The sequence below is a fragment of the Cryptomeria japonica genome, chromosome 5 (genome assembly GCF_030272615.1).
Source record: "Cryptomeria japonica chromosome 5, Sugi_1.0, whole genome shotgun sequence".
In the NCBI taxonomy this organism is placed as follows: Eukaryota; Viridiplantae; Streptophyta; class Pinopsida; order Cupressales; family Cupressaceae; genus Cryptomeria; species Cryptomeria japonica.
In genome coordinates this window covers 787,393,072-787,465,160 of record NC_081409.1, presented here as the reverse complement: position 1 = coordinate 787,465,160, position 72,089 = coordinate 787,393,072, and the positions used below count along the sequence as shown (strand labels likewise).

Genomic DNA, 72,089 nt, shown 5'->3' with positions numbered 1-72,089 from the left:
AATAAACCATCCTTAATAAGATTAGCCCCTTTCTTAAGCGTACTCCAGATCACTGAGCCCTTTCCAAGAAGGGGGTAATGGGGCATTTCCAACTGAGGGATTCCCTAAAAATACTTCTGAGAAAGAATCTTGGCCCAACTCTTATCCTACTCCTTACACCACCTCCAATATAGTTTCGCAGCCAAAGCTGCACCAGTCAAAGCCATCTGCTGCAGACCGAAGCCACCAAATTGCTTTGGGCTACACACTACCTCCCATCTAACCAAAATCCATTTGGAAGACTCCAAGCAACCAGCCCATAAAAATTGTCGTGTCACAGAATCCAAATCCTTAACAAAACCCATAGGGGCAACCTGTAGCATGCATCTGTAAATGGGCAAAGCCTGTACCACCGACTTGATAAGCTGAACACGACTAGCAAAAGATAACCACCGGTGAGTCCAGTGATTAACCTTCACCCTAAATTTATCTAGAATGCTCTACCATGACTCCCGAGGCAATCTGCCCACCGAGAGAGGGAAACCAAGATAGGTCAAAGGAAGTGTCCCGATCTGAAATCTCAATGTTTGAACAATCCTCCTCTGAATGGGGCGTGGAGTGTTGAAGAAGAAAATAGAAGACTTATCCTCATTGATTTGTTGACCTAAGGCAACCAAGTAAACATCCAACACCCTACGTAAATTAGAAGCCTCTCGCATTGTAGCCATACCCATCAGAGCAGTATCATCCACAAATTGCAGATGAGACTGCGGAGGTAAATTACCTCCCCACTGCCAGCCCTATATGCTACCCATCTCCACATTCCTTCAAAGCAATCTCCCCAAACCTTCAGCAAGGAGGATAAACAAGTACGGAGAGAGAGGGTCCCCCTGACGAAGGCCCCTAGAAGCACCGAAAAGCTCAGAATGATTCCCATTAATAAGCATAGAGAAAGAGACTGAGGTGACACAACTCATAACCCATTGAATCCACTCCACCGCAAACCCAAAAGCAGCGAGAACCTTCCACAAGAAGGACCATCGAACTCTGTCATAAGCCTTCGCCATATCCAATTTGATAAACATTGCCTTTTCCTTGGAGCTGGCCATAGAATGGATGACTTCAGTTGCAATAACAATCCCATCCAGAATTTGTCTGCCTGCAACAAAACCACTCCGTTCTTCGGAAATCAACTCCTCAAGACCCTTTTTCAACCTGTCAGCAATTACCTTAGAGATGATTTTATAGATGAAATTGCAAAGAGAAATGGGTCGAAATTGGCTTAACCTATCCACCCCCTCACACTTGGGAATAAGAGAAAGGAAAGTAGAATTTAAAGCCCTTAGCATCTGCTTGTTCCTTTGAGATTCTTACACAACCTCCAGGAGATCCAAACTGATAATATCCCAAAATTCTTGGAAAAACTCGATCGAGAAGCCATCAGGACCTGGCGCCTTTCCCTTCTGCATCTGGAACACAGTTCCTTCAAGTTCTTCCAGTGTGATATCATTCATAAGCTGTTGGTTCAGCTCCCTAGACACAAGATGAGGAATACAAAAATGAACCTGAGCCTCCTCAAGAGACCCCCCTTGCGAGTCCTCCCTAAAGAGAGAAGCAAAGTATTGTCTTACCTCATTAGAAATTTCAGGGAAGGAAGACAGATGTTCTCCCCCATCGTTCACAAGACCAGAGATAGAATTCCCATGCCTCCGTGCTTTCACCGAATTGAAGAAAAAAGACGTATTTTTATCCCCTTCCTGCTGCCAAACTATTCGAGCCTTCTGTTTCCAATATATCTCTTCCCTCAGCTCCCATTCCTCCAAGGTTCTCACAGCTTGTGCTTCAACCTAAAGAAGCTCAGGCGTCACTCCAACCTCCCTTAACCTCCTTGTGATACTATCCAATTCTTCCTGAGCCACTGCCTTTTCCTGGAAGACATTCCCAAAACACTGAGAGTTCCAGTGCTTAAGCTGATATTTAACATGTTGAAGACGCTTGGAAAAAATATACATTGCCATCCCATAAGCAGGTCTTCCACTCCTCCACCATTCTGCCACATAGTCCTTCAGAGAAGGGTCACGCAACCACATGAGCTGGAACCTAAAAGAAGGCGTACGTGGAGCACAAGTCGAATCAATGATAAGCTTGATAGGCCAGTGATCTGAACCTTTCCAATCCAAGATCTTAGAGTAGGAAGACCACATCCCCCCAACCCAGTAGCAGGACACCAGAAAGCGATCCAGCCTTTCTACGATGCAATAATCCCCAACTCGATGGTTGTTCCAAGTAAACTGTCCTTTACTAGGCTTGATATCAATAAGATTTAAAGAGTTGATGCTATCCCGAAGCAACAAAGCAGAGGGCTCCAGCCTCCCAGAACCACCTCGCTTCTCAGCCAACTCGCAAATAGCATTGAAGTCTCCAGCCATAATCCATGGATGGAAAGGTGCCATAGATCGGACTAACCTGATATGAGACCACAGAGCTTGCTTTCCCTGGATATCAGTAGGACCATAGATATTAGACAAGAGAATAACCTCCCCTGTCTCAAAGCTAGAAGCTATCATAGACATAGTGGATTTAGAAGACACCCACCAAAGAGGTCGAATTTTCTGAGGATTCCAAAAATAGGCCACACCCCCAGAAGATCCATGAGCACCGATACATTGACACTCACCACACCTCCATAGCCTAGGTGCCAAGTCAAGCATACTCTCAACAGATAACTTAGTCTCCTGAAGAAAAAACGCATCAGGACCATGCTTTCGAACTAAATCGTGAACCGCTTTTTGTCGAGGGCCGCTGTTCAAGCCCCTTACGTTCCATGAAAGAACTATCATTTCAAGGGGCTCGAAAAGTGAGAATCTAGAGTCTTTACTGACCCTGACTCAACCAAGTTCTCGCTTATCAATTTGATCTTTTCCACATCCTTCTTTCTACCTGGTTTAGCAAATTTCTCTGCCCCACCTTTCTTAATATCTTTTTGCAAAATACCCAATTTTGGAGGCTTAGATTTCTTAGCAGAATCCAGATCTGCACTTCGCCCAAGAGGAGAAGAATCCTCCCCCACTTCTGGAATAACAGCCAAAGAAACAGGAGCCTCCAGACCTTCTGTCGGCATAGCAGCATCCGTGAGCACACCAAAATCACCTTGTGGTTCCATAAAAGAATCGAGAGCAGGTCCCTCTTGATCAAACCCCTCAATCCCCTGCTCCAAGTTTACCAAACCTGGGTTAACTTCCTGGTGACTAAGGTCGTCCAAAACCTCAAACCTGTTAAAAGTGCCCTCATCTTGCCTTTCGCTGAAAGGCCTCTTTTGCCCCCTGTTCTTATTCTGAGCCTTGACAGGAACAAAACCATCATTATCTACCCCCGCAGTAGGACCGTTGCCCTTCCCCTTATCCGCCTTGGGAGGCTCCCTAGAACGTTGAGAAGGCTGGGGTTCCACCGACTTGTATCTTGGACATTTTCTCAGCAAGTGGCCATATTCACGATAGAGCCTGCAGCAGAAGGGAAGGGTCTCGTAGTCCAATTGCTGCACCCAAGAATAAGAGCCCGCACACATATATATTGCATCAGGAAGAGGCTTACTTAGGTCAATTTCAACACAAATTCTTGCAAAAGGCGTTGCCTTTTTCCCCAAGGTCTGCGACGAAGTTCCAACTGGTTTTCCAAGCAGCAAAGCCAGCAAAAGCAACACATCCTCCCGACAGCAGTCCACTGGGAGGCGAGGTAAACGAACCCACACCGGGATGCGATTTGGAAGCTCCTCAGCGGGGTTAAATCCTGCATGCCACGGCTTGATAAACAACCCCACGTTATTATGAAAATAAGGTCCTCCCTCAAATACCTTGTTACGATCAGCTATACAATTAAAGGTAACCATGAAGTAATTGTTAGCCAACAACATTATCTCCATTTCTCCCACCGGCTCCCAAGTTCTCTGAGCCCAAAGCTCCAAAAACTGAAGCGAGACCCTCATCCCCAAAAATTTGCAATATAAGGAATGATTTGAGTAGTAATCAATATCGTCAGTAATCATTTCAGGCGGGACAACAAATTTCGGTCTCACCTTGCACCGCTCTAGACAGCCATTAACCTTCGTGATCCACGAACCAGAGGGCAATCCCACACCATCCATCCCAGGCTCCACTGCAAATAGACTGTTATTAAATGTTGACATCCCATCCTTTGGGGACATCGAGTTAATTGATGCATGCAAATTCAACACAGGGGTAACCCCAAATGCCTCCCCCTTAGAAAAGGCCATCGAACCTTAGGCCAATAGACAAGCCCCAGAAGGGAATGAGGGAGCAAATCCCCCGCCACACCCTCCACCCAAACTCCGCAAAACCCACCACTCGAACCCTACCAAAGCCGCACCAGTCAGGGAGAGAGGCAAGCAAGACTAGAAGGGACCAGCCACAGACTCCTTCCCAACTCCTCACACAATGAAATCCGTTCCAGACAGTCACAAGTCCCAGCCATGAGCCAAACACACAGGCGCGTATAAGCTCGGCCCAGATCGCACCAAAACAACCCCCAATCTTGAATCTCGAACCAGGCTTTCACCCCAAAGCCAGCCACACCACATAAGCTAAAAGTCCGCCCCCAGGAGAACAGAAAACACCCACCCAAACTGCGCAGAAACAGAAGAAAGTGACCACGAGCTAGGGCTCAGGTGCCCTAGCTCGGCCCACGCAGGAGCAGACCCGTTCCATTTTTTCCTTCCAACATTTCCCAATATTTTCTCCACCAATTTGGGCCATTTTCCCTTACATTTGAATGTCTTATAAATTCTTTATTTCTCATATAGAATTAACATGTAGGAATGTAACTTTCCAACTAAGCCTACTACTAACTATTAACTAAATAATATTTATTCATTATTTAGTTAATTTGAAACTATCTAACCTATTGAGGTAAAAACCAAACATTCCATCATTATTGTGCTAGTCTAGATAAGAGTAGAACACTATGAGATTTGAAAGAAGCCCTTATAGAGACTTTGATGCAACACCTTCACCAATATGCCTCACTCACCTAGGAAACACTAGATTGACACCATTAATGGATATGGTAATTGTAGAACATGCCAACCTGTACACAACATTAGATAACATAAAGTCTCTCCAAAATCCTTGCATAATAAAAGAACAATTTTCCTTTGAAATTCCACATCTCCTCCAAGTGTGTCAAATCCCTCTTAAAGTGTTTCTTATGAGAGAACAAATCTCCTTGAAGTGTTCACGTCTTTTCTTAGTGTGTCAAATCCAACCTCTGGTACTATGGAAGTGATCCCCACTCTATTGTATAAAAACCCAACCAAAAATAAATTCATTAAACACAAAAACTCAAGATGTTAGGCCCCCTCTTTTCTAAGCAACAATAACAAGAAATCTCAAGATACTAAGACTCCTCTTTATTAATGAGCATAGATAGAAAAATATGCTTCTCATTTAATTAATCACCCCTAAGTGAGAAGATATCTTAGGATGATAGATGTCCTCCTACCTCCAAGGTGGTGCCATGATAATGGATTACACAGTTTGGCGAAACTTGACATTGAATTAAAATTTTTGCATGAGATCTTCACTTTCTAACATTTATAGTAGCTAAACCATTAATAATTTGAAGATGGAAAAAACTATTGATTTGTGAGAATTTAAAGATGGAGAAAACTGTTGATTTGTGAGATTTTTTGTGTTGATTTTCAATATATTAAAAAAATAAAGATGCATATTTTAATTAACTTTTAAAAACTTTTTTTTTATATAGTAATCAACATTTTTTTAAAGTGACATTTATTTTGTCATGCATAACATTTTTTATAGAAATAATTAAATTCTAATTTGGTAAATATAGATTTTTTACATCAATATCTAGTGTATGAATGTTTTTGCATAGTTTTTTGTTGCATATTATTTTAGTTAATATTTTAAGTCAAATTAATTTTAATTTTGATAGAGGTGTATTAAGTCATGCATAACTTTTTTTATGAATTTGAATTAACATCTTTTTGTTCTAAAATAAGGATAACAAATACTTACAAAATTTTAATTTAAAAAAAAAATCTATATTTTTCCTATTTTTCCCCATATGTGAAACAAAGACCTTAATATTTGATGAAAAACCTACATTCATAAGAAATAAAAAATAAATATATTAATAAAATCAAATATATTAAAAACTATACTTTTTGCAAAGCTTATAATAAGAACTACATACTTACAAAATAAAACTTGTAAATGAATTCATTTGAACCGCCAAAAGCTAATGTAAGAGTTATTTTTTGGTAGCATTTGAGAGGTGCAAAGGAAACTCCATGGCAAGTATGATTCAAGACGAGAGAAGTTTTGTTCAAGGGGGTTCAATCTAAGAAGCTTTGATCTAACACTCTTCAATTAATTCCTTCAAATGGGACCTCTCATGACTTAAATCATTACATTTTCTAAAATATGTGATTTCAGCGAAGATCAATATGTACCAAAGTTCGTAACTCATTATTGTGGGATTACCCTTTAATAGATCCTCTGTGTGAGCTCTAGCAATTAGATTATGAATGTGAATACCTAAAATCTTTGTTATGCGTAGTATAAATGGCCCTGATAAAATTTGCGCACTTATATGTATATGTTTCCTACAAATGGGACCTCTTAAGACTTAAATCATTACATTTTTTAAAATATGTGATTTTAGAAAAGATCAAGATATACCAAAGTTTGTGACCCATTATTGTGGGATTACCCTTCAATATATCTTCTCTTTGCTCTAGAAATTAGATTGTGCATGTGAATAAAAAAACTCTTTGTTATGCTTAATATAGATGATCTTGATAAAATTTTCACACTCATGTATATGTATACGTATGTATGTATGTATATATGCATTTGTATTTGTATGTATATGTGTGTATATATAATATAAAATCTACAATAAAATATATATTAATATCTTTGAAAAGACAACTTATCTGGATAACCTTCATGAAAATTGTGTTTGACTCGCAGGCTCGAGCATCAAATTTAGAGCTTCCCTCCAAGCACAATACAAAGATACTTAACAAACTTCACAAATTAAAAGACATGTTTATATTAACGCTCATAAATGGATTCCATCAAAAGAGTCCAGCGTTGAGATTTGGAATTCGGCTATTCCATAGTCAAGACATGATTTAAAATACGTCATTCAAAGAAAGTAAGCATTCAGAAACTGTGGCTGCTTCATCTCAAAAATATGAGAAACAAAAGAAATGGGACAAACGTTTCTGGCGGAAGCCTGTAAACATTTTTGCGTTAACCATGTTTTGTTACTGCACGTTAAATAAATCAAATCTTGATGAGATGTTCTTAAAGGCAGTGTTACTAAGGATTTTGATTGTGAGAGCACTACTAATTTCAAGATTTTTAATCAATGTTTGCAGTGATAAATTTTAAAGGAAAAGGACACATTATATTATCCAGTTATGTGGACATAAAACTTTGGTTTTCAATTTTCATCTAAATTAATTTTATTTGATATCCTACATGCATTAGAATCATTTTTCATTATATGTGTAGAATGCAATGTGTTTATGCAAACCATCACCTTAACTGCTTGACATCTTAAATCTTTCTTTCTTGTATTTTACAACTGCTTACAGCAGACCATCACCTTTAACACATGATATTAAAATATTTCTTCCTTTCATTCATTCTACAGTACAATTAGCTTACACAGCACACCATCTTAAACACTTATTGAAAAATTTAACTCTTTTATAAAAGTCAAGACTATGATATAAAAAAATGCTAGTCAAAGACCAATTCAAAGAATGGATAGTAAGAAGTTAAAGTCTGATATGATTACACAGTCAAGATTGGATTGCCAGAATGGATTGTTAGTCAATTGGTTTTATCGGGTGAATGTTTAAGCACAACTCCTAATAATGCAGGCTTTAGTAAGTTTATATACAAATTCTATGCCTTCATACTTCGAAGCGTAACAGATTAAAGATCTAATCCTGTTGCCGCCTTCTCCTAATATCAATTCAAAACAATGGAAACATATTACGTTGGATTCTCTAGTATTCTTGATCGTTATAGTAGGATTGATTCTCCTCTGATAACTAGCCAAGATGTTTTCCATAATGATATTTATGAAATAGGTATTATGAATAACGCACAATACGATCCTTCTCCTCTTCATTATACATCTAAATCTTCCTGGAATTTGAGTTCCACGAAATACTTGCTTAAGGTAGACAGGTCTGATCAACAGTCAGTCAATTCTCATGTTTATTATCAACATTCCGTGTATGCACATGGTACCTTTATCATATACAGAAAAGACTACTCAAACACCAAAGTAGGTTCATTCAAAACTACCCAAAATCTGCACAAGAGATGTTTCACCCTTCTTGAAAAAATCCATGAGAAGAGAAGAAAAATAAGGCAGATATCAAAGCCAAGTGCTCCTCCTGCCCCTAAAAAGAGTAGATTAGTTAAGCATATGATAGCAGAGCGGGCAAGGAGAATCAGATTGAAACAACACTTCTCAAATCTTTACTCTCTTCTACCAACAAATTCTAAGGTATGACCTTTCCACGGTTTTATCTCTTTTCTAATTATTGCAAATCAGTTTTGTAAAGGAGACTGGATTTATAATGATTTTTTTTTGCTGCTCTGGCAATTTCAGTATTGTAAGTACTTTTTCATTTCCTTGTAAACCGACTAGAGTTATTGAGATGCAATAATGCTTCTAGTTTTGACTTGTAAATGTGGTGTGAACAGAATAGTAGGAATTCCATACTGGTAAACATCATAAACTATTTGAAGGAGTTAAAGCTTTGTGTTGGTGAGCTAGAACAACAAAGTCAACTTTTGGCACTAGTACATTCAGAGCTGATTTCTGACGGTTGTTTGTCAGATTTGCGATGAATTTTCATCGGAGTGCCGACAAAATCAACTGTCAAAAACTCGGCGTCGGATTGGTTGACGATGCCATGCCCGTCAGAAATACAACAATCCAATGGACTCTGCCGATGGTCAAAGAAGTCGTCAGAATCAGTAGATTTCATCGCAAAGCCGACGGCGATTTGGAACTTTGCACTGACAATGATAATGTTTATTCGACGCTTGTGTCATCGGTTCGGAGATATCGACGACCGTCCGACTATGAAGTGTCGTCGCACGTACAGCATCCTCGTTGGATGTTTGTGTGGTTTGAGTCAGAAGTACGATGACTCCAGAACATTTCACCGACGAGAACATTGTATGTCCGCCGATTACATCATCGGTCGAAAGCTTGGTATTCGTCGTAATTCCAACAATGATAATTTTTATCAAAAAAATTTATTATTATCAAGTCATTGATATGTACAGCGAATGATATTCTATCCCCACCACCTACCAGTAGGGGCATAGGTTTGAGGCTAATATGAGGCACATGGTTTCAAGCTAATATGATCAGGCACACCATGGTTGAGATGGTCCAGCTCCCTAGTCTCACTCTATGACTAAGCTCATGCCATATCTAAATCAAAGACATCTCAAATACATCGTCGGTGGAAAACTGCAAAATGCCATTTTCATACATAAGCAAGACATACACAAACCAGAAATGATATCAATATATAGAGGTAATGTAGATAGCTATCTTTTCATCTCATCGACACTTGTTCTCAAATACATTATAAACTATGCATCAAAAGAAAATAGAAAATATAAGCATTAACATGCTGATATGCTAATGAGAATATCTACAAATGAAATACTTAAATTCTTGGCTTCAAAAAGTATATTAAAAATTCATGACATTTATAGTTGATCGTGATATAGGAGCACAAGAAACATATCATATGCAATCCAACTTTTTTATCATTGAATGTTGGTCAAAAAGTATTCCATTAACTTGAGATAATCATAAATAAAAATAAATTTTAATCTAGCTACCTCTATTGCTATATGCAATGCCCTCCACAACTAGAAACAATAAAATTACTTGAATCTAAAGGAGCCTTCTCTCATGTTGCATGTTGAAGATGATGTAAATGGAAAGAGATGAAGAAAAAATAATATTTAATATTTTTCCTATGTTTAATAATATTCTAAAGTAGGAATTTGAATATTTAAAAAATTACATTGGAGTGAGATACTCATATGCATGGACTTCTATGACAAATTAATTGAAATAGGTCTCACAAAGATAAAGTAATAATAATAAATTAGTACCAAACTAATTCAAATAAATGTGATGTAGGAATGTTGATTGCATAGTTAATATGAAAGATAATTCAATAAAGGAATATAATAGTGATAATGAGGTGAATGCAACATATACAATAGAAATAAATAAATGAGGAATATTCTCACAAATTTGAGTTACTAACAATGTCAATAAAGATGACCTCCAAATACTTGGTAGGCATGATTTTGATAACAACAACTTAATCCAGATCAACATAGTATAGCTCCATATTTACATCAGACTATAATTCAATTCGTAAACATGAAGAAAGTGTTCAACCAAAATTAACACATGCCCATTAGGTTTAATGTCCCAAAGTATACACTATCACCAAAATCAAAACTATCTCTTATGATAATTACAAATATGCTACAAAGATCATTCCTTAAATAAACCCTTGAATATGACCATTGAAGAAACTATAAGAAGTATAAAATCCTACCCTATAATCTACATAAGAAATTCACTCCAAAGTAAACTATGTAATACAAAACAAGAACCAACTCTTTTCTCTAGCTCCTATAAGAAATGCTACATTTAACATACATTCCTCGAAAATGCATACAATGTTTAGTATTTCAATAAAATAAATGCAACCATTGTAGGGGCAATCACTAACAACATTTCAATAAGACATGAAACATATAAAGTACATCCTCATTGGCAAATTGAGATTCGTAGGGCCAATACTAAAGATAGATAGTAGACTATGTGAAGTATACACCTACCAACAAAAACTCTATTTTCATTGATTATCTATAATACTAATAAGTGACTTATCAACACTACCACCTAACATGGAAAAATTTATCTATGCATCACATTAAAATTATGAAATGCTATGGGAATAATGTAGTATGATTGTTATATTACAAATAATGTTTCATCAATAAGGTGACACTACAAGTTAAATGCACTTTCATGAAACATTACAAAATTTATGTAATGCAAAAACAACACAACAAGATTTGGAGATGTTAATCATTTGCACAAAAAGACTACCTACAATAATTTAAAAACTACATAATTTGACAACTCAACAAACTTTTCTCTATAAATTATTTTGGTTGAGACTACATAATATAGGAATGTTGAAACTAGTCAATCTTTGATTGCACTAATACAAAGGTCGACATGATAAAAATGAACTTAAAGAATCAAGTGGGAGTTGTAAATGGATGTCTTGGGGAGGTTGTTGATATTTTTATAGTCTTATCTTTAAAACATAAATATTCCACCAAGGAACAAAAATAACGTAAAAAATATACTTATAATACTAGTATCAATAAGTAATCATAGTTAAATACCTCTATCCATGGCATAGAAAATTAACATATATAATTATCAGGGCCTAACACTATAAAAGAAAATAACTAATATATGTAAAATAAAAATACGGGGAATTTTAATTAAAACTATATTGAGAGTGAATTCAATAATTGATATATGTAAATTACAAAGACAAGGACTAGCATGTAAACTCTGATATGAGTGGCACTCAAGAATGCATAACAATCCATACACAATTACCAGAGAAAAAGAGGAAGATCAATTACAATTACTCTCAATATAAAAAATGAGATAAGCAATTGACAATTTGATCTCATCCACATTAACTTCAAATTTAATTTCTCACTACCCACTTCACAATATATGTCTTAAAAATACCTTTTTGAGTACAACTCAAATTCACTTCCATGCAACATTAAAAAACATATGTAATACAAAATGAAAAAAACAAGATTGGGAGATATTAATCATCCAAACAAACAAACTGCTTACAAGAATTGAAACGACACGTGTAGATTAACCCTCATAAATCGAGGCCGTGGAAGCAGTCTAGCGGTCAGATTTGGAATTTGTCTCTTCCACAGTCAACGCATGATTTAAAAATATCAGTCAGAAAAAGTAGGCTGACGGACAGAAAATGTGGATGCCTGATTTCCAGAAGACGAGAATTCAAAGATGGGAAAACGTTTTTGTAGGAAGCCATTATGATTCTCTTAAACAATTCCCTCGCAATAATGTAGGTTGCTGCTGGTCGATATAAATATATTTATTTTTGGACCTAAAAGATTGGTTAAACTGAATCTTGATTACCTATTGCTGCCTTTGCATTTATTTAGAAATACAAAACTAACATTTGATTTTCAAAACCACTGTTACTAAAGATTTTGAATATGAGAGGACTATTAATGGCAAGACTTTTAATCAACATTAGCACTCATAGTATTTGATATCATATTAAAAGAATTCTTAATTTATTGACTCTACGTATAGAATATACGACCCAGAATATACTCGCCTTAAAATCTTTCCTACATTCATTTCATTTACTTTTAGAATGCAATCGAATTAATTCTGGCTTGCTATTAAAAGTCAAACATGCCAATCAAAGAATTGACTGTCAGTTTGAGATGTGTACAGAGTCAAGTCGCCTCTGTCAGTTTGAACGCTCAGGAACACCTCTGAACAATGCAGGCTCTAGCATGACTATATACTTTGAATTGTAACAGATTAAAGATCGAATCCGGTTGCCTTTCTCCTCTCAAAATCAATCCAAGGCAATGGAGACATATTACGATGGATTTTGTAGTGGCCTTGATCATTATAGTATGATTGACTCACCACTGGTAATTAGCGATGATGTTTCCCAGGACGACCTTTATGAAATGGGTATTGTGGACGATGTGCAATATGAGGGGTTTTCTCCTGTTTATGATACTTATAAATCTTCCTGGAATTTGAGTTCCAATGAAGAGGGGTCTGATCAGCAGCCAGTTAGTTTATGGCCTGATTCTCAACATTCTGTGTATGCACAGACCGCCTTTATCCCATACAGGAGAACCCACTCAAACACCAATGTGGGTCCATTCAAAACAGGCCAGAATCTGCACAAGAGATGTTTCACTCTTCTCGGCAAAATCGATGAGAAGAGAAGATTAATGATGCCACGTGCTCCTCCTCCTCCTGCTGCCGCCTCTATAAAGAGAACATCGGTTGAGCATATGATAGCCGAGCGGGGAAGAAGAATCAGATTGAAACAGCATTTCTCAAATCTTTACTCTCTTCTGCCAAAAAAAACTAAGGTATGGCCTTTCCATGGTTTCATCTCTTTTCAATCATGGCAAATTAGTTTTGTAAAGCAGGCTCAAGCTATTCAGAGTTTTTATGCTTCTCTGATCATTTCAATGGTGTAAGATTTTTTTCATTTTCTTTTAAGCAGACTGGAGTTTTTCAGATGAAACGTTGCTGCTGGTTTTGACCTATAATATGTTGTGAACAGAATGATAGGAATTCCATACTGGAAAATACAACAATCTATTTGAAGGAGTTAAAGCTTCGCTTTGCTGAGCTCAAACAACAGTCTAAAATTTTGCAGGCACCGATTCCCGCAAACATGTCAATTAAAGGCATAGCAAGTAGCGAGTTCGAATCACACAAGCAATCATTCAATTCAGAGAGCACAGCTATTTATCGTAGCAATGAAGTTACTTTGGAGCAGTGTAAAGAGAATCCCTGCCTCGTAAACATAAAAACAAGCATGCAAACAGATCTGCTTACATGCCCAACCAGTTTGCTGGTGAAGCAACTAGAGCAGTTGAGAAGAGAGCCACTTGAGGTCCTTTCTATTAATTCAAGTACAAAGCCTTCCCAGTTTTGTTCAAACATTCTCGTAGCACCAAAGGTGTGTATTTGCTTCTATATAAGCCTTCAAATATTTGTTTATCCTTGTTAGGGATTTTGTTAGCACATATTTTTCTAGGACTAAGGCATCCAATGCCCCTATCTTGACAAAATGGGCTCAACTTTTGAGACATAAAAGTTAGCCTTTCAATCTACATGATCCAACCTTTGTTTTTAGGTTCATCTCAAAAGATTATTTTGTAAAGGTGTAAATTGAATATAAATACAAGATCCTTTCTCATTTCAAAGTCTAGCTAGAATCTGCATTAAAGAGGAAAAGCAATAAAGCAATTCAAAAGTGCAAGTTGATTATTAAAAAATCAAATCAATTAAACTGAGCATTAAAGGTTGTTACAAAAAACATTATGGTAAATTATATTATGATTATTCACTAACATGTTGCAATACTTCATGAGCATTGTTGCAATACTTCATGAGCATCAAATCAAACATTTATGCAATATTAATTGAGAGGATTTCATACTCAAGGTAAGATTTTGTCATTTCAATATTTGTTATTTTCTTTAGCCCATTTCTTTACAAGGGCACACACTCTAACTTATTATTTCCATTGTGGAAGTGGGAACACTAATATGGTGTTTGATTAAGGCAAGCCCCTATACATAACAACCATTTTCATGTTTTCTATCTATACACGTCCAAATTTGATAGTAATAAGTTACAAATAGGGGAAGACATTAATATAGATTTCTATATTTTAATTGATAAAAACCCTAGGACTAGGCTACCAAGCACCCATTTCCTACCAATTATTTCTTATTTTTAGGAGATAGGTGTGCAAAGATTCCTAATCCCATTTGGAGCCATATTTTGAGCATCTATCACCTTCATAAAAAACTTCCTAAAGATTCTATCCAACATATATAGTCAACCCCAAATTTCAATGTTAGGTTCTTCTATGTGTTTACATTCTAGATCTATATTACTACTTTTTATTTTATGTTGTATTTTTTATATTTTGTTAGAAAACCATTTTTTCATTATTAACCTAGTGCATTTACACACACACTCTTCAATATCTCAATCTTTTGTATAAAGGAATAGAATCCCAACTTCTAGCTCTTTCCTAGGGACAATAGCTAGGCCTATTAATTTTCCAAATGTTATGAAGGATTTAAAATATTTTGTGTTGTAATGATTAGTCAAGAGATCTCATATTCTCCTTTTCATTTTAATGAATTCAATGTTGTCCTATATCAGTTTTTTTTGTATATATACTTGCATTTAATTAGATGGTTAATTAATTACATAGTTGCTACTATATAATAAATTTACAAAACATCTTTTGTGATAATATATAAAAGTTTGAAAAACAAAAAACTTTCTCTCTTCTACTAACATTATTCTATCCATTGCTTTCAAGGTGCACATATGTGTTTTGAAACTTTTTACTTTTTTATGAGTTTGATTACCCACTATTTTGAATATAAAATTCTTATAAGGGGAAGTTACTAACTTATGACTTCTTTTACTTTTCCTAGTGCTAGTGTTGTGTCTAAGTTACATGTTGACTTGTTCTAATTAGAAAATTTGGGAGAGCAATCATCTCTTAATCATATCTCGTCTTTCCTCTAATACTTAAAAACCAATCCTCTCATGATTCCCATGAGATTTACAGCCCTATATTTCAAGTTTTTAATGAGAAATTAATGAATTTGGGCAAGGAATTGAAAGGCTTCCAACAATCTATGAGCAAAAAACACTTGGTAGAAGAGTTCTTCCCTCTTATTCAAAGTCTAAAGATATTGCTACATGGTGACTCATATGATGTGGATGTTCTATGTATCATAGCTCACATAGTAGATGAAAACACTGTGACAATAGCTACTTGTATAGAAGTGCTTGTATATATGTCTCCTCAAAACCAAATGTGAACACACATATCGATACCCATGATGATATATTCTATTCTTACATTCACATATTCAGTCAAGTCTATTGTCACACAAAATTATAATGTCAGTCACATTACTTCTAGGGTTACATTTGGGAACCCTCAAAATCAATATACTTATGTCCCACCTTCCTATACTCTCCCTTTTGTTTCTCGAAATGCTCACTGTTTAGTATCAGAGCATGTTTTTAGCCAATCGTCCCCAGATTTTATTTATCATAGTATTCACAACATACCATTATTTTTTATCCACTCTCTCATTCTTCTCTTTCACAAACCAATTTACCTATTGATCTTTTCATAAACCAACTATTATAAAATTGTCTCTTCCTTAAAACAAAAATTAGCTAGTATAAACCAAAACCAATCTAGACCAACCTTTCCATCATATTATACCCATAGTCTATTATAATTTACCACTCTAAAAGCTCTCATTTAATGAAACATTAAGGCACCACATTTTTATAAATATAATGGGAAAGGAGACCCCAACATTCATGTATTGACTTTTACCATATTACGTAGTGATTTCCTCTTTGAAAATGCTCTTCTTGTAAAAATATTTCATACGTCATTAAAAGATGAAACCCTAGATCGCTTTTCCTTGTTACCTAAAAAATCAAATTGCTCTTTCTCACAACATGTTAGCCAATTTTTATAGCATTTCCAAAACAATGTTTGATCTCAATTTATCCCATTAACTAACTCACTACATTAAAAACAAGTAAAAAAAAAACAACCACTTGTATAGGAATATACCAAACCATTTCTTCACAAATCTCATACTCTCTTCTATATGTTTGTGTGTATCAAATTTTCATTGGGAACCTACAATCACAGATTTGGGATAAAACCTTATTCATGAAATTTAATTCATAAATTTGTGGATAACCCTTTGCAATCATCAACTATCAATTAGTTGGCATGAGGGTTCTTCCTTGTTGACCCTAGTTGGCCACTCAAATTTTTCTTCTACACCTTATCAATCATTTAAGAAACAAAGTAAAAAATTTATTAAAAGTTATTTTCCTTCTTCCAATAATATGAAAAAATAAGTTGTGACTACAACACCTCCTCTAGAACCCATTTTTCATCTAGACCAAAGAATCAACAATTTTCCTAACTTTTTGAATTCTTATATTATATCATTGCTCCTAGTTCAAAATAATATGTTAATTAGACTTCCTCCCATCCATTGTATAGAAGCCTTCAAACCCATACCTCCTTTATTTGACTTAAGGCCTTTTGTCAATTTCTTCATACTCCTAAACATGATATAGAGAAATATATCTATCTAAAATATGAAGCCAAGGACTTAATTGACTCTAGTATCTTATAGGTGGATGGTGTAAATGATATAGGGAGATATATGTAGAACCCCCTATCCAAAACATGTTTTTTTTACTAACCCATTACCTTTTCACTCAATCAATAATGTAGAACCAAATTCTTGCTCCATGGATCCTGATTCCCAAAACCAACCACTTGGAGATCCTTGTTAATGTGATAGATGCTTTCCTTAAATAATAAAAACCTAAACCTAAACCTAACATTACCTTCACCCAAAGTGATAGATCAATTCATTCACTTGATATATAGTTGTACATTGTCACTAGAATTAATTGTGAGAGAAAAATAGGTGAATACTTGTTCCATTATATTAATAAATGAGAAAAATAATATATACAGGAGAAATGAAATAGGTACATGTATAAGTTAGAAAATGTGCAAACACATCTCATGTCCAAAATCAAATGCATTGATGTGCAATGACCAAATATGAGGAAGGATGGCGTTCATGCGGGTGCATGCAGGAGGCCGAGCTAGGGTTTCGTGGCCCTAGCTCGCAGGCGGCGATAGTGTAGTCTTGCATGGGGGGCAAGTACTGGGTGTTGGGGGAAGACGAAGGAGGAAGGGGTTGCTAGGGCTCGGTGGTGGCTGCGAGGGTGGTCACTGGGAGGTGTGATGGTTGCACAGGGGTGGGGATCTGCTACTACAGCCGAGGCTATCCCGGGTGTTTGGGACTTTAGGTAGGCCGATCCTTGGTGGTGCGGGTGAGGGGAGAGGCCTTGGGTGCTGAGCCCCTGTGGGGAGATCTTGGGGTGTGGGCCCTAAGCCACTGTCCTTGTTTGTTTCTAATTTCTTGTGTGCCCCGATGGTGACTTTAGGAGGGGAAGCCTCGCAGGCGAGTCCAGCCATGGATTTCTGTGCTATGGTGGGCTCAAAACCCCCATTTCAGAATATGAAGATGTTTAATAATAACCTATTCTCTTCTGACTCAGGATCTGGGAGTGCTGGTAGCTCACGCATGGTGAAAATTAATGGTTGCCTGGAGAGATGCAGTGAGAGGCCGAAGCTAACTATCCCTCCTGAGATTATAGCTGAAGACATTGAATACTTTTAAAATCACTCGCTATACTGCAAGTTCTTGGGAATGAGGGTTTCATTGCAGTTTTTGGAAAACTGGTCGCAACGGACATGGGCACCGGATGGAGAAATGGACATTATGTTGCTGGCAAATAACTATTTCATGGTTACATTCAACTGCATGGAGGACCACAATAGGGTCTTTGAAGGAGGTCCGTATTTTTACAACCAGGTGGGATTATTCATCAAACCTTGGCATGCGAGGTTTAATCCTTCAGAGGAGCTCCCAAATAGAGTTCTGGTGTGGGTTTGGCTACCATGTCTTCCAGTGGAATGTTGTTGAGAGGATGTGCTATGGATGCTAGCTGCTGTGCTTGGGAGGCCAGTGGGATCCTCGTCGCAAACTCTGGGGAGAAAGGTAATGACCTTTGCACGTATCTGTGTTGAAATAGATCTTAGTAAACCCTTGTCAGATGCTATAAATATGTGTACAGGCTCTTATTCATGGGTTCAACAGCTAGATTACAAGACTTTACCATTTCACTATCATCTATGTCACGAGTATGGTCATTTACAGTGTAAGTGTCCTAGATACAAACCGGTAGTGTGACAACCTCAGCAGTCAGAATTGAGCCTTGATAGGGCTGAGAAAGGGAAAGATGCCATGTTGGGTGTGGTAGAGGGTGCTGATGGTTTTGTCTCAGTTAAGACAAAGAACAGGAACAAAGGACAAAAGAGACCCTTACAAGAGAGACGTGAGGAGGACACATTTAACAGATTTGAGGCCTTGGATGACCTGAGTCATCAGGAAGTAAACCCGGGGTTAACCCCTCTAGATCAGGGTGCTTCAGGAGGGGTGTTGGAAAGTGTAATGGAGGAATCTTCCCAGGCCTTGCTAGTGGTTGGAAGCTAGCAGATGGAGATGGACCAGATATTAGGGGTTCATTTGGGCCTAGCTCCTGGTATTGAGGTGAACCAGGCTGAGGGGGAGGATTCTCTGATAGCTTCGAAATTGGAACTGGTTGGGGCTAAAAGTAATAAGTCAATCGTTCACTTGGGTCTACACCTGAGAGATATTAAGACAAATGCTTCAGAGAAGAGCTCAAAGGTTGGCAGAAAGAAGGATTTGGATAAGATCAAATTGATGGGGGAGAACTTGGTTGAGTCAGGGTCAGTGAAGACTTTGGATTCGCACTTTTCCAACCCTCCTAAATGATTGTGCTCTCATGGAATGTAAGGGGCTTGAAAAATGGCCCTAGACAAAAATTTGTTCAGGATTTGATTAGGAATCACTCACCTGATGTCCTTTTCTTGCAAGAAACTAAAATTTCAGTGGAGAGTATTATGGGTCTCGTGCCAAAGCTGTGGGGGCGAGGTGAGTGTCAGTGTGTTGGGGCAACTGGTTCCTCGAGAGGGGTGGCCTGTCTTTGGAACCCTTTAAGGATCCGCCCTGTCTAGTGGGTTGCCTCCAGATCCTCATTATCCGGGGTGATGTCTAGTCTTGAGACTGGGGAATTCATCTTGTTTTCGAATATCTATGCTCCCACTGATTTTCAAGGTAAGCAAAGGTTATGGTCACATGTTTCAGGTATGCAAAGGTTGGCCCCTTTTCATCCATGGATTATGGAAGGAGACTTCAATGCCATCCTAGAGTTGAGTGATAAGAAGGGGGGCGTAATGCGGTTGGAACCTTCTTCTTTCCTTTTCCAGGATAGTATCTCCTTGCTACAACTAGTTGATGTCAAGCCTAGCAATGGCTTGTTCACTTGGAACAACAGGAGGGTGGGAGAGAATTGGATTGTTGAACGATTGGATCACTTTCTGGTTTCCTATTTTTGGATCGGAGGGGGGTGGTCCAGAAGTTCTGAGATTCTTGACTAGAGAGGGTCGGATCACTGGCCCATCAAGCTGGTTTCATCTTCGGCTCGGGTAGTTCGTTCGCCTTTATTCAAATTCCAACTTATGTGGCTTCGGGACCCTTCTTTGTAGGCTCTTGTTGCGAACTAGTGGAGGAAAGGGAGACCGGCCTTTGGCACTACCATGTACTCTTTTGCCAAGCAGCTGCAATTTGTTAAGCTTCAGCTTAAGCAGTGGAACCGTCAAGGTTTCGGGAACATTTTTCATGAGAAGAAAGCTGCTCAAATTGCACTGAATGAGATCACCAGTGAAATTAGGGAGCATGGGTTGTCTGAGGAACTACTCAGAGAGGAAGACAGGGTGGTCAAGGTGGTAGAGGAATGGGAGACTCAAGAAGAAATATATTGGAAGCAAAGAGCTCGTATTGATTGGCTGAAGGAGGGGGACATGAACACTGCTTTCTTCTTCAACTCAGTGAAAGCAAGAAGACACAGAAATTCCATTCCTATTCTAGTTAGTGACAGAGGTGAGGAGTGCTTATCCTTGCAAGAGATGTCTAGGGAGTCTCTCCATTTTTTCCAGTCCCTCTTTAGGGAGGACTCTCAGGAGGAAACAGTGGAGGAGAATCTGGTTCTGGATTGCATCCCTTCTCTTGTCTCGAGGGAGATGAATTAGCAGCTTTTGTGTCCTATTTTACTAGAATAACTTGAGAGGATTGTCTTCCACAAGAGGAAAGGAAAGGCTCCTGGACCGGATGGGTTCCTGGTTGAGTTCTTTCAAGAGTTCTGGGATATAATTAAACTGGATTTATTGGAAGTAGTCCAAGACTCCTAGAGGAATAAACAGATGCTTAGGGCATTGAATGCGACCTTCATTGCCTTAATCCCCAAGTGTGCAGGGGCCGACCGGTTAGGCCACTTCCGCCTAATCTCCCTTTGCAATGTGATTTATAAGATCATCTCTAAGATGATAGCGGATAGATTGAAGAAGTGCTTGGGGAATGTTATTTCTGAGGAGCAGAGTGGGTTTGTGGAAGGGTGCCAAATTTTTGATGGGGTAGTCATTGCTACAAAGACCATTCATTCTATGGCAACCTCCAAGGAAAAAGCTATGTTTATCAAGATGGATATGGCTAAGGCATATGATAGAGTTCGATGGTCCTTCCTTCAGAAGATCCTTAGGGCTTTTGGTTTTGTGAACCAGTGGATCCAGTGGGTTATGAGTTGTGTTACATTCACCTCTTTCTCTGTGCTTATCAATGGAGACCACACTGAGCTGTTTGGTGCTTCTAGGGGTCTCTGCCAGGGAGATCCTCTATCCCCTTATTTATTCATTCTTCTTGCTGAGGGTCTAGGGAGGCTAATTAAGCATAATGTGGGTCGGGGTTCTATTCGGGGTTGGAGATGGGATAATGACTTGCAGCCACAGTCTCACCTATAGTTTGTGGATGATACAACCCTTATGGGACTTGCTAGGATCAACGAAGCTTCAAATCTGCGTAAGGTCCTGGATGTTTATCTTGCAGCATCTGGCCAGATGATCAATGAGGATAAATCTTCCATCCTCTTTTTCAACACTCCTAAGTCTCTTCAGAGGAGGATTGCTCTTATCTTGAGATTCCAAGTTGGCTCCCTGCCCCAGATGTACTTGGGTATTCCTATTTCTCCTGGTAACCCCCCTAGGGAGTCATGGCAGGGGATCTTGGATAAATTCTGCTCCAAGGTTGAGCAATGGACTCATAGATGGTTATCCTTTGCGGGGAGGGTTCTACTGATTCAGTCGGTGGTTCAGGCTCTTCCGATCTATCGATGTATGCTTCAAGTGGCTCCTAAGTGGTTCTTGAAGGGTTTGGACTCTCTAGCTAGAAAAATATTATGGGCTGGTATTCTCACCTCTTCCAAATGGAGTCTGGTCAACTAGGACCTAGTATGTAGCCTGAAGCAGTCCGGGGGGCTTGGGTTAAGGCAATCTATTCTTTTTGGGGAAGCACTTGCTGCTAAATTGTACTAGAGGTGGTGTGTTGAACAAGACTGAGGCTGGGCCAGGATTTTGGCCAACAAATATATGTAGAGGATTCCAGTGGAGGAAATCCCCAGATATCCACTTGAAGGAAAGGGCTCATCGATCTAGTACACTCTCAAGAGGGGGGCTTATCTCATTAAGGCAGTGCTTCTTAGGATCTATAGAAGGGGGGAAGAGGTTCTTTTCTGGAATGATTCTTGGAATGGATACCCTCTCATCCTTTATCAGTTTCCTAACCTTGGAAACCTGGGCCAGAGGTTCTTGGAAGCGGGATGGTCAAGGGTGAGTGACTTTAAGGTTGTCTATAGGTGGGGTAGGCCGGACTTGGAGTAGTGGAAGACTCCTAATGAATGGCTGGTGGTTGGGATGGTGGATGAGTGTGCAGATTTGCAGGGCATTTTGGCGAAAAGACACTGTATCTCCCTTAAGGGCAGGGATGGGCTTGCTTGGTCTCCAAATCCTAAGGGCATTTTTTATGTGGCTAGTGGTTACCAGGAATTATTGAGTCAAAGACTTGAGGGAGGAGAAGTGAACTGGTGGAAACAGGTGTGGAATAATGCTTCTTGGCCGAAGTGTAATTGCTTTGCCTGGACTTTGGCTTGGAATAGATGTCTAACTTGGGACAACATCCACAAGCAGGGATTCTTGGGGCCTTCTATCTATGTTTTATGTAGTAACGGAGAGGAAGACTCCTCACACCTGTTCTTTAGATGCCCCTTCTCTATGCTTATCTGGCACTATTGGTGGGGGGTGTGGAAGCATCCTTGTGTCCATGTGGACTCCCTAGTGGAGTTTTGGAGCAGTTTGGGCAAACCTCTTATTCCGTCCTCCCTCCTCCAGATGGTCTGGTATATTGGGCCCATCTTCATTATGTGGCAGATCTGGCTCGAAAGGAATAGGAGGATCTTTCAGGAGGCCAAACTGTTTATTCAACAAGTTTGGAATAGGATCATTGCTATGATTCAGGAGACAGTGGAAGCTAAATGTGAGGTGAATTTCCCGTTGGGTAGAGATGAGGCGGATATAGTGAGTAGGCTTGGCTTGTAGGAGTTGTCTTCGAACTCTACTTGTGTCAAGAAAGGTAGATGGGCTATGAAGAAGGTGCAAAGGGTTGGAAGGTGGATTCCCCCTCAAGATGAGTATATCAAGATTAACACTGATGGCTCATCTAGCGGCAATCCAGGCCCTACTAGTATAGGGGTGTTGGCAGGAATAGCAGGGGGGAGGTTGTTTTCTTCTTTTCGATGAATAAAGGGTGTCAGTCTAATAATTTTATGGAGGGTCTTGTGATTCTTTATGCACTTGAGCGAGCTTTGGTGTGGGGTTTTAGGAAGGTGATCTGTGAGGCAGATTCACAAATTGTTGTTAACTTGTTGTCTGATCAGAAGGTGAGTGAGATTCAGTGGCAGTTGGTAGAGATTGTTTAGTAGATTCTCCAAATTATTTCTTTAATGGAGCAGGTGTCCTTCATCGATATTCCTCGTGAATGGAATGGTGTGGCTAACTGTTTGACCAAATGGGCATCGGAACTTGATAGTGAGTGGAAAGTGGAAGGCTGGGAGCATCTCTCTAGGGATTACTGTCAGGAATTGCAGAAGATTCTCACTAAGGACATGGGTGGCTTTGAAGCTATCTGATTTGTGGTTGGGTTGGTAGTTCTTCTCTGGGGCCTCAGGGCTCTGATTCTTTTTGTAATGCTTGATTCTGATTCTCGATAAAGTTTTTACCCTTTTAGTCAAAAAAGAAATAGGTACATGTATAATTGTATATAATAAAATGTAATAATTATGCTAAAATTTCTACAACTTATTACATTGTTCTTACAAGTATACCTCTACAAACAAAAACTTCACCTTGCCAAAAGATGTCCCATTAAGGCTTACACAACAAAAAATTAATGCATAAATTAGATAGATATTTTTGAGAAGATTTCTTCTTGGAAGAAACAAATCCTAAATCAAGTGAAGCTCAATCAAATCACCTCATGTCCCTCAAAAGAGTGTAGATATGAGTTTAAATCTTAAGTTCTTAGTGTTGAACTCTTGAATCATATATTCCCAAATTATTATACAATAATCTATACTATTTTACGATAGAGCTCCATAAAATTTCTTGATAACCCTCATAAGGTTATAATTCTTGATCATAGTCTTGTATCTCATTAGACAACAATCCATATTGAGATCAATACCAAATCCTTTATCTATCTCCAAAAATCAAACTTCACAATTCATATATTCTTTATATCTTTCAGCACCAATAATAAAATATAAAGGAAAGCAATAAGTAAACCAAAAACACTTCTCATGCAAAGAACCATATCAAAGAAAGAATCTAACTTGATATGATGGAAATTCCTCCATCCTTTGATGCCTCCTACCTCCAAATTGATCATGTTACAATTTATGCAATTGAAATCTTGAAGGCCTCATTAGACGTAGAAAAATAACCCACAAAAAAGCAAAAATGTTGAATACAGATTTAAAACCTTGAATTTTCCATCAAGTGTAGAATGGAAAGATTTAAAGCATAAAAAAAAATTAATGAACATTCTCTATCTTGTTATCTAGATGATGATCACCTACATGACCCTTTAGCCAAGTGAGAACTAAATAAATTTTTAATAGAAATTAATGCAATAGGGAGTAACTTGTTTCTTTTATGGTTACCTTTCCAATCTGAGGGAACCTTCATGGCTTCCTAACATGTCTTTATATGCATGTAGAAAATATGAACAAATCTCTCTCATGCATGTGCCTTATTACCTTTGCCTGAACATTTTACACTTTATTACTCTAGAACATACAATTTCAATCAAAGCTAACTATATAAATGATTTGTACAAGTCAATTCTTATGGCTATGACATTTCTAAAAGCTTCTCATAGAGTCTTGAAGGAACAAAAACAAATTCCTTTCTTTCTTCTTCTTTTCTCAAAAAGTATAATGTTAAATAGTATTGGTAAAATTTTAAAATAAATTATAATTGACTAAGTCAAGTGAACATTGGCAACTAATATCCTTTACCAAACTTCTTTAGATAAAAATGCCACAAACCTTAATGACCTTCAATGACCATAAGTAATTGTTAACTTCTCCCAATGAGGATGGTAGAATACCAAAAACCTAAGTAAAACCATATCCTCTGAAATGCTAATTATAGTTCACTCTTCCAAACATCTGAAAATAACTTCATCAATACTCATTTTGTAACGTTGTGCCACGAAACCCCGAAGGGATTAAACTAAAACACTAGGAAAGAGTGCAAATAATTATTTTTTAAAACTTGATAAGTTTAATGATACAATGAGTTAACATTAAGTTTAGATTACACAACGGAAGACTTAACACCTAAAGGGTTTCCCAAATTGGTTAACTAGGTTTACCACTAGCATGGCTAACATTAATTAATCCAATTAAGTTGATTAAACTTAATAACATAATTACATTTAAACAATGATTCATTCATCCCATAGAATAAAATATCAATAACAAGTATTAACTTTCATTCACAATAAATCTAACCATTACATTACATCTATATTCCAATTAAATATATATGCATTAAATTTAATTTCCATACATACATTGTTTGCATCATAAGATAATAATTATATTGCATTTAACTAAATCACTAAGTTACAAAATCAAATAATGTTACATTACAATTTAGATCTTGCCATGAAGGCATAAATATCACATTAATAACAACAGACCATGAAAGCTCCAAGATATACAAATAATGATCCATAACAAATGGGATCCAACTAGATAACAAAATGCTCGAATCCAAGCGCAACTAGAACGCCTGTGAAGCCAACTCCGCAAGAAGGGGTGAACACGCACCCGATAGAAAGTGGCACTACCACCTGACCATGTGGCTTAAAAAGAGCCACTCCACTATGCTAGGAGATAGAAATAAGACCCACCAGTAACCTAAAGGTATGCACACACACATGGTCAAACTCATAACATCGGAATGACTCACAAGAAGTAAAACTCGGAGAACATGACTCCATATCAAAATGGGTGAAATCAACAATAATACACACTAGTGACCATAAGGGAAGAGTGTCATCACATAGCTTAGTATGGTTACCCTAGCAGGCCTCCATAGGTGTCGGCCCCCATCTTGGGTTACCCTGGTAACCTATCCCGAACCCCCGAGCCCATCCAAGTCTCATGTGGACCCAAACAATCCTTTCGTGAAGACAAGGTTGTTGGTTTGCCATTCCAGGCCTTCTCATTGCATCCTGAGTCTATACTAACACTCAACCACGAGCAAGGCATAATTATCTTACTTAGTGTTTCATCTACCAAATCCCATAATAAATTATTACCTTATCACTTATTTAGACAAACTTTCAATGGGTTACCTTGCTTCCCACTTTGGCCACAACCCCAAATCGAAAGCCACTCTCCCTTATGACACTTAACCAAAAATCAAAGGAACTCCCAAAACTAAGGTATACACATGATAGAGTACACGGAGTTCAAAACAAAAGAAAACCACTTGGCCAAATCAACCCTCACACAAGGTTAACTAATTGACAAATCCTTGACAAGAAACAATCACAACCATGAAGACAACCACATGACATAATCTGATACATTCGACAAAGGACTTGCAGTTTTGAAATATACATGCGAATACAGTAAATTAAAACATGCAACTTTACTAATCTTGAATGACACTATTTTTCCATTTTGTTTAAAATGCAAATTGACCAACAACATTTAAAAAAACAAAACCAATACACAATAAATTAATAGCAAAATTACATTAATATAACTATACATATTTTCTAATACATATAAAAATATAAATTAATTCAACTAATATCTATATTTCACTAGAATGAAAATATTATTTAATTTACAACTCTATCAATTCTTTTCATTTTCCATTTTCAAAATTCCCCAAAGTGACATATTATTAAATCCACTAATTTTAAATATATATATATATATATATATATATTTATTTATTTATTTATTTATTTATAAAATAAAATATATTAAATTAAATATTAATTAAAACAAAAAAATTTTAAAAAAGCTTTAAGAAACCACCCCCCCCCCCCCCCCCATGTGGACCCCCATTACATAGGGGTAGCTTGGTTGTGGAGACCATATCGTGGTCTCCCCACAACACATGGTTGTGGGAAGCCACGACATGGCCTCCACCAGCCATGGCTCCCTTCCCATGTATTGGGGAAGCCACGGGTCCCCGGCCATGGGTCATGGAGCCCACAACACCACAAAAACCCCCAATTAAAAAAATTTATTTATTTTTTTTCAAATTTTTTTTTTAAAACATCTTCCCTAGTGGTAACAGAGAACTTAGAAAAATTTCAAAGTAAAAAAATTCACAAATAAATTTAAATTATTTTTTAAATAATATTTTTTAAATTCAAACCCCCAAAACAAGTATATTCAAAAAATTTCTTAAGCAAATAACAAAGAATGCGTAATTTTCTTTTGAAAACAATTCCACTTCCAGGCAACCAAATCTGAGCAAATTTTGCTAGCATAACCCCATACATGAGTGAAATTCAACCAATCTACAAACTTTCCCAAAATTAAAACACCATATATAAACTAATTTTCTATTTTATAAACAAATGGAAAACTTCAAAAATGAAATCTTTCCCAAAAACACAGTCATGAACAACCATTCACAAAAATTCAATTTGAAACTAATTTTTTTAACAAATAAGAAATGATTTGGGGAAATGAAATGAAACTAAAGGGTTTAAATTCCAAATTTGAATGATATAATTCCCTTTCCAACAAAACTAAAATGAATTTGCAACCAGATGATTTCAAACACACAAAGATTTTCTTCAAATTGATAAACTTGGAAAACAGAGGTTTTACAAACACCAACCTTGAAAAGCTATCCTGGAAGATAATCTAAGAAGAGCTAAATCCTGCCACTGAACAAATTCTTCAACCAAAGATGAAGACCAATTTTTCAACAAAAAAAACTCCATCCCTTCTTCCCATGAAAAACCAGATAAATAGAAAAATTTAACCTAAAAGTCTATTCTAGGTTAAAATTTTCTCTAACCAATCAAAAAATTTCCCATAAAGTGCATTTCCAAAAATGTCTTTTTTCCCCCAAATTTTATTTTCCAATTTAAATTAAAAACTAAAATTTTCATTTCAAAAAGTCAATGAGGAAGATATTTATTTTTTTCCAATTTCTAAATAACTTTTCTAAAATGCATACTTATGATTTAATTTCATAATTTAATATAAATCAAATTCCCTAATTTTATAATACTAAGGGGTATAATTAACTTTTTATCCATTTATTTAAATATGCAAATAAAATACATTTACTAATTAAATACTTTAAAATTTAATAATTAATTTCACAAAATGCATAACACGCAACTCAAGTAAACCAGATAAACACATGACCTGCATACCAGACATAGGGAACTGGCGGATGGCTGACGATGCTCACCTTGAGCAAGGCTAGGGTTAAAAAGTAGGGCCTTACAACTATCTCCTTCACTTCCATCGGGTCAATAAGGTACGCTCAGACCTATGAAGCCAGGTGGAGACGATACCCCATACCTACATAGGAGTACTTGTACCTACAATTCCTTGCATCAACAAACCACATATGCATATATATACAGCCGCAGTAAGCACACCGATGAAGGAGATCGTGACGTTCCCTGTCTCACTAAAGTGAGTGAAAGAAAATCATCTCCTCGCACCTCATATATTTACAAACATGAAACTTGTATATAATGCATCGCATGTATAAAATAAACGTGTCAATCCATGTCAGTAATCCAATAAAATAACATTTAACCATCATTAAGGGAAATAATGTGTAAACATCATACATTGAAACTTAAATCAAAGTATAACACATCATTGCATAATGTTTGAGTAAAATATCACAATATAATGTATCCACTGATATCCACTGGAAAAGTCAACTTAACTCAAATATGAATCTAAAATGTCTAATCAAGGGAGGGGTACTACACATTTATAATTGTGCATTAAATGTTAGTAAAACTTATGCCTCCTACAAGGTCAAACCTGTTATCATCCTTTAGAGACACATTTTACTTAGTCAATGCCCAAGCTTTTGTTGCCTATAAGTGATGAAACCACTACAAAAGAGGTTTATTGACCTTCATCTACACTCGCTTAGGCATAGATAAAATAACATAAATTTTATCCACCTTTATCATGTCATCAAATGACTTGCAAAAGAAGATTAATTTAAGGACTTCTTGCCACTTCTTATCTCTTGATGTAAGATTGGTAATTTGATAAAGAATCTAGAAGTGCGAGCAATCAACTTTGCAACTTAAGTGAGTCGATTATAGGATTTATCACAATAGCCTCATTTTTTGTAACCTAATGATATATCATCTAAATGTTGGTTGTCATAGATTTAATCACTCAAATGTAGGAATAATTAACTTCTTTGATAATGATCAAGTGATGCCTTATACATGCTCAATGGTTGAAGAAAATTCTCTGAACCCATTGAGTTAACAAATATGCACATGTACAGGGAAAAATGGTGGCTCTAATACCACATGTGAAAGAAATATAAGTGGATAATTGTTCAATTATATTATTAGATGATCAAAATAATACATATAGGAGAAATTGAACAATTACATGTGTAATAGAATAGTTACACATATATTTGTATATGATATAAATGTAATATTTATGCTAACATTAATGACAAACCCACAAATGGGGTTCTCATTTATCTTGTATGCATGGTAAATGTTGATATAGAAGAGTTCCTATATATGTATTAATTGTATGACAAATTAAGTCTTGGTTAAGGTTGTCAATGGTTTCACTTACCCTCCTATTGGTTCTATAACCCTTCAAGTTGAGATTGGATGCAAGAAGTTGGATGTCCCCTTTACCATAATCCCTACTTTAGACTAGTTTCATGTGAAGTTGGGTTATCCTTAGCTCACCTTCATGAAAGAAGTTCCTTTTGTATTTTGTATATGTTCAAAATTTACATTTAAAGGAAAAGTGCATACTAGATATAATAGTAGGTTCTAGCCCTTGTCCAAAAATGGAAATTTTCCACTTCACTACTTTTGGCCACAACCACTAAAATCTATTTGGTTTTTTGATGATATGTTATTCCTCCCTTATTATAATTTTAAAGTTAAGTGAACAACCTAATTGTCCTTTGGTAGTTCCTTCAGGTCCCACTTCAACCACAACCCCTGAGTATTCTCTTTCATTTGTGAATGTCTTCAACTACCTCCTCCTGCCCCACAAGTACTAATTGAACCAAATCTTGGACCAAGTATCCTTCACCTTTATCAAGAGTCTAGTGTGTATGATATGGTACCACCTCTACCATCCTATATAGGACAACAATGTTAGATAGTTTAGATAACCGGAAGACAATTGAGAGGGGGGGTGAATCGGTTGTCACAAATTACCGGAAGCAATCAGCAATTAAACTTTAATATTGGAACCCAAAACAATAATACCGGAATAGCAGTTAATCCAATTAAGCATAAACAATAATCATAGAATAAAAGTCATCCACATAACACCAAGATTTGTAAGTGGAAAACTAGGTAAAGGGAAAAACCACGGTGGGAATCCTACCCACAGTCAGATAATACTTCTGCAGTAAGTGTGTGAATTACAATGAAGGGGCCTACACTTGCACGAAGGCCAAAAGCCTAGAGCACATTGCTCATCAAAAAAGATGTCTCACTAACTACATACAAATCCAAACTACAATTCGGAGAAGTGTTTAATTGCAAAAGATGGCATCTCCTATGCCTGAGTACAGTTCTGGTTAAGCTCAATACCAGAGGAAAAAATCCTCTTACATAAACCCAATTCGATCTCTAATGATCGACCAACTCCTCTACCTGAATGATATTACATTTATTCACACATTGCATTCCTTGACCATGACCTCTTACATTAACCATGATAATCTACAATGAGATCTTACATCTATATATACAAACCCTTGACCATAAATAATCAGGTCGGCCACCAGACAATAAATTGATTACATAATTACAAACCATGTCGGCCTTAGGTCAGAAAAGTAATATCAACACATAAGACATCCCGAAAATACATCAATAGGTCATATCCACATGTTACATTAATGTCAGTCCATAACCTATATCAACCAGGACCAAGTAAAGGACCACACGCTTCAGCAATGATCTCCAAATGCCAAGTCTCGAACATGATCACCAATAACATCCTGAAACTCCATCAGAAGTTGTACCAACACCACTAATGCAATTCACAAAAGATATCCATCAAAAGCTCTGTCGGTGAAACCCTTGCCGAAACTAGAAACCAAACTTCTAAGCAAGCAAGATAGCATCCGATCACCAAACCAAAACCAACTGACCAAATAAGAGTATAAGTATCATGAACAAGCCAATTCCATCACCAAATTGTACCGGAGCCTACTGGATCACACTGGATCCAAGTTAACTAGAAACCACTTGACCTACCGAGACTAGAAGGGTGTCGGTAAAGCATCCAAACAGCTAGTGTTGACATCAATGACAAAACATCAATGCAACTCATAATTAGTTCCACCAAATGGCCAACAAACAAGGTGAGTGCTTGACATTGTATAGACCTTTTCATACTTTGAGGAACACTTTTGGTGATACATTGGCTCCTTCAATGAAAACTTTTGAATCATAGCTAACAAAATCTTTGCGAGAGAGAATGTAGGAGATAACATCACACTATAGCTCATGAGCTTGCTATGAGAAGTGAACCTTTACCTAGTGTTCCTTTTGCTAAGAATTTGAGTTTTCAATTGGCCCTACATCCTAAACCATCTTTACATTTTGATACTCTTAGTCTTTCTCCTTTTCTTTCTCCTTAGAGTTATATTTACCTTTCTCAACATAGCTAAAAGCTTAAACTCTTTCCATCTTTTCCATTTTCAATTTTAAAGGATTCTTATATTCCTCTTCTTGTATCTTTTTCTTTTGCTATGTATCTGATAATTTTCATAGGGATGTCATTAGAACTATTGTTCCACCTATTGTGATATACTCAAATAATGATCTAGATGGCATGTTTAAACTATGGAAAATGACTCAAAGTTATCCTTAAGTTTCTCTCAAGCAATGGCTCTAGCTCTGGATGACACATATGGTGATCATACTTTGGGAATGGTACTTCAAGTTGGAAACTAGAATTACTCCTTGTACTATACTAGTTGTAGCTCATTTAGCATCATTATTTCCATCTTTTTATGGTGAGCAAGATTGGGAGGTGGACCATTTATTATAGACTAGCTCATAAGTACGATACCATCTATCTTTTTGTGTTTTCCTACATGCACTAATTTTTTCCCTATAATGTATTTATTTGTATATCTTTTTTTTATTAAGTTCTCTTTGGATGACCCTTAATGATTTTTTGGCATAAGGATAAAAAGGGATCAAACCTATTGTGACATTGTTCTATATGTACCCTCATAATTCTATTTTTTTCGTAAAGTCTAGATTCTTTTTTTTATATTCTACGAATAATGAAAATATTTGAGATATTTAGGTCTCTTCAATCTTGACCATAAATCCTTTGTTTCATTTTGTGTTCTGTTCCTACTTTGTACTTTACATAGTTGCAATATATCTGATGGATAAGGTCAATTCCAAAAGTATCATAATTGTATGCATCATTTATCAAAATTTATATTGACCCCAAATTTTTATCCCTTATTTTATATTGTATGATGGTATTTGAGTGTGGCATCTCCTTTACGTACTTATGTTGGAGAAAATCTATTATTGCAATATCCTTGTCTTTGAATGTATACTACCTTAAAGAAAATTGCTCTCAATTGGCATCATCTATTACATGAAGGTGGGGGCATACATTCCTCTATGTGTTTCACTTTGTACCAACAAAAATATTTGTTGTTCACTTTTATCAAAAAACATGAAATTTTATTTGAAACAAATTGCATTTTTACATTCTACACTCTATTTTCTACACATTCAAAATGTGTTTTTGTTTATTTTTCAAAAAATAGTTAGGGGAATAATTCTCAATTTTTTTATTTTTTACAGTGCATCCACATTAAAAAATAATTAAAATTGGTTATTTGATTAAAATTTAACAAAACTAAAAATAGGTATAAACTACATGTTGTTATCTAGTTTATTATTCAAATAATTTGGGAAATCCTTAAAAGATTCAACATTTTAAGGAAGCACATTGAACACTGTAGTGTTCTTTTCTAACAAAAAATAGAAGCACTTTGTGTGCTCGCATTATTTGAACATCTTAATCTCTACTATTTCTATCTAAAAGTTATTTATAAGCTATAATATTAACAATACAACTATTGTTCTTGTTGCATCTTAAAATTTTGAGTGTGGCTTTCTTCAATTTTTCATTTAAGACATTTTTTATTAATTTAAAGGAAAAATCACTTTTGAACCCCTTTTGGTCCCCCATTTCGTTACACATTACCAAAAGACTCTTAGAAAGAAAGTCCAAAACATGTTGAATTTTCTAGTTACACTCATTCTTTGAGGTTTCAAAGATTCCATTGCAAAATTTGAAAAAACCTACAGTAATACAATTATTAAAATATAATACTTAAAAGTAAAAATTGAAACCTAAATTTTATCGTGATAATCTTCTATTGTTCGTTCTATGACTGCACATTTTTTCTATTTTTCCATCATCTATAATAAGGACCCTTTGATATTTAATACTCACTAGGAAAGTGTGTGTCAATCTATATGAACTAAGATACATTGAAGAGTATGTTGCAATAAACATACATGCCACTTAGCGATCATATTCCCTAATTTACATTTGAAATCAATCTTTGAACATCCCTAGAGGTACTTGCACAAAATGAGATGTTTTTCTATGACTTGCAATTGTCTTGTATAAATATTTTTCATTTATGTCTATTAAGGCCTTGAGATACAAAATTTGTTTTGTAGACGAGGGGTGCTTTACAATATAATGGTGCTTGGAAGGATTGTTGCAACGTATGGGGAATAAGTATGATGTTTAAAACATTTTAGTACCTTCCCTTGCATTCATAAACTACCCATTCCTTTCCTATTAGAGATTTCATTTTGTGCAAGTTGTCATATTTTTGGATGGTTTGCAAATTCACAAACTATCCAACTTTCAAAACTTACTCCCATTTCTTCTTCTTATTTTTCTTTCTCTCTCCTCGTCCTTTCTTTTCTATCATAAATTTGAGATTATGGTGAAGCTTATCACAAACTTTGCAAAGTTAAAAACTTTTCAACAACAAAATCATTCAAGTTTCAAAACTTGTGAACTTTCTCTTTGATTTTCCTCATTCAATTTTTTACACATTTTGTGACATCTTAAACCTTATCGCAATTTTATGAAGTTTTGAAAGTCACACTTTGTGACAAAAACCTTGATGTTTATTTTGTCTCTCCTTCAAACATTTATCATTCTTAAAATTTGGTCACATTGTTGCATAATTTAAAAACTTACAAACTATGCGACACAAAGAATTCATTAACCTTCACTACTAAGGAAAAGCAACATTGAAACAAATTTTTACATTTCGATGCAAATTAAGTATAAAAAGAAAATGACAAAATATGAAAACAAAATATAATATGATGATCCATGGGTATATGCAATATCATGGTGGGCCAAACAAGCCCTTAAGTGGCGATGAAAATAAAATAAAAAACAGAGTTAGGCAACTCGACATAAAAAATTGAATAAGTTACAACCATTATTTCAAAACTATGTAAGAATTGAGTCTGTAGAAAATTAAATGTAATTTATAATCTACTAGTTGTTTAATAAGAAAAAATAAACCTGCTTGACGAAAATTTGAAATTTCAATTTAGTAGTACTAAAATTTCAAGAAAAAAATAAGAAGCAGGAGTCTATCTGACCCCCTAACCAAAATCAAATCATAATATTTTTTTATAAGATTTAAGATATAAGTAGAAGACTCATGTCTAGAAGTGACACATATTTTTTTGTATTTTTTTTAATAAATAATTAATTATGATTTTTTTACTACATTTTTTAAAAAATATAATAACTTATATGTCTAACCATCATAACTTGGTCAAAACTTCATGAAATTCAATTTGATTTTTAATCCTATAGTATACGAAGCATACAATATGACGCATGATCTGGATTCAAAAAATGTGATACTGTTTGAATGTTATAGATATTTTTCAATTAGCCTATCAATCAGGACTTTAGTCAAAATATCGCCACTTTTTGGCACCTCATGATCCTACACGTATCCCCATAGGAGATCACTTTAATCAAATATAAATGATGTGTTGTAACAATTCAAAGAATACAAAAAAAACCAAAAAAATAGTGTTTAACCATTTTTTTAGCAATTTTAAGAGCTACAAATCTAAGTACCAAGAAACCCCACTAAATGGAAAATACTACAAACTTAAATCCAAACCATGGGAAATGGCTATCCAGCTCATAGAATGCACCAACACATCACTATTCATTATATATTATGAATACATTATAGTAGATTCCTTGATGTGTTCTAGGAGCTTGATTGTCATTCGCCAAACCATCAAAGTTTTTGTATAATTATTCTTATATAATCTACATAATTTTTTTCCTAAAATAAAATAAATCTTAATAATTAAAAAACTAACTTCAAATATATAACCATCACTAAAATTTTGTTTGACACGCAAGGCCAAGCATCAAATTTAGGACCTAACCAATCACTATTACGACGACAATAAACAGACTTCACAAATGAAAAGACATGTTTTAATGGTCATAAATTGAGGCCTCGGAAGCAGCATAGTGGTCAAATTTGGAATTCATCTATTCAAGAGTCAAGACATGATTTTAAAATATCAGTCAAAAAAATTAGGCTATCAGACAAAAAATATGGCAGAATTATGTTTCTTTGTAAACATTTCCTATGGCAATCATGCTATGTAACTATATAATCAGGGAATGCATTATTAAAATCTTTCTTCCATTCATTCATTACATATATCTAGAATGCAATCTTCTCATGTATTATTAATGTCAAAGTTGTGAAAGAAGCAAGCTTGTTAGTCTCTTCAGAGACATCTAATAAAATTAAAATAGTATAGAGAAACAAGCCTATCAAAGACCGATTCAAAGAATGGACTATCACGAGTTGAAGTTTGAGATATGTACGGAATCAAGAAAACTCTATCATTATTAGCTAGAGTTTTAATAACTATATATAGAGATCCCAAGTCTAATATTTTGAACGATTAAAGAAAAAATCATATTCCCTTCTCTTAATATCAATTCAATGCAATGGAAACATATTATGATGGATTCTTCAGTGCCCTTGATCTTTATAGAAGGACTAATTCTCCATTGGTAACTAGCAAGGATGCATATGAAATGGGCATAGTGTTGGATGACATGCAATATGATAGATTGTTTAGTGGCCACGATCTCCATGGCAGGACTGTTATTGCACATGGTAAGTTTTTTGTAGTTCAAAAGGTGTGGTTGTGGAAGTTTCTTAACTGCGGCTTGTGTTGAATGTTTTGCAAGAGAATGTTTTATATCCTGTAAATAGAATATTTCCTAGAGTTGTGAGGTTAAAACCAAGAGTGGTTTCATGTGTGAGATAGTATGAGTTATGAGACTGTAAATTACTTTTCGCTTGCCTCATGTAAGGAAAGTTCAAGTTTGCATCTTCTATTGAATGTTTAAATTACTAAGAGGGAGTGTTAAGCTTTTTGTAGTTCGAAAGGTGTGGTTGTGGAAGTTGCTTAAGTGCAGCTTGTGTTGAATGTTTTACAAGAGAATGTTTTCTATTCTATAAATAGAATATTTCCTAGATTTGTGAGGTGAATACCAAGAGTGGTTTTATGTGTGAGATAGTATGAGTTATATGAGACTGTAATTTACTTTTCTCTTGGCTCATGTAAGGAAAGTTCCATGTGGCATCATGCGAGAAAATTTCCTTTCTTGAGTCATGTAAGGAACATTTCTCTTAGGTCATGTCATGTGAGGAAAGTTTCAATTCTTTGCATAACTGATGTTTCATCAACAATGCTATATATGTAAGATTGTTGTAGAAACTAGGATTGTATTCGAAAGGAAAGTTTTCTCTTGAGGCTGAATAGAAGATTCAACATTTGCATTTTTTTCCCCGCATTGGGGTTTCCTGGATATATTGTTGTTGTCTGTGTTATTGTGTTTATGTGTTGTGTTTTGTATGAATTTGCTTCCAATGTTCATTATTGTTAATTAACCCAATGTATTAATTGTTACAAATCAAACAGGCGAACATTATTCTTGTTTCTTTTCTGTGATATTTGTTGAGAAATTAATCTTTTGTTGCTCGTTATAGAAATTAACATGTTATCAGAGCTCTAAACTCTAAATACGAAGCTAATTTTTGTATCACGAATTTCTTGAAATCTTAGTTTTCAATTTCTTCAAGGGTTTTACTTCATAAAGGCAACCAATGTTTGATATATGAGGACAGGCTTGAGGATGCATCTAACTTCTTACAATGGAAGCTTCTGATTACATATGTTCTCAAGGAGAACAGGTTGTGGTCCTATGCTAGTAGAAAAGTGACTCCACCAATAAATGATCATATTTCACTAGATTCGCATGAAATAAAGGAGGCCAAGGCTCAGAGGATTATCCTTGATGGGGTAAAAGATCATTTGATTCATCATCTATCCAAGAAAGACGTTGCTAAAAGAATGTTGGATACACTCATCAAACTTTATCAAATCGACTATCAAAGTTGTAAGATGATGCCCAAGGACAAGTTGCATAACACCAAGATGTCCAAGGGTGAGAGCCTGACCTCTTACTTGTCCAAATTGACACAGATTAGGGACGAGTTGGGTGATGTTAGAGAGATGATTGCCAGTGATAATCTTGTGCAGATAGCCCTAAATGGTTTCTCTGAGCACTAGGAAGTATTTTTCAAGTATGTTGTTGGCAAAGATCGTCTACCAGAATGAGCGAGGTTTTGAGATGATTTTGTCCAAGAAGAGATCCATGAAAATATTCATCGAGAAGGTCAAACAAAGAAGGTTGAGGATAAAGAAAATATTTCTCTTGAAATCAAGGATAAGAAGAAGCTCAATAAAGCTCAAACTGAAGGGTCTTCTTCCAAGGACGGGAAGAAGAAAGATCTGAGTAAGATAAAGTGTTTTTGTTTCCATCAGATGGGTCACTACGCCAGCCAATGCTCCAATAAGAAAAACAAGGCTAAGCAGAAGAAGCGAGTTGCAACTACTACAGAGTTGGATGAGTTTGCAACACGGTTTGAGAATGTTTTTTTACTCATTGCTTATCTCTCAAGTTCAATTGCCAAAAGTGTATGGTATATTGATAGTGGGGCTTCTTGCCACATGAGGGGAGTCAGACAATATTTCACCAAGTTCGAGGAGAAGAAGTTGCACTTCTATATTGAGCTTGGAGACAATTCCAATTACCATACAACTGGTGCAAGCCTGGTCAAGTTTCACAGGGAGTCTGGAAAACCTTTATTGGTGGAGGACATGTTGTATGTCCTTGCCATGACAAAGAATTTAATCTTTGTTTCTACTCTAGAGAACAAGGGTTACATTGTGACCTTTGAAGAGGGCAAAGTCTATGTTCGCCATAAGCATTCCAAGGTAGCAAAAGTGATTGGATTCAGGCTTGGTAGCTTGTTTTAGTTACAGGTTGAGCTACCACATGCATTGGTAAGAAGTTGTGCAGGGATTGTATAATTATGGCATGGGAGGATGGCTCATCATCACCATGGATCACTTAATGTACTCAAGTAAATAGTGACAGGGATGCCTAAAATGAAGGTCAAAAATCATGAGGTATGTAAGGGTTGTGTTCTTGGAAATAGGCCAAGGCTAATTTTCCAACCAGTGACACTAGATCGAAAGGGATTTTGGATCTCAAACACTTAGATGTGTGTGGACCTATGGCAACAACATCCTTGAATGGGTATGAGTATTATGTTACCTTTCTTGATGATTTCTCTAGGAAGGCATGGATATATTTTATGAAGAATAAAGATGAAGTCTTTAGTAGGTTCAAAGATTTTAAGGATCTTGTGGAGAACCAAACAAGGAGGAAGATCAAGATCTAATAATGGAGACGAGTATACCTCGAATTCCTTCAAATATTTTTGTGCTCAACAAGGTATCAAGAAAGAGTTGACAGTTTCGTCCAACCCTTAGCAAAACAGGTTTGTTGAACGAAAAAATAGGGCAATAGTTGGAGCAGACAAGGCCATGCTTCAGAATTAGGATCTCCCTTGGTTTTTGTGGGCAAAAGCTTGCAATATAGCAATGTATTTATAAAATAGGAGCCCACACAAAGCATTGGGAAAATTGACTCTAGAAGAGGCGTTCACCGGGAAGAAACTAGATTTGGAGCATATTCGCATCTTTGGATGCCTTGTGTATTGTCATATTCCTATGAAGAAGAGAACCAATTTTCAACCAACTGCAGAGAAGGGTATCCTAGTTGGATAAAGTGAAAATTCTAAGGCTTATCGTGTTTACATTCCTACCCTTGGGAGAACAGTTATTCACAGACATGTGAAGTTCGAGGAGGAAAGCGCTCTTCAAAATTCTAGAAGCTTGATGGAGGTTTAGGAGGAGGAGCAGACACCCAAGGTTGAAGTTGCATGAATTCCTCAGACTTTAGTCACGTAAGTTGCAAAACAGAGCATGAAAGTTGAGAAAGTTGATCAAGAGGAAGAGTAGAGGACTCCTCAGCCTCAAGCTCATGTCATAGAGAGGAGGAGAAATAGGGTAGCTGAGAAGACACTAAGAGAGGCCCAAGAGTATGTTGGTGATCCTTAGGATCCAGTAAGACAAAGAAAGGCTCTGAAACACATTTTTGATTATATGGCACTTATGAGTGATCTAATTGAAGTAGAGCCTTCCAACTTTGAAGAGGTGTCCAAGCACCAAGTATGAAGGGATGTCATGGTGGAAGAGTATTCTTCCATCATGAAGAATAGCATGTGGGAGATAGTGCCATGACCCAAAAACAAGTTAGTGGTGGGGTTGAGACGGTTGTATAAGATCAAGCATGTTGCAAAATGGTAGTGTAGAAAAGTTCAAAGCAAGATTTGTGGCTAAGGGGTTTTCTTAGAAGAAAGGGATCGACTATGATGAGACCTTTACTCTGTTAGCCAGGTACTCATCCATAAGAGAAATCATTTTTGTAGCAGCGTAGATAGGTTGGAGGATTCACCATATGGATGTGAAGACAGTCTTTCTCAATGGAGTGATTGATGAAGAGAATTACATAAAACAACTAGAGGTTTTTGAGGTGCATGGGAGGGATTCCCATGTATGCAGGTTGAAGAGAGCATCGTATGGGCTCAAGCAGGCTCCTAGGGTGTGGTATGCGTGTATTGATGGTTACTTGTAGAGTGTGGGCTTTAGGCTAATCCAAACTTGTACTATGTTCAAGTGAAGGGAGAGCTTCCCATATTGGTGTTGTATGTTGATGACTTGTTTCTTACAAGGTCAAAAGGCTCATAGAACACTGCAAGCAGGATCTTGCAAGAGAGTTTGAGATGAACTTGGTATTGATGCACTACTTTATAGGATTGGAGTTGTGGCAAAAAGAGGGAGACGTCTTCCTTGGACAGGGGAAGTATACAATTGATATCTTGAAGTGATTTGGGATGGAAAATTGTAAGGCCATGTCCACGCTACTTGTGACCAACTAGAAGAATATTGATGCTTCCAAATCAGAGGCAGTGGACCCAACTTTGTACAAACAGTTGATAGGCTCTCACTTAGTCAGTTTATGGTAGAACCTAACAATTTGCATTGGATAGTTGTGAAGCATGTTTTGAGGTATCTTTGAGGCATAATTGATTATGGGTTGAGGTATATTCATCAGGATGGAGTGAAGCTCAAGGGGTTCACTGATGCAAATTGGGAAATTAGTACAGCTGACAGGAAGAGCACTTCAAGGTGTTGTTTTAGCTTGGGATTAGGAGCAACTTCCTAGTATAGCAAGAAACAAAAGTCAGTTGCTTTAATTTTTCCAAAGGTCCAGTATATGGCAGCTAGTATGGCTACATTTGAGGCTATGTGGCTTTGGAAACTTTTGGAGGCACTTTGATCAAGAGCTAGATCTGATAGTCATTTATTGTGATAATCAAAGTTGTATCAAACTCTCTAAGAATCCAATGTTTCATGACAAGTCAAAGCACATTGAGATCAAGTACCACTTCATCAAAGATTGTGTGGACAAGGGGACAGTGAAGTTATAATACATTCCTATCGATAAGAAAATAGTAGACATCTTGACAAAGGACTTGATGAAGAGTAAGTTTCTCTTCTTCAGGGATAAGTTGGGTTTTGTGCAGGACACCTTCCTCACTAAGAGAGAGTGTTAAGTTTTATGTAGTTCAGAAGGTGTGATTGTGGAAGTTGTTTAAGTGCAGTTGTGTTGAATGTTCAGCAAGAGAATGTTTTGTATTCTGTAAATAGAATATTTCCTGCAATTGTGAGGTGAACACCAAGAGAAGTTTTATGTGTGAGATAGTCTAAGTTATATGAGACAAGATTATTTTCTCTTGTGTTGTGTAAGGAAAGTTCCAGTTTGCATCATATGAGGAAATTTCAGTCTTTCTCAAGTCATGTAAGAAATTTTCCTCTTAGGTCATGTCATGTGAGGAAAGTTTCACTTCACTTGCATAATTGATGTTTCATCAAGAAGACTACATATGTATGATTGTTGTAGCAACTAGGATTGTATTTGAAAGGAAAGTTTTCTCTTGAGGTTTTATAGAAGATTCGACATTTATAGGTTTTTCCCTCACATTGGGGTTTCTTGGGTATATTGGTGTTACCTATGTTATTGTGTTTATGTGTTTGGTTTTGTATGAATTTACTTCCACTAATCATTACTTAATTAACCCAATGTATTAATTGTTACAAATCAAATAGGCAAGCATTATTCTTGTTTCTTTTCTACGATATTTGTTGAGCAATTAATATGTTGTTGGGTTATAGAAATTAACAGCACCGGTAACTAGTGATAATGTATATGAAATGTGTATTGTCAATGACATGCAATACGATCTTTCTACTATTTACAAATCTTCATAGAATTTGAGTTCCACTAAAAACTCTCAGGCTGAAAATTCACATCATTCTATTTATGCACAAACCACTTTTGTTGCATATAGAAAAACCCACTCAAACACCAAAATGGATTCATTCAAACCTAGCCAGAATCTGCACAAGAGTTGTTTCACCCTTCTCGAAAAAATCCATGACAAGAGAAAATTAACGAGGAAAATATCAAAACAAAGTGGTTTTCTTGCCCCTAAAAAGAGAAAATTAATTAAGCATATGATAATCAAGTGAGGAAGGAGAATCATATTAAAGAAACATTTCTCTAAAAATCTTTACCCTCCTCTACCTATAAATTCTAAGGTAACACCTTTTCATGGTTTTATGTCTTTTCTAATCATTGCAAATTAGTTTTGTCAAGAAGAATGGATCTATTCAAATAAAATTGGTTGCTCTGACCATTTCAGTATTGTTAGAATTTTTTCATTTCCTTTTAAGCACACTAGAGCTAATCAGATGCAATTGTAAGATCATAATTAAAGTCGAGTTATTAGAACAGCTTGATTTCAGACCACTAATTTTTCCTTGGGGGACACTATATTGAAAGAGGGGTGAACCGAATAGATCTAACCACAATCTAAATATGGGAATGGATTAACTTCTAATTAGATTCACTAGTTATGTGTTTTCCCCCTCTTTCTAATTAAAGAGTGGATATGACTTGCAAAATTAGGGTAAAATAATGAAAAGTTGAAGTAGATTGACAAAAATAGACTAGTAAGAATATCCCACAGAGAACTAAACTGAGATCTAGGCAAAATAAGATATTTAGAACCTATTCCTAAAAGCTCGGCCAAATTTTTTAGGATGAGATCTAGTACAAATTTGCATTGGTCCTCCAAATTTTTCTCTGTCAAAGTTGAACCTATCTGTTGGTGTAGACCCTATCAAAATCCTAGAGTACAGCTCCTGAGCCTATTCCTTGCACACAAAAAGAAAGGAAATAGGGTTGTGGATAGGGGTTTTCTTTAGGTTAAACCCCAGTTTAGGATTTAACCTTGAATTATATAATGTAAATACTAAAGTAAATGCTAAGGAGATATACCTCATATTTGCAATGGTTGATAGAAGGATTGATGATGCAATGCTCTTTGAATGTAATCATAAATGTTGAATGTGATGGCATGACAAACACATGAATGTGAAAAACCTAATCACACACATGCTTGCATGAAGATTGACGCAACTTTTCTCCACAATGTTTGAAAGATGAAAATGTAACCTTTAATTTCTAAAATTTCTTGATGATGAATGCTTCATGAATGTATGAATGATAGGGTATGGAGACTTAGGTTGAAATGAATTGATAGGATGTCTTTATATAGGATTCCCTAGGCAAATCACCAATTAGGTTGATCTCCAATGGTCAAGTGTAGCTATGGAGACCAAAATCTATCGAGGAGGGGGAGTGTCTACATGCCCTGGTCCAAGGTGTTTTGGGGCACCTTGGTCCAAGACCAAGGTTCTCCATGCCTTGGTCCTCCAAAATTAGGACTAGCCAATCAAGAAGTACCAGAGGACAACTTCCAAGACAAGGCCCACCTAGTGGTGTGAACACGTGACATTAGAGCTGGAGTAAAATGGGGCCAAAATAGGCCTATGAGGGATTAAAATGAGACACACTAAAATAGGAGTACACACATGAGGTCTAAATTGGATCAATTACAATTTACGATGCTACATTTAGCACCCACTTTAACAAGAGTTATGAGCCTATGTAAATACTCGTGATAAAGTAGAGAGAGAGAGAGGGAGTGCAATTAGGAGCAAGATCACAAAGAGATAAGACATCACTAATTTTGAGGAACCAAGCCCCCAATATTAGGATCTTAACTCAATCACATGCAAGGACACACAAAACAAGACAAAGACAAAAGACGCACAAGGGGTTAGTAATAAAACCAAAAAGGATCCAAGTAAACTAGCTGAAGAGACCTTAATAATCAAAATGTCTCAACTAATAACATCATTCTCAAAATGCTATCACAAGAATACAAGCAATCACATAAAAAAGACCAAGAGAATGCATCAAATGATGAACCATGATCCACAAATAGAAAAGCTATGAGTTCATGGGGAGGAGAAAGGGGAGAAAATGGATGCCATGGGCTACGAAGTTGCATTATATTAAGTGATCCATGAGAAGAAGAGAGAGATCGTGGAATCGACAAGCTAGAAAGCTTTGTTATATTAGGTAGCCTGCGAGGACATGAATACTCACAGGAAAACAAATAGTGTATTATGTTGTGTGATTCATGTAAAGAGGGAGAGTCGAAATAGTCTAGCAAGTTGTGTTATGCTAGTTCCACTCTCTAAAAAAGGAAGAGTTGAACAATCCAGTAAGCAATGTTATGCTAGTCAATTCACCCTATTGCATATATTGTTGTTTGAGTTAAGCATCTCATATAAGACTCGTTGGTCTGGTTTCGAGCATGCAACAACATGTATAAGACATGAAATAAAAACAAAATATGTCTGGTTTTAGGCATGAAGCATCTTGTATAAGACTTGTTGGTCAGGTTTCGAGAATGCAGACCTCATAAGACATATTAAATGTTGTGTCTAGTTTCAAAAATGAAAAAATCATATAAGAGTTGTTCGTCTAGTTTTGAGAATGAACACCTGGTATAAAGCATGCAAAATATATTACAAAAAGACAATATACAATGCACCCCTTAAGATGTCAATATAGCCCTATGTTGATGCCTAATTAGAAATGAACTAAAAGAATAGCATCTCCAATTCCCTAATTAGAGTTCTAGTTAAGCATAGATGTCTGCCCTACAACACCAATCTCACCTCAAACTCAACACCTAAGGATAAATCACTTGTTCACACATAAAACTCTCTCTGGTAATGCAGACACAACATCAACACCTAAATTACATGACTATATGACCCATATATACAATTCATCGACCTTGATAACAAGGTCGGCTAAACCCTCAATCTTTAATTATAAAATTATATCACACGATACAAAGATCAACCACCGGACCAATATAATAGTTTACATGGCATAACATGGTCCTAAATCAAATTCTCAAATGCACAACTCCATCGGAAATCATGCGAAGATCAACCGCAACACACTACACCACCAAGAAAATTGCATAACACGCAATTCATCACCAGTTGATAGAAATCACCAAAACAAATAGTACATGACTAAAAAACATCAACAATAACGTTAGAATCATTAGGAATAGCTGCACCAACACCACTTTTCAAATCTTTATCGGTCAATGTCTGAAAGCTCAAGAACACAACCAATTAGCAACTGTCACAATGAAAGATGACTTGCAGAGCATCAAATGATGAACCATCTGAAATGAAGATACACAAGACCATCCCAAGAAATTTCCCAAAAGCTCGGCACAAGATTTGATCACACCAAAATATACCTGAGGATATATCGAACTTTGGAAAACCAACACTACAAACTGGATTATATGATTTTCCCAATCTACAATCAATGGAACAAATCAAAGGAATATTTTGACATCAATGAAAACAACATATCCTAGTAGTAGCAATGACCAACAATATCCACCAGCCACATCATAAGAAATATAGAGTTTGTGTTGAGATTTAGAAATAAGGAAATTGAAAAGTTGTGAGATATGAAAGGGAAATAAACGGGATAGAGAAGGATTTTTAATGTTTTCCTTTTTGTTGTTCATGAGAAGAGAAGAAAAGGGGCTTGGGAAAATGAAGAGACCGAGTACCAAAATTTCAGGAAAAAGCCATAAGTCTTTGACAAATAAGATACGAACAAGTAGCAAAGAAAATGTTGTGCAAGAATGAATAGAGGGAAGCTTTTGGACAATGCATAAAATGAAACGGATAGAGAAGAAAGGCTTGTTTCTATGTCAAATGGAGCATTTGGTAAGCTTGGGTAAGAGAAGAACAAACAAAATCTTCCATAGTTTTGTTGCACAAGGACAAAATGAAGAGATACCTGCAAGGTAAAATAAAGTATTGGCAAGGAACAAATTTATGTACATTACTAAAGGAAATTATATTCTATAAAGTGAAGGAAGGACACAATGATATTAATTTTCAAAATAAATTTACTAATATTGGTGTTGGGTAGATACTTGAGGACTAAAGAAATTTTGGAAGATTTTTAATTTAACAATGTGTTGAGTATGAATTGGCTATACTAAAATTTAAGTAATTGTTTGCTGCAATTTCCCTTGTCTGGGAAGGTTCTAGGAAATTAGTTTGCACCATTTCCCCTATTTTATACCAATAAATTTGAAAGATAAACATTTTCGCATTGAATGGAATAGGAAATAATTTTAATTGGAAAAAAACTCTTCAAATGCATAATGGTTTTAGACAATTTTAAGAACTTTTGACACATGCTTAAAAATTAAACCGTACTATCTAGAAACTAATACTAGCATGAAACGAAAAAGTTAATTCTAGAGGATCAATAGCATAAGTAGAAATATTGCATTTATTTCAACTTGAATCCTTGTATGATTGCAAGCGTAGAACTCAATTTCACTAGGTTCCTTTTGAAAATGACATGTAATGCCTTCGGAAAAGGGCATGTAATACTAAAAGAAATGCTTTTTGATATTTGTTTATTAGTTAAAGCTAGTATCATCTTCAAGCTTGTTAGCGTACATGAAGATAAGAAAATATAATTTTTTTATAAGGCAATTAATAATGTTTTAAAAAGAAGAGAATAGATGTCTTGGTTAAAGCTGGCATCATCTTCAAACTAGTTTGTATACATGAAGGTAGGAAAACTATAATTTTTTATAAAATAATTAAAAAAATTTCCAACGAAGAAAATTGATGTCATAGAAATTGTCATATTAATATATAAAAGCTACAACAACAACAACAACAACAACAACAACTCCCTAATTGAAAGCTAACCTACTTTAATAAATATTGTTAAAATTTAAAATTTGTAATCGTCAATGGGCCCTTGGTGTACTAGTGAAGTTGAAAGGCTCTAAATGAGCCCACTAGAGATCAAGTCTTGCTAAGTGCAATGCTCCGACATCATAAGAAATGAGGCCGGGATCGTGCCCAAAAGGCCATCTTCCTTGCATGAAGGGTGATCTTGAAGTCTATCGACAGACTGCTGAAATTGAGGTGCGCTGGTCTCCACTGTCCCTTGGAGTAATTGCACGACTTGAGCCATTGTTGGCCTAACCATTTCATCTCTTTGAATGCATAATATGCTCGCTGTAACAGCCCTTCTCACCTCTTCAGCATCTGCCTCACCTGATATCCTTCCATCAACGATAGCCATCAGGTTTCCTTTGTGGAATTGATCGGCAGCCCAGGAAGGGAAGTAATAGCAGCTAGGCTGGGGCACAGTGAGGTCCACATTCCTTCGTCCTGCTATAATCTCCAGCAATGTCATGCCAAAACTATACACGTCCGCCTTGGGAGTGATGGGAATACCGGAGATCCACTCTGGAGCCAAATAACCTATCGTTCCTCTCATGGTAGTCAGGACGCGGCTGAAATTTCTACCTAATAACTTTGCCAGACCAAAATCAGCTACCTTGGGACGAAAATCGGCATCAAGGAGAATGTTTTCTGGCTTAATATCACAGTGAATGATGCAATCCCTACATTCATCGTGAAGATAAGCTAGTCCTCGCGCAGTGCCCAACGCTATCTGAAATCTGGTTTTCCAACTTAATAATTTCCCTTGCACTTCTCCCTCTTTACCACGGAGCAGAAAGGAGTCAAGAGAGCCGTTGGGCATGTACTCATAAACGAGTAGCCTTCGATATTCCTCCGCACAAAATCCGAACAGCCTGACCAGATTCACATGTTGTATTTCACCAATGGTACTAATTTCTGCACGAAATTGCTTTTCAGTTCCTGCTAAACCCTCTAACCTTTTGACAGCGATGGGAGTTTTGTCTGCTAGAGTACCTTTGAACACCGAACCGAATGATCCTTTTCCCAGCTTATGCCTGAAATTCTTAGTTGCAACTCGCAACTTTCGGAAAGTGAATGCTCTAAGAGATGTGGGGACGTCATCCTCCTTTGCCATTCTTCCACTTTTCCACATAATAAACACGACCAGAACAAGAACAAGAACAAGAACAAGACCCGCAGCGCCCCCAGGAAGCAATATGTGAAGGCCAAAGGATTTATTTCTTGGCTTAGTTGTCGAACCTTGTAACTCAGAAGCTGCCAAACGGAGATAGAATGACTGGATGCCAGGGGACTCGCGCACATTCATCAAATCCCCAAACCACAATCGACAGACAGGAGGAGATGAGCTTCTGAGCCAAAAGGTCATGCACGAGCAGTTGTTGAGGCAGGCAAGTTGGCATCCACTCAGAGTTTGCTCCTTGCTATATGCAGCCGCTTCATCGTCGGCCAAAAGCTTGTCCTTCACTTCCAAAAAACCGTCGGTAGAATTTGTGAGAGAGCACTGCAATGGACTTCGGCGAACACAACCACTTAACCACCACTCTTGAGAATCCCAAGCATGGCTGTTTTGGGGCCTGAACCCCTGTAGACATGTACACGTGTCATTGGCATCGCCTGTGACATGAGCATTCAGCTGTGTATAGTCAATGCATGCTGCGTTAGCCCCACACACACCATAAACAATGCATTGATCCCTCGGTCCGAACGCATCCACCATCCACCCACCATTTTGTATCATATAGTACACCCAAAGTTCACCATTCTTTTTCAAACTTGAGTGTTCCTTTATCATACCCTTGGTTGTATATGTGCAGTACATTCTTGAAGGAGGAAGCGTTACACACACTATTTTAACTTGGGAGCCTGCCGAGGCAAATCCTGGCATATTTGCGAAATATTTTCCGTTCCACTCTCCGCTAGACCAGTACGGACCACTGTTGTGAGAGAACGCCAAAAACTGAGTGCTTGCTGGTGAAGGATTCATTTGTAAATAGAAAGGCCCAGGTGCCGGATCAGAAGAGCTCTTCCAAGAAGTGAGTTTCATTCCTTTCCGCATCTTCATCCCTGGCAGCCATGTATCCACCGGATGTTGGAAACTTTCCCAAACTTTCCCGGCCCGTGTTCTTAGCAAAACCAAATTACCTGATTCCAACAAAGATGCCCGGGACGCCTTCAAGCTGTTGTCGGACGACCAAATTAATCGTCCACGTAAATCAAACAGTCGAAGATAACCATCTCTTGATAAATTTAAAACGCCGGGAATGTTTCTCACAGGATTTTCGCGGTTAGCTACCCATACAAATGTTTTCTCCGACACTTTGGCATACCAGATGCCAATATACCAGTTATTGGTTTTTTGGGGACTGAAAAATCCCAATGCAAAGGTGCCATTCTTCGAGACCAAAGTCTGATTTCCGACGAGGGAAGTCCCTACTGGAAGGCTGTCTCCCATGTCAGTTGTCGTTGATTCTACTATTTTTGCTGATCTTTTGGCATTTTTGCTGATCTGCTCACTGAATAAATGTTATTTGACTCCGAAACTAAATCTTGCTATATTGCTTATGTACTTTGATCCAGAAAATAATCCAAAATAAGATTTTATCCTGTTGAACTATTCCACTTTAAAAACATATCCTTTAACAAACCTCTTTTGACTTTTTCCATGCACTTATTTTACAAAGAAATGATCAAAAAAGATTCCTAAGGACTAAATGTCAGCACAAAGGCTTTGGCTCTAGCTGCATGTTTAATAGGAGAGCGAAGTGCAGTCAATGGAGAAGTCGGCAGCGTGGGTGAAGTAATAGTTGTAAGATGACTTGACCTGAAATCTGAAGATAACATTGAAATAATGGCGGCGTGCACTACAATGGTATCAAAATCAACAATGACAAAATTAAATGCCACAACAATAAATTCAAATTCCTATCCTGCTTTTCGAAAGGCATGTAAGTCTACGAGTATCGCCATTTTCCTTTTGTTTTGTTTTTGTGACTGCAATGTCTGGTAGAGAGGCCACGCCTGTGGAAAGTCTCAAATAGCGGGTTCTAGAAGACTCTAGTCATGCAAGCGACTTCTACCAGAGAGTCAATACTGAAACAATTGATAGCTTTGTGTTTTGTTGGATATATATTGCTTTCATTATTGATCTCTTATTATTTTTTAAATTTTGTATAGGGAATATTTTAAATCGTTTCATTTCAAATTCATTTTCTTTATTCAAAATAGAATTAAAAAATTTCAAAGAGAATTTTGTAAAAAATAATTCATTTTAATGATAGATCAAAAGGGTGATCCAAACATTGACACAAAAGCTAGCACACAACTGAATTAGAAAATATTAATCATGATAAGAATTTTATAGTGTACATAAAATTTTCCATTTTAAATATTTTTTTTATTAATATTGGGAATAATTATTATAAAATCTATTTTTTTTAAAAATTGCATGCCACACTTTTAATTCATTGAATTAAATTTCAAATATGATAATGGCTTGAATGACATGAATGACATGAGCACTAGTATATAAATCATAATAGTCATTTTCTATGATAAGTTGGAAAAGTAGATTATTATAAACATTAATTTTGATTTCAATATGTATTTTTGAACTGGTTTAGTTAGAAAATAGTCATTGAAAAAAAATATTGCTGTTCAAATTTTTTTTTAAATTGCAAGGCTTTAATTTTTTTGTTAAATTGTCAAATTTATTACTTTTGATTGAAAATGTATATTGTTATGGACATGATAATATTATGTGGTGGAAAAATAAATTAATTTGAAAATTTTTTCTACTTGTAGAAAAATAGTTTATCATTATTTTGTCCATTTCAATTTTTCAACCTCTCAAAAATATACATACATTTTTTTTTTTTTTTGATTTATAATCCATTGCATTTTTCTAGTTAAATATCAATTGTATTAATGTTTTGAATGATATTGAATACTCTTGTGTACATTGTATATTGAAACATCATATACAAACTCAAAAACTATACAAATCCATACGTTGAGATATGTCACCAAAGGAATTCAATCTTTCTCCAATTTATTGAAAAGATGTATTTAATATTCCATAAAAAATAGTATCATAAACAATATCTAGGAAAATTTTGTCATCGAGCTTCTCTAAGAACTCAATAATTTTTTCTAAATAATATTAAGCAATTCTTTTATTGTAATATTTATTGTATATCAATATTCTAAAAAGAAAGTCTAATTTTGCTTTGTTGTATCCATAGAAGAAAGTGTACTTAATTGCGCTTGATTTTGGATGAGAATAAAGAAGGAATGTGTGTGTGTGTATATATACATATATGTATATGTGTATATATACACATATATATAGAGACACATATATATACATATATGTATATGTATATGTATATGTATATGTGTGTGTGTGTGTGTGTATAGATATAGATATAGATATAGATATGTATGTATGTATGTATGCATGTGTGTGTGTGTGTGTATGTGTGTATGTGTGTGTGTGTGTGTGTGTGTGTGTGTGTGTGTGTGTGTGTGTGTGTGTGTGTGTGTGTGTGTGTGTGTGTGTGTGTGTGTGTGTGTGTGTGTGTGTGTGTGTGTGTGTGTGTGTGTGTGTGTGTGTGTGTATGTATATGTATATGTATATATATGTACACACACACATATACATGTACATGCATACATACATACATAAATATGTATGTATGTACACATGTATGTATGTATGTATGTATATGTATATATGTGTGTGTGTGTGTGCATGTGTGTACACACACGTATGTATGTATGTATGTATGTATGTAATGTGTGTGTGTGTGTGTGTGTGTGTGTGTGTGTGTGTAGTTTTGTTTGGTGATTTGTGTAAATTCATTATAACATTTGTTGTCTTTTTCTTTGTATTGTATAAATCTATTAAACTTATGGTGTGTAACAAATTATTCATGAGGAAAGAGACAACATCTCAACAAAGTTTTGGTTACAATCTTATTGTTTAACATTTTTAAAATCTTTCAAAATTCTCAACTCTTCAACTTAATCTAGAACACAATAGAATATTTTTAATGTTAATGAAGTTAAAGATAGTCTATGGAATGGCAAATCTTACTATACTTCACTTTATGAAATATTGATCTTTGATCATTATTTGATTAGGATTTCTTCACTTCTTTCGATCATATCTTTGTTGAGTAAATCTTTATTAAAACCAACTACTAAGTTATGACTAAATTATTTATGTATTTTATTCAAATATCTATACAAATTTTATAATACAAAACATAATATTTTTCTATCTCAAATGTCCTAACTCTGCAAAAGGACATGTACCCTCTCTTCCTATAATCTTTCTTCTAAATAAACCCATAAATAAAATAAACAAATGTAAAATTGACTACTAATGGGTAGATATGATCACATAGGTTCTGATTCTAGCTACTAGTTTAAGTGTGAGGGGAAGCAAGGCGATAAAGGAACAAGTCAAGAGGGTAGGTGAAGAGATCGCTCCAGCTTTTATATCACATACATAACCACTGTTGAGAATGGTACCCACAACAACAAAATTAAATACCCACAACAAGAATCCTAAATTCCTATCACTCTTTTAAATATCTTTGCTTTCTTTTTTTTTTTAAATCATAGTGTAGAGGTGTGAGACACCATGTCTGTATAAAGTTCAAATAGCGGGGAAAGTGATGTTTGATATATTCATACCCCTCGTTCTTGACCTTTTCCAAATAATTGAAGTCTATGCAAAGAAGGCTTTACAGAATAGAAAAAGCAATATACTCTAAAATACAAATGATCTATACTCCAAGGAGTTGTTCTAAATTTAACCTTATGGAAGACTCTAAAAAAATATTTTAAGGCATCGAAACAACAATAGGAGGTTGTATATTTCAAGGATGATAGTGAATGAGTTGTTTCTATGACTTTTGATCCTTCAATGTTTCTAAAACTTTTTTACATATAGATTTGAGGCTAAATAACTAGCTTACATATATTTGATTTTAATCACATATATATATAATATGCCAAGAGATATCTTTTCAAGGCACTTATTAGAGTTCGGGGTACATGATAAAAATAGGCGCCTCAAGAAGGATATCTCTCGACGTATTATATATATATGTGTGTGTGATTAAAATCAAATATATGTAAGCTAGTAGTAGTTGCGATGCAACATGGGAAACAATAAAAAAATTCAAAATAGAACTATATAATATTATATTATTAATGTTTGTTGCAATAATATGTAATATTATTATTGCAATTATTATTATTTTTTATTTGTTTGTGGAATAATATTATAATATATTATTATTATTAATTTATATTGATTTTCGTTATTATGATATTATTTTATAATTTATTGAAAATAATATTCATAATATAAATTTAAAATATTTTAAATGTATTATATTATTATTTTAAATCATTGTTAGTTATAATATTTTTTTATAGTTTTATTAGTAATACTATATTAATATAGTGTTATACGATAAGTATAATACTATTATATTCTTATTTTGAAACTATAATATTGTTTTATAGTTATTAAGTGTATAATATCAAGGTCGGGGTTTAAAACTTGGTTAGAGTTAGGGTTACGATTATAGTTAGGGGTGGGACTATGGTTATAGATAAGATTATGATAATGATAGAACAACAATTATGTGGGCTTTAGCTAAAGATTACGGTTAGGGTTAGGGCTAATATCATAGTCAGGTTTATACTTAGGATTAGGTTTTCCATTAGAGATAATTATAATGAGGGTTAGAGTTACAATTATAATGAGAGTTAATATTGTACTTAGGATTAGGGTTAGGGTAGGGGTAAAGGTTATGATTTGGGTTAATCTTAGTGATTGTAATTAGTGTTAAGGTTAAGATTAGGGTTAGGGTTAGGGTTACAATTAGGATTAGGGTTAGAATTATAATTAGGGTTAGGGTTACATAGTTAGGATTATAAGGTTATATATAATTAATAATTGCATATAAAGTTAGGTTAAATATTATAATTAATAATTAGATATAAAGTTAGGTTTTGGGTCATTGTCAGGTTAGGGTTAGGGTTAGGGTTAGGGTTAGGGTTAGAGGGAGTTATAGTATTATAGATAAAATAATAGTTATATTTGGTTTTAGTTATTGATTAGAGTTGTTATTTGAGGATAATGCTTGGGGTAAGGGTTGAGGTTCAATTAGAATCAATATTAGGGTTAGGGATAGGGTTTAATTAGGATTAGGGTTAGCATTAAAACTAAATTAAGGTTAGAGTTAGTTTTATGACTCAAGAAGGGTCAGGATTTAAGGATAAAGCACGTTGTTAGGTTTTCGGCTATATAATAGAGCTTCGTTTGAAGGTTAGTATTCAAATTTAATTAGGGTTATGGTTAGGGTTAGGGTTTCTAGTTTGGGTTAATATTATGCTTAGGGTTAGGGTTTCAATTTACATCATGGTTAGGATTAGGGTTTACATCATGTCTAGAATTATGAGTAGGGTTAGGGTGTACATCATGGTAAGGGTTAGGTTTAGGGTTATTTTTTAGGGAAAAAACTATCCAACCCTTAGGTTGTACCAAGATATTAATACCCTCAATGTATTATTAATACATTGTAATAGATGATTGGTGCACAACCTAAGGGCTATAGAGTCATTCCCTAATTTTAGAGTTGGGGTTTAGGGTTATGATTAGGTTGGGTTAGGGTTAGGGTTAGGGTTAGGGTTAGGGTTAGGGTTATGATTAAGGTAATGGTTTAGAGTTGTGGCTAGGACTATGGTAATGGTTATGGTTAAGACAATCATTCAGGTTAGTGTTAGGGTTAACATTAGTATTATAGCTAGGGTTGTGGTTTATATCATGGTTAGTGTTAGGATTAATGTTAGTGTTTACATCATGGTTAAGGTTAGGTTTAGGGTCAACGTTATGATTAGGATTTTCATCATGATTAGGGTTATTGTTACGATTATGGATAGGGTCGGGGCTTAGGATTATGGTTAGGTTTAGGATTTGAATCATGGTAAAGGCTAGGGTTATGGTTTGGGATAGGGTTTAAAATTAGGATTAGGATGATAGTTAGTGTTTACATTATTATTCATATTAGGGTTAGTTTTAGGGTTTGGGTTATGGTTAGGTTTAAGGTTATAATTAAGGTTATTGCTAGGGTTAGGATTTGCATCTTGATTAGGATTAGGATTAGGTTTAGGGTTAGTATTGCAATTTATTTAGGGTTTAATTATAGTTAGAGTTAGCATTAGTACTCAAATAGAGTTAGAGTTTAAGGATAAAGCATGGTGTGAGGGTTAGGATTATATAATAAAGCTTCATTTTAAGGATAAAGTTAAGGTTTAATTAGCTCATGGTAGTAATATAAATTTGAATTTACTTTGGAGAATTTAATATATTTGCTATATGATTTATTTGTTGCTGAAGAGTGGAGTATGTGGAGGATATTTTTCTAATAGGTTTGGTGAAAGTGGAAGGATTATAAAAGGTAAGCTTATTAAAAATGATATAAATTGTAACTATTTTGTTTTTCTCATTGATGAAGTTAGCTCAGTTATCATTGAAGTAACACTAACATCATAATATTATTTGATAAAGTTATTTTATTCGAAGCAGTGGCAATAGTTAATGTAGATAGGGCCAGGATTTACATCAAGCTTACAATTAGGGTAAGGATTATGGTTAGTGTTGGGGCTTAGGATTATGGTTAAGGTCAGGGTTATAGTTTGGATTAGAGTTTAGAGTTAGGATTAGGCTTACAATTAGGTTTTACATCATGGTTAGGGATAGGATTAAGTGTTAGGGTTAGAATTATGGTTAGAGTTTACATCATGATTTAGGCTATAGATAGGGTTAGGGATAGGGTTAGGATTTACATCATGGTTGGGGTTAGGGTTGGAGTTAGAGGGTTAGGATTATGGTTAGGATTAATTTTAACTGTTACGGTTAGGATTATGGTTAGGGATAGAGCTTACATCATAGCTATAGATAGACTTAGGGATATGGTTAACTATAAGGGTTAGGATTTACAAAATGATTGAGGTTAAGATTATGGTTAGGCTTAGGGTTTAGTATGGTTAGAATTATAGCTAGAGATAGGGTTGTTATCATAGTTAGGCTTAGGGTTGAGGGCTACAGCTAGTATTATGGTTAGGGCTAGGTTTAGGCTAAGGGTTATGATTTTTGTTAGCATTTACATCATGGTTAGGATTATGGTTAGGGTTAGGACTTATCATTATGGTTAGGATTAGGTTTTACATCATGGTTAGGGTTAGGGTTAGGGTAAGAGTGATTGTTATGGTTTGGGTTAAAGATTAGGGTTAGAATTAGGATTATGGTCAGAGTATTATGATTATGATATAATAATAATTATTACAGGTTAGGGTTAGTATCCTAGTTAGTGTTAGAGTTTCATCATGGCTAGGGTTATGCATAGGATTAGGTTTTGTATTAGAGATATAGTTAGGTTTAGGTTTGTTATTAGATTAGGCCCAAAGTTAAGATTGCATTTAGAAATAGTATTAGAGTTAGAATAACAATTATTATATGTTATGGATCAGGTTTAGTTTGTTTTAGGATTAGGGTTTAATTTGGTTTAGTGTTTAATTTGATTTAGTCTTTAGTATTAGGGTAAAGATTATGTAAAGAATTAAAATAGGGTGGGAAGAATAGACTAATTGTAATACAATAATAGTTACAACTCAATTGTTTTTAGTGTTCAATTATGTTTAGGGTTAGGGTTCAATTTGGTTTACAGTTCAATTAGGTTTAGGATTAAGGTTCAATTTGGTTTAATGTTCAATTAGGTTCAATTTTGGTTTATGATTTCATTTGGTTTATATTAGGGTTCAAGTTATGTTACTAATAGTATTAGGGTTTAAATAAGTGAAGTGTTCAAATATGTTAAAGGGGCATATGGTCCAACTTGGTTTATTGCTAGGTTTAGGGTATAATTTGTTTACTATTATGGTTAGGCATTTTGGTTTAGTGTTAAATTATTTTTAGGGAAAGGGTTCAATTTGGTTTGATATTACGATTCAATTTGCTTTACTATTTGGTTAGGGTTGGAGTTAGGAAGAGCATGTAGTTACTATTTGATTAAGGTTGTGCTTATGTTAGGATTATAATAAAATTATAATTATTGATTATGATTACCATTAGGATAGGATTAAGATTCAAATAAGATTACAATTCAATTAAGTTTAAGATCATTGATAAATTAGGATTCAAGTTTGATTTAGTTTATTCTTGTTGAATTGTTCCACTTTAAAAACACATGTCCTCTAACAAACCTCTTTTGACTTTTTCCATGCACTTATTTTACAAAGAAATGATCAAAAAAGATTCCTAAGGACTAAATGTCAGCACAAAGGCTTTGGTTCTAGCTGCATGTTTAATAGGAGAGCGAAGTGCAGTCAATGGAGAAGTCGGCAGCGTGGGTGAAGTAATAGTTGTAAGATGACTTGACCTGAAATCTGAAGATAACATTGAAATAATGGCGGCGTGCACTACAATGGTATCAAAATCAACAATGACAAAATTAAATGCCACAACAATAAATTCAAATTCCTATCCTGCTTTTCGAAAGGCATGTAAGTCTACGAGTATCGCCATTTTCCTTTTGTTTTGTTTTTGTGACTGCAATGTCTGGTAGAGAGGCCACGCCTGTGGAAAGTTTCAAATAGCGGGTTCTAGAAGACATAAAATTGATAAATATTGCTTTCATTATTGATCTCTTATTATTTTTTAAATTTTGAATAGGGAATATTTTAAATCGTTTCATTTCAAATTCATTTTTTCGATTCAAAATAAAATTAAAAAATTTCAAAGAGAATTTTGTAAGAAATATTAATTCATTTTAATGATAGATCAAGAGGGTGATCCAAACATTGACACAAAAGCTAACACACAATTGAATCAGAAAATATTAATCATGATAAGAATTTTATAGTGTACATAAGATTTTCCATTTTAAACAATTTTATTTTTATTTTTATTTTTTATTTTTATTTTTTTTATTTTTTTTTATATTAATTAATATTGGAAATAATTATTATAAAATCTTTTCTTTTTAAATTGCATGTCACACTTTTAATTCATTGAATCGAATTTCAAATATGATAATGGCTTGAATGGCTTGAATGACATGAGCACTAGTATATAAATCATAATAGTCATTTTCTATGACAAGTTGGAAAAGTAGATTATTATAAACATTAATTTTGATTTCAATATGTATTTTTGAATTGGTTCAATTAGAAAATAGTCATTGAAAAAATATATTGTTGTTCAATTTTTTTTATTTAATTGTCAAATTTATTATATTTGAATGAAGACAAAAATATTTTATGGCATCGAAACAACAATAGGAGGTTGTATATTTCAAGGAAGATAGTGAATGAGTTGTCTCCATGACTTTTGAACTTCTCTACATATAGATTTGATGCTAAATAATAATTCAAGGGTTTGACCAGGTCGGGAAAGGCATTAATAATTCTAAGTTGTTATTCCTTGAAAATCAATAAAGAGTATAATAGTTAATTGTAAGGGCAATCAAATCTTCTTTAAGATTAAAACTACAGAAAAGATTTCAAATATTCTCTTTCACAATATCAAATCACAATTATTATTTGAATTAGTCTGGTAAATAACATAATTTTCCAATTTTTAAGAGCTAGTGTAACTATCTTCAACTCAAATGAATGCTACGAATATATCTATTGTAAAATCAAGATATAATAGATATAATATATTATAATAAATAGAGATGCAGGACTTGTAAATAAATATTATTTGAATTAGTAACAAAAACACAGACGCCCTCTATTTCTAAGAGCTAGTGTAACTATCTTCAACTTAAGGGAATGCCACAACTATATCTATTGTAAGATTGCACCAACTTTGATTAAGATTGTGTGATGATGAGTCTAGCTATTGATAGATTAAAGTTAAAATTATCTCTAGAATTAATTGTAGACAAGATTTTAGGAAAATTTGGTTTTATTTTTCCTTCTATAATCTCATTCTTTACTCATATTTTTTATTTAGATGGATTTATGAAGACCTTTCAAAGGGATTTAATTTATATTGACATAAAATTTAAAATAAATGTTGTCGTGGACAAATGGGTTAAATTGTTAAATAATAAAATTTTATCTTTAGATTGTACATTTACCTAAACAATGAGGATCCATCATCAAAATTAGATTAAAATGGTTACATAATGAATGGAAATATTGAAACTATAATATATTTGATAAATGTAAACCTAAAAACTTAACAAATGACATTGAATAGGAAAAATATCATGGACCTTTGAGATTTCTTAGTGCACTAAGGCTTGATGAGATATCTATCTCTATAAGTAGTGAAGAGCTTTTAATATTTCCCTTATGTTGATATGTCATTTTGACCATCAATACAAGTTAATTAATATTATGATGAACATTTATATATCTATATATATATATATATATATATATGAATTCCTATTATATTATTAATAATTAGGAAAATTGAATTTGACTTATTATGTTAAGACTAAAATTATTAAATATATTTTATTAGATAAGTAGGGTTTGAAGGGCCCTAAACCCAGTACAAAAGAGAGACTAGAACATAGTAACTGAATAATAGATCGAACTAATGGATTTCCAAAAGGACCCAAAATCTTTGAGGGTTTTTTAAGTCACCCAAAACTTTGCTTCTAGAAACTAACTATCTAGAAAGGCATACAAAGGATCCCCCAAACCTTTACAAAGGGTTTTGAAATGGCACCCTGAACCAACGAACTACAACTGATCTAAAAACCCCAACAACTCCTCTCCACCTCAATAGGAGAGGATCTCATCCAAATAGGGGCAATGAAGAAGATGAAAGATCAGGAAGTTAACCAAACTGGCCTCATCCCTATAATTGAGCAGCAACTATCGAGTGAAAGCCATGTAGAATGACCTCCATTCTCCCTCCACAAGAAGATATATGCCTCAATAGGAGATAGTCCCACCTCGATAAGGAAAATAAGAGAGAGAAATAGAAGCAAAATATGACATTCCCACACCAATGGAACCATCAAAAACTCCATCTCAATAGGGACTAACTTCACCTCCATAGAAATCAAAAAAGAAGAAACCTATCAAGGATCAGAAGCCAAAGTTGACAGAACCCCAAAAAAACTTGTTCTTAACAAAAAAAACAAGTCATAGCTAGAATGGGCCCTTTAAAACTAGTAGAAACCCTCTGGAAAACCAAAAGAACAAAGTGAAAAAAAAAAAACCTTCTCTAGGCACCAGAATAGAAAAACTAAAAACATCAAACTCCTTAGCACAAAAGATGAACACCATGGAGCGCTCCTCAATAAAAACAAAGAGAGACATATGCCTACTAGCATAGGCCAAAACCCATAATAACCTCTTCCACAACGTCAGCATGAGGAGCAACAATCGTTGAAGAGAAAAAAAACACCACATCTGACATAAGCCACCAGCTCACCACACATGAGAAAACTCTAATCAGCCAAAGGGGCTAGGTAATAACCCCCCACCAAACCCAAGACACCCAATGAACACGTTGGGTGAGAGAAAAAATAGGCAGAGAAAACCAAAGAAGGGAAAGATAGGAACACCCCCCTCAACCACAAGCCAGAGACCACAATTAGAAAGACAAACAGATGGAGTGCTAACAAAAATGTAACTCTACAAAACCCAAATAGCAACGAAGAACCAGAGGAAAAGGGGTCTCACCTCGAAACCAACGCACCCCCTTTCACTACCAGTATCCACCCGTTCACCACCAAACCAGCACACACCCAAAGGAGGGCTCTGCATGCATGGTGATCAAAACAACACTTCCACAAAGGGCAAAGCAATGTCAAGCATTTCTCCTCCCTAGCACACACAGGATCCCAACCACAGCCACCTCCAAAGTTATATCAACCCCCAAACCATCATCATCTACAAGGGACACCATGCTTAGAAAAGAAAGAGTAAACGTGTAGAACCCATCATCATAGAAACCACACACCAGGCCTAGAGATCCACAATGAGAGCCCACAACAAAGCCCAATGGGCCTCTTAAGGAAATAGGCCACTGAGCAACCAAACTTGCAGCAAGAATAGGAATAAGATGGCCATGGGTAAATTCTCCATTTCCATCATCATCTTCATCTTCCACCTATCCTGCATCACAATCACTACTAGATACCCTACCTACCCTGCCACTCCTGCCCTTTTACCATCATAGCTTGGTCATGTTACGTAAAATTATTAGATGTTAAATAGATTTGACATAAATAAATTATCAAAATTAATAATTTTATTCATTTAATACTATATGTACTTTATAATAAAATTACTAATTTGATTATTGTATTTTGATCATATGTTAATCCAATATGTAATTGGAGAAGTAATGAAAAATATTGAATATTAGGTCAAATGGTGAGTTGTGATCATGGGTAGTTAATTGAAGTTTTCATTATTTGGATTTATGATTGTAGGATATAAATAGACCCTAACTTATCCTTTCCTACATGCATTTATGAGATAACTTATTAATTAAGAAATTGTCTTAAATTGCTTCATAAATATGAAACATAACTCAAAGTTAAAGCTATGAGATTTCCACAATCCATGTTATATTCTTATGAATTTTTCTGGATTCGATTGTGTGTATTTTTTTTTTCCATCAATGTTTCTAATCACACTCTGTGATTCATCATCAGGATGAAAATAATTCCAAAGACATGAAAGATGATGAATCACAGAGTGTGATTCAAAATGTTGATGGAAAAAAAACTACACACAATCGAATCCAAAAAAATTCATAAGAATAAGAAATGCTCTAGAAGTCTTTGATAGGAAACAAGGATATATTGATTTCAAATGAAAGTATATGTATTTTTAAATGAAAGATTAAGTAGTTCTCTCAAGTAAAGGTAATAAATATATAAATTGAATTTATAAATGATTTGAATCTTATTCCCAAATTCAATTAACCAAAAAATCAATCTACCAAATAGAGACATCTATCAAGTATTAGTTTAGGTGAACTTTGGTGAACATTACACTACTTAAGAGAACAATAAATTGTTACATGATTCTTTAGTTTACATCTTAGTATATTCTTCTAGCTTATGTGGATATTAGGTTATTTAATACTTTATTATATATGAAATTAAATTAGATTATTTTCCCTTACATTTCAAACAAAGGGGTAAAAACTTTATTGAAACTCAAAGAACAACATTACAAATGAATCAAGAGACCAAAGTCCCCAGGAAAATCCTGACCACCAAGCAGGAAAAGACAATCAACACCATCAACCATCACCTTCTCCCTCCCTATCCTCAGCAAGAATTCTCTCAAAATCAGGACGAAGCGCCGGAGAGACCATTTCCCACTCCTCAATTCTCCATCCCTCAGCATACTCTGACGCCCATTTCGCCAAGCAATCAGCAGCCCTATTCCACTCCCTTGGAATATGAATGAAAGTCACCAACTCCATTAATGAACTAACCTGCAAAATCTGTTGCACCACCCCAGCCAACTGCCAACTGACATCCTCCACTTTCTGCTTAATAAGTAAATTGATCAAAACCTGGGAATCAGACTCACAAACAACCCTTCTCCATCCCAAATCATAAGCTTTCTCAAGAGCACAAAGAATTGCCAACCCTTCCATAAGGTTGATAGTATGAACACCCTCATAGATCGAAAAAAGGAAAACCACCGAACCCAAATAGTCCCTACCAATCCCCCCAATACCAGCCGGCCCCAGATTGCCTCTGGAGGAACCATCAGTATTGATTTTTAGAACCCCAATTGGGGGAGGCTGCCAAAATCCAGACCTTTGAACTCTCTGCCTCAAATGCTTACCAAGCTTTACACATGCCGAGGCCAAGGACAGCCCCTGAATCCCCAATCTCTCCACCACTTCAGCATCCCTTTTCCCCAAGGGGAATTCCAACTCACACTTAGCCACCACCGTCTCCTGAACCATGCCCAAAGTTCTTTGTCAAATTTGTTGAACCAACTTCTTTTCTCCATGAAATATTCGCCGGTTCCGCTCCAGCCAAATCTGCCACAATACGAAGATAGGACCCACAGACCACACCACCTGTAAAAAAGAAGCCATAGAGGGAGGCCTACCCAACCTTTGCCAAAACTCAATCAAGGAAGAAGCATGAACACAGGGACTATTCCAAACCCCCCACCAGAAATGCCAAATCTGGAGGGAGAAAGGACAGCGAAAAAACAAGTGAGTCGAGTCCTCCTCATTAGCTCCACACAAAACACAGACCGAGGGACCCTGGAAGCCACGCTTCTGAATATTATCCCAGTTCAAGCACTTATTCCAAGCCAAAATCCACACAAAACAATTACATTTTGGCCAGGAAGACTTGTTCCATATCTTCTTCCACCACTGAATTTCATCCCCATCCACCCTATGGGACAATAGCTCCCGATAGCCAGAAGCAACAGTATATTCCCCTTTAGGATTGGGAGACCAGGCAAGCACATCATCATACTGGAGAGGGTTGCAACATCTACTAGAAAGGACATTATGTAGCTCAACACATTCTTTTGGCATCCCAACATCAGGCCATTCAGCTGGAGACTTCCATCCAGCCACCTCCAACTAACCATGAGAGGAAAATGACTTCAAGTCACTTACCCGAGTCCAGCCATTCTCACGAAATCTCTGACAGAGATTTAACAAGTGAGGAAACTGAGAAATGATGGGGGGGTATCCATCCCACGAATCAGACCAGAATTGAACCTCAGTCCCCTTGTTACAAATCCAAAATAAACCATCCTTAATAAGATTAGCCCCTTTCTTAAGCGTACTCCAGATCACTGAGCCCTTTCCAAGAAGGGGGTAACGGGGCATTTCCAACTGAGGGATTCCCTAAAAATACTTCTGAGAAAGAATCTTGGCCCAACTCTTATCCTGCTCCTTACACCACCTCCAATATAGTTTCGCAGCCAAAGCCGCACCAGTCAAAGCCATCTGCTGCAGACCCAAGCCACCAAATTGCTTTGGGCTACACACTACCTCCCATCTAACCAAACTCCATTTGGAAGACTCCAAGCAACCAGCCCATAAAAATTGTCGTGTCACAGAATCCAAATCCTTAACAAAACCCATAGGGGCAACCTGTAGCATGCATCTGTAAATGGGCAAAGCCTGTACCACCGACTTGATAAGCTGAACACAACCAGCAAAAGATAACCACCGGTGAGTCCAGTTATTAACCTTCACCCTAAATTTATCTAGAATGCTCTACCATGACTCCCGAGGCAATCTGCCCACCGAGAGAGGGAAACCAAGATAGGTCAAAGGAAGTGCCCCGATCTGAAATCTCAATGTTTGAACAATCCTCCTCTAAATGGGGCGCGGAGTGTTGAAGAAGAAAATAAAAGACTTATCCTCATTGATTTGTTGACCTGAGGCAACCAAGTAAACATCCAACACCCTGCGTAAATTAGAAGCCTCTCGCATTGTAGCCATACCCATCAGAGCAGTATCATCCACAAATTGCAGATGAGACTGCGGAGGTAAATTACCTCCCCACTGCCAGCCCTGTATGCTACCCATCTCCACATTCCTTCAAAGCAATCTCCCCAAACCTTCAGCAAGGAGGATAAACAAGTACGGAGAGAGAGGGTCCCCCTGACGAAGGCCCCTAGAAGCACCGAAAAGCTCAGAATGATTCCCATTAATAAGCATAGAGAAAGAGACTGAGGTGACACAACTCATAACCCATTGAATCCACTCCACCGCAAACCCAAAAGCAGCGAGAACCTTCCACAAGAAGGACCATCGAACTCTGTCATAAGCCTTCGCCATATCCAATTTGATAAACATTGCCTTTTCCTTGGAGCTGGCCATAGAATGGATGACTTCAGTTGCAATAACAATCCCATCCAGAATTTGTCTGCCTGCAACAAAACCACTCTGTTCTTCGGAAATCAGCTCCTCAAGACCCTTTTTCAACCTGTCAGCAATTACCTTAGAGATGATTTTATAGATGAAATTGCAAAGAGAAATGGGTCGAAATTGGCTTAACCTATCCGCCCCCTCACACTTGGGAATAAGAGAAAGGAAAGTAGAATTTAAAGCCCTTAGCATCTGCTTGTTCCTTTGAGATTCTTGCACAACCTCCAGGAGATCCAAACTGATAATATCCCAAAATTCTTGGAAAAACTCGATCAGGAAGCCATCAGGACCTGGCGCCTTTCCCTTCTGCATCTGGAACACAGTTCCTTCAAGTTCTTCCAGTGTGATATCATTCATAAGCTGTTGGTTCAACTCCCTAGACACAAGATGAGGAATACAAAAATGAACCTGAGCCTCCTCAAGAGACCCCCCTTGCGAGTCCTCCCTAAAGAGAGAAGCAAAGTATTGTCTTACCTCATTAGAAATTTCAGGGAAGGAAGACAGATGTTCTCCCCCATCGTTCACAAGACCAGAGATAGAATTCCCATGCCTCCGTGCTTTCACCGAATTGAAGAAAAAAGACGTATTTTTATCCCCTTCCTATAGCCAAACTATTCGAGCCTTCTGTTTCCAATATATCTCTTCCCTCAGCTCCCATTCCTCCAAGGTTCTCACAGCTTGTGCTTCAGCCTGTAGAAGCTCAGGCGTCACTCCAACCTCCCTTAACCTCCTTGTGATACTATCCAATTCTTCCTGAGCCACTGCCTTTTCCTGGAAGACATTCCCAAAACACTGAGAGTTCCAGTGCTTAAGCTGATATTTAACATGTTGAAGACGCTTGGAAAAAATATACATTGCCATCCCATAAGCAGGTCTTCCACTCCTCCACCATTCTGCCACATAGTCCTTCAGAGAAGGGTCACGCAACCACATGAGCTGGAACCTAAAAGAAGGTGTACGTGGAGCACAAGTCGAATCAATGACAAGCTTGATAGGCCAGTGATTTGAACCTTTCCAATCCAAGATCTTAGAGCAGGAAGACCACATCCCCCCAACCCAGTAGCAAGACACCAGAAAGCGATCCAGCCTTTCTGCGATGCAATAATCCCCAACTCGACGGTTGTTCCAAGTAAACTATCCATTACTAGGCTTGATATCAATAAGATTTAAAGAGTTGATGCTATCCCGAAGCAACAAAGCAGAGGGCTCCAACCTCCCAGAACCACCTCGCTTCTCAGCCAACTCGCAAATAGCATTGAAGTCTCCAGCCATAATCCATGGATGGAAAGGTGCCATAGATCGGACTAACCTGATATGAGACCACAGAGCTTGCTTTCCCCGTATATCAGTAGGAGCATAGATATTAGAAAAGAGAATAACCTCCCCTGTCTCAAAGCTAGAAGCTATCATAGACATAGTGGATTTAGAAGACACCCACCAAAGAGGTCGAATTTTCTGAGGATTCCAAAAATAGGCCACACCCCCAGAAGATCCATGAGCACCGATACATTGACACTCACCACACCTCCATAGCCTAGGTGCCAAGTCAAGCATACTCTCAACAGATAACTTAGTCTCCTGAAGAAAAAACACATCAGGACCATGCTTTCAAACTAAATCGTGAACCTCTTTTTGTCGAGGGCCGCTGTTCAAGCCCCTTACGTTCCATGAAAGAACTATCATTTCAAGGGGCTCGAAAAGTGAGAATCTAGAGTCTTTACTGACCCTGACTCAACCAAGTTCTCGCCTATCAATTTGATCTTTTCCACATCCTTCTTTCTACCTGGTTTAGCAAATTTCTCTGCCCCACCTTTCTTAATATCTTTTTGCAAAATACCCAATTTTGGAGGCTTAGATTTCTTAGCAGAATCCAGATCTGCACTTCACCCAAGAGGAGAAGAATCCTCCCCCACTTCTGGAATAAAAGCCAAAGAAACAGGAGCCTCCAGACCTTCTGTCGGCATAGCAACATCCGTGAGCACACCAAAATCACCTTGTGGTTCCATAGAAGAATCGAGAGCAGGTCCCTCTTGATCAAACCCCTCAATCCCCTGCTCCAAGTTTACCAAACCTGGGTTAACTTCCTAGTGACTAAGGTCGTCCAAAACCTCAAACCTGTTAAAAGTGCCCTCATCTTGCCTTTCGCTGAAAGGCCTCTTTTGCCCCCTGTTCTTATTCCGAGCCTTGACAGGAACAAAACCATCATTATCTACCCCCGCAATACCTTATCCGCCTTGGGAGGCTCCCTAGAACGTTGAGAAGGCTGGGGTTCCACCGACTTGTATCTTGGACATTTTCTTAGCAAGTGGCCATATTCACGATAGAGCCTGCAGCGGAAGGGAAGGGTCTCGTAGTCCAATTGCTGCACCCAAGAATAAGAGCCCGCACACATATCTATTGCATCGGGCAGAGGCTTACTTAGGTCAATTTCAACACAAATTCTTGCAAAAGTCGTTGCCTTTTTCCCCAAGGTCTGCGATGAAGTTCCAACTGGTTTTCCAAGCAGCGAAGCCAGCAAAAGCAACACATCCTCCTAACAGCATTCCACTGGGAGGTGAGGTAAACGAACCCACACCGGGATGCGATTTGGAAGCTCCTCAGCGGGGTTAAATCCTGCATGCCACGGCTTGATAAACAACCCCACGTTATTATGAAAATAAGGTCCTCCCTCAAATACCTTGTTACGATCAACTATACAATTAAAGGTAACCATGAAGTAATTGTTAGCCAACAACATTATCTCCATTTCTCCCACCGGCTCCCAAGTTCTCTGAGCCCAAAGCTCCAAAAAATGAAGCGAGACCCTCATCCCCAAAAATTTGCAATATAAGGAATGATTTGAGTAGTAATCAATATCGTCAGCAATCATTTCAGGCGGGACAACAAATTTCGGTCTCACCTTGCACCGCTCTAGACAGCCATTAACCTTCGTGATCCGTGAACCAGAGGGCAATCCCACACCATCCATCCCAGGCTCCACTGCAAATAGACTGTTATTAAATGTCGACATCCCATCCTTTGGGGACATCGAGTTAATTGATGCATGCAAATTCAACACAGGGGTAACCCCAGACGCCTCCCCCTTAGAAAAGGCCATCGAACCTTAGGCCAATAGACAAGCCCCAGAAGGGAATGAGGGAGCAAATCCCCCGCCACACCCTCCACCCAAACTCCGCAAAACCCACCACTCGAACCCTACCAAAGCCGCACCAGTCAGGGAGAGAGGCAAGCAAGACTATAAGGGACCAGCCACAGACTCCTTCCCAACTCCTCACACGATGAAATCCGTTCCAGACAGTCACAAGTCCTAGCCACGAGCCAAACACACAGGCGCATATAAGCTCGGCCCAGATCGCACCAAAACAACCCCCAATCTTGAATCTCGAACCAGCCTTTCACCCCAAAGCCAGCCGCACCACATAAGCTAAAAGTCCGCCCCCAGGAGACTAGAAAACACCCACCCAAACTGCACAGAAACAGAAGAAAGTGACCACGAGCTAGGGCTCAGGTGCCCTAGCTCGGCCCACGCAGGAGCAGACCCATTCCATTTTTTCCTTCCAACATTTCCCAATATTTTCTCCACCAATTTGGGCCATTTTCCCTTACATTTGAATGTCTTATAAATTCTTTATTTCTCATATAGAATTAACATATAGGAATGTAACTTTCCAACTAAGCCTACTACTAACTATTAACTAAATAATATTTATTCATTATTTAGTTAATTTGAAACTATCTAACCTATTGAGGTAAAAACCAAACATTCCATCATTATTGTGCTAGTCTAGAAAAGAGTAGAACACTATGAGATTTGAAAGAAGCCCTTATAGAGACTTTGATGCAACACCTTCACCAATATGCCTCACTCACCTAGGAAACACTAGATTGACACCATTAATGGATATGGTAATTGTAGAACATGCCAACCTCTACACAACATTAGATAACATAAAGTCTCTCCAAAATCCTTGCATAATAAAAGAACAATTTTCCTTTGAAATTCCACATCTCCTCCAAGTGTGTCAAATCCCTCTTAAAGTGTTTCTTATGAGAGAAAAAATCTCCTCGAAGTGTTCACGTCTTCTCTTAGTGTGTCAAATCCAACCTCTGGTACTATGGAAGTGATCCCCACTCTATTGTATAAAAACCCAACCAAAAATAAATTCATTAAACACAAAAACTCAAGATGTTAGGCCCCCTCTTTTCTAAGCAACAATAACAAGAAATCTCAAGATACTAAGACTCCTCTTTATTAATGAGCATAGATAGAAAAATATGCTTCTCATTTAATTAATCACCCCTAAGTGAGAAGATATCTTAGGATGATAGATGTCCTCCTACCTCCAAGGTGGTGCCATGATAATGGATTACACAGTTTGGCGAAACTTGACATTGAATTAAAAATTTTGCATGAGATCTTCACTTTCTAACATTTATAGTAGCTAAACCATTAATAATTTGAAGATGGAAAAAACTCCTGATTTGTGAGAATTTAAAGATGGAGAAAACTGTTGATTTGTGAGATTTTTTGTGTTGATTTTCAATATATTAAAAAAATAAAGATGCATATTTTAATTAACTTTTAAAAACTTTTTTTTTATATAGTAATCAACATTTTTTTAAAGTGACATTTATTTTGTCATGCATAACATTTTTTATAGAAATAATTAAATTCTAATTTGGTAAATATAGATTTTTTACATCAATATCTAGTGTATGAATGTTTTTGCATAGTTTTTTGTTGCATATTATTTTAGTTAATATTTTAAGTCAAATTAATTTTAATTTTGATAGAGGTGTATTAAGTCATGCATAACTTTTTTTATGAATTTGAATTAACATCTTTTTGTTCTGAAATAAGGATAACAAATACTTAGAAAATTTTAATTTAAAAAAAAAATCTATATTTTTCCTATTTTTCCCCATATGTGAAACAAAGACCTTAATATTTGATGAAAAACCTACATTCATAAGAAATAAAAAATAAATATATTAATAAAATCAAATATATTAAAAACTATACTTTTTGGAAAGCTTATAATAAGAACTACATACTTACAAAATAAAACTTGTAAATGAATTCATTTGAACCGCCAAAAGCTAATGTAAGAGTTATTTTTTGGTAGCATTTGAGAGGTGCAAAGGAAACTCCATGGCAAGTATGATTCAAGACGAGAGAAGTTTTGTTCAAGGGGGTTCAATCTAAGAAGCTTTGATCTAACACTCTTCAATTAATTCCTTCAAATGGGACCTCTCATGACTTAAATCATTACATTTTCTAAAATATGTGATTTCAGCGAAGATCAATATGTACCAAAGTTCGTAACTCATTATTGTGGGATTACCCTTTAATAGATCCTCTGTGTGAGCTCTAGCAATTAGATTATGAATGTGAATACCTAAAATCTTTGTTATGCGTAGTATAAATGACCCTGATAAAATTTGCGCACTTATATGTATATGTTTCCTACAAATGGGACCTCTTAAGACTTAAATCATTACATTTTTTAAAATATGTGATTTTAGAAAAGATCAAGATATACCAAAGTTTGTGACCCATTATTGTGGGATTACCCTTCAATATATCTTCTCTTTGCTCTAGAAATTAGATTGTGCATGTGAATAAAAAAACTCTTTGTTATGCTTAATATAGATGATCTTGATAAAATTTTCACACTCATGTATATGTATACGTATGTATGTATGTATATATGCATTTGTATTTGTATGTATATGTGTGTATATGTAATATAAAATCTACAATAAAATATATATTAATATCTTTGAAAAGACAACTTATCTGGATAACCTTCATGAAAATTGTGTTTGACTCGCAGGCTCGAGCATCAAATTTAGAGCTTCCCTCCAAGCACAATACAAAGATACTTAACAAACTTCACAAATTAAAAGACATGTTTATATTAACGCTCATAAATGGATTCCATCAAAAGAGTCCAGCGTTGAGATTTGGAATTCGGCTATTCCATAGTCAAGACATGATTTAAAATACGTCATTCAAAGAAAGTAAGCATTCAGAAACTGTGGCTGCTTCATCTCAAAAATATGAGAAACAAAAGAAATGGGACAAACGTTTCTGGCGGAAGCCTGTAAACATTTTTGCGTTAACCATGTTTTGTTACTGCACGTTAAATAAATCAAATCTTGATGAGATGTTCTTATAGTTGATTTCAATTTAAGAAAAGCTACAGTTTGTTTTTAAAGGCAGTGTTACTAAGGATTTTGATTGTGAGAGCACTACTAATTTCAAGATTTTTAATCAATGTTTGCAGTGATAAATTTTAAAGGAAAAGGACACATTATATTATCCAGTTATGTGGACATAAAACTTTGGTTTTCAATTTTCATCTAAATTAATTTTATTTGATATCCTACATGCATTAGAATCATTTTTCATTATATGTGTAGAATGCAATGTGTTTATGCAAACCATCACCTTAACTGCTTGACATCTTAAATCTTTCTTTCTTGTATTTTACAACTGCTTACAGCAGACCATCACCTTTAACACATGATATTAAAATATTTCTTCCTTTCATTCATTCTACAGTACAATTAGCTTACACAGCACACCATCTTAAACACTTATTGAAAAATTTAACTCTTTTATAAAAGTCAAGACTATGATATAAAAAAATGCTAGTCAAAGACCAATTCAAAGAATGGATAGTAAGAAGTTAAAGTCTGATATGATTACACAGTCAAGATTGGATTGCCAGAATGGATTGTTAGTCAATTGGTTTTATCGGGTGAATGTTTAAGCACAACTCCTAATAATGCAGGCTTTAGTAAGTTTATATACAAATTCTATGCCTTCATACTTCGAAGCGTAACAGATTAAAGATCTAATCATGTTGCCTTCTTCTCCTAATATCAATTCAAAACAATGGAAACATATTACGTTGGATTCTCTAGTATTCTTGATCGTTATAGTAGGATTGATTCTCCTCTGATAACTAGCCAAGATGTTTTCCATAATGATATTTATGAAATAG

General features: G+C 35.9%; 3 protein-coding genes across 3 annotated transcripts; all 3 read right to left on the bottom strand.

The window, feature by feature from the left end:
- Positions 1-146: 146 nt before the first annotated feature.
- Positions 147-4,249, bottom strand: LOC131876167 (uncharacterized). Its single transcript, XM_059220986.1, has 6 exons — positions 2,920-4,249; positions 1,854-2,812; positions 1,611-1,760; positions 1,354-1,496; positions 853-1,194; positions 147-414 (listed from the first exon to the last, which is right to left on the bottom strand). The coding sequence occupies exons 1-6, from the start codon at positions 4,247-4,249 to the stop codon at positions 147-149; spliced, it is 3,192 nt and encodes a 1,063-aa protein (XP_059076969.1).
- Positions 4,250-47,106: 42,857 nt separating this feature from the next.
- Positions 47,107-48,881, bottom strand: LOC131049188 (G-type lectin S-receptor-like serine/threonine-protein kinase At2g19130). Its single transcript, XM_057983222.2, has one exon. The coding sequence runs from the start codon at positions 48,859-48,861 to the stop codon at positions 47,227-47,229; it is 1,635 nt and encodes a 544-aa protein (XP_057839205.2). The 5' UTR covers positions 48,862-48,881; the 3' UTR covers positions 47,107-47,226.
- Positions 48,882-62,454: 13,573 nt separating this feature from the next.
- LOC131876166 (uncharacterized) lies at positions 62,455-63,135 on the bottom strand. The gene has a single exon (XM_059220985.1). The coding sequence runs from the start codon at positions 63,133-63,135 to the stop codon at positions 62,455-62,457; it is 681 nt and encodes a 226-aa protein (XP_059076968.1).
- Positions 63,136-72,089: the final 8,954 nt, after the last annotated feature.

Coding starts and splice junctions, on each gene's coding strand:
- LOC131876167 (XM_059220986.1), bottom strand. CDS start 4,249: ATGGCCTTTTCTAAGGGGGAGGCATTTGGGGTTACCCCTGTGTTGAAT. Junction 2,813..2,919: donor AGAGAAATTTGCTAAACCAG/GTAGAAAGAAGG, acceptor TTGAAATGATAG/TTCTTTCATGGAACGTAAGG. Junction 1,195..1,353: donor TTGGATCTCCTGGAGGTTGT/GTAAGAATCTCA, acceptor AATTGCTGACAG/GTTGAAAAAGGGTCTTGAGG.
- LOC131049188 (XM_057983222.2), bottom strand. CDS start 48,861: ATGGTGGATGCGTTCGGACCGAGGGATCAATGCATTGTTTATGGTGTG.
- LOC131876166 (XM_059220985.1), bottom strand. CDS start 63,135: ATGGTTCAGGAGACGGTGGTGGCTAAGTGTGAGTTGGAATTCCCCTTG.